This window comes from Suncus etruscus, chromosome 2 (assembly GCF_024139225.1).
Source record: "Suncus etruscus isolate mSunEtr1 chromosome 2, mSunEtr1.pri.cur, whole genome shotgun sequence".
Lineage (NCBI taxonomy): Eukaryota > Metazoa > Chordata > Mammalia > Eulipotyphla > Soricidae > Suncus > Suncus etruscus.
Window position 1 is genome coordinate 76527574 of NC_064849.1, and position 72089 is coordinate 76599662.

Sequence of the window (72089 nt, forward strand, 5' to 3'; positions counted from 1 at the left end):
TGCCAAATTTGGCCTTGTCAAATGAAAAAAATAACATTAATACACCTGGTAGATATTAAAATCCTTCCAATTAGACTCATGTTTGTGGTTTTTTTTTGGGGGGGGGGGTGGCAAAGGCTAAAACGTATGGACTCTCATGGGTTACTCCTGATTCTTACTCAGGAATCAATTCTGGCAGTGTTTGAGGACCAAAACAATTTTGAGGTTGAACCAAGTTCAGTCATCTGCAAGACAAGTGACTTTACCCAGTGCTCTCTCTTCAACCACAAGCTTTTCTCTCTGTATGTGATCACCAAAAGAAATGCCAATTGTTCACAGTGAGAACAAACAGGAACAACACAGCATAAGGATAATATATGACAGAAATTAAATTGGATGACTCTTGAAATACACAATGAAATGAAATAACGTGGTATACTCATCAATAGCTTTTAAATATCTAAATTGCACAAATGATAATTATAATTTTTCAAAATCTGGAAAGAAAAGAAAAAAACAGGCAGTGCTTAAAAAAAGCCCTAGTCAATATCATGTCTTTCTCTTCATGTCTCAATACTTACTGAAACTTTATTCACAGTTGTTTTATTCCACAATTATATCTTCAACTGTCTGCTATGGAAATGCATTTCTTATTTACTTCACAAGACTAGTTTTATAATGGAACAATTAGCAACCCACAAATTGTTAATTCCTTGTTAGTATGAAACCATCTGGTGTCAAATTCTATACACCAGGGTGGGATTTGAAACAGACGTGCTCCCCACAACGTGTTTAGTGTTAATCACCAGTGAAACCTGATAAAAATAATCTGTTTTTAAGAAACACAGCTATTGTTTTAGATAGATGGCTTTCTTTTCTTCTTTTCTTCTTTCTTTCCTTCCTTCCTTCCTTACCTCATATTCTCCTTCCTTCCTTCCCTCCTTCCTTCCCTCATTTTCTCCTTCCCTCCTTCCTTCCCTCTTTTCTTTCTTCCTTCCTTCTCTCCTGCCTTTCTTCTTTTCTTCCTCTTTCTCTCTCTTTATCTCTTTCTCTTTCTTTAACTGTCTCTTTCTTTCCTTTTTTCTTGTTTATTTTACTTGAACCTATATAGTAATTTTATTAAATCATGTCAAGAGTCATTAACCCATTATCAGCATCATTCCAAGGTTTAGAATAAGAGGAGTCATGTATTGTGGCCCCTTTATGTGGATATTTTTTAGGATCTTATTTTGTTTTTCCTTTGGAGAACATATCCAGTGATGCTCAGACCTTACTCCTGACTTTATGCTTAGAATTCATTCCTAGCTAAGGGATTAGGATTTCAGGATTCATTCCTGTCAAATAGTTTGTATATGGTAGTATAAACCATTTGCAAACAAAGCTCCTTAATTTCTGTACTATCTTTAATGTCCTCATGAAATTTTTTTTAATTATTTGGTTGAATAGATAGATGTAGGAAAGAATTTACTTTTAGAGCTTTGTTGGGCCTTATAAAAATCATTTCCGAGGACAAAAATTGCATCAGTAGATTTCAGGGAAAATGTTCTTATCTCTGTACTGTCTTTTTAAGCCTTTGTAAATATCACTTTAATAATAAAAACTTTTTCCGAGATATAAAGATATATCTTATATCATTACATGTTCAATTTGACTGACAAAAATGGTAATAAAAATTATAATTCATAAGTGAATCATTGTGTTGTATGCATACAAGTTATCAATAGAGAAGCTGGAGAGATTTGTACATTAAGAGAAAAGTCTTGCTTAGCAAATGGTGACCGAGATTCTTTTCCTAGCACCATATATAACCTTTCAAGTTATTATATGTTATTATTATATGATCATCAATAGTTATTGTTAAACCAAGAATAAGTCCTTAATACTGCTGGTGTGAACCAAAAAGAAAGAAAATAAAGTTTTGGATAAATTTTAGAGAATTTATAAGTAAGACATATGACATGTATCACTTTCCCTATCTTATATTACAGTCTAATATTATTATTCTTTGTTACCTTGTTGACCTAGTTATTTAATCCTTAATGATTGTTGAATATCCATCAGTCCATATTTTCAGTATTCCTTATAAAAATAGTGGGAGAGTTAGATAATTTGGGGAATCATGACTATGAATAGAAACAGAACTGCTTTTTTTTGATTACAGATGCAGTCAATTTGACAAGTTTTAAAAAGATACTGGATTAAAATCATTCTGTAAAAAAATTCCTATCTTCCCACATTAAATAGTAACTTAAAATAAGAACAATTATTTACCAGAAATATCATAAATGTTTTAATGGTATCAACACCATTACAAATTGTATGGTAGCATAATAAAATATAAAGAAATATATTGAAAAATGTGCCAAGGCTATGAATTTTATTGGCACAAATTTGGGCAGAAAACTCTGGGGCTCCCTTGGCATTGGGGCAAGGCTGAATCTTAACTCTTTCAAAGCTAAAGCAGCTACAAACACACCCTATAATAACCACCATACCAAAGACTCAACTTTACCTTTTGATGACTAATTTCTGAGGAGATACCAAGTCTAGAAACTCCCACATACATGGTTTTCAAACTAAAATCTCTGAGTCTTTCTTTTCCACCTAGGGTAAGGCAGCCTCCCCCATCTTTTTCCTGTCCATCTGAAAACTCCAACAACCACATCCACATCCATAGTCATTGCCAAGTAAATGTCCAGCTTCCCACTCCACAACTAATCTTAGGTGTGATGACAAGGCAATCTAATGAAACTCTCACAGGTATACTAATTCTGGGGCTAAAAATTCTATTAACCAAGAATTCTCCCAATTCTGGAGCTTCTAGAGTCAGTGTCAGCAACATAATCAAGTTCCACAAAGCTGACTGCCTAGTAGAAGCAAAACATTTAGATTAGAAGTATACAAGAAGGCCAACTAAGCTCAGTAAGCAAAATCAATATCACAGGACGGTTCAAATATCAACAAATGAGCTCAGTAAATCCTCAGATAATGGCTTTAATAGCCCACTGAAATAGAGCAATTTTCACAAATTTTCTTTTCAAAAACTATGTTTTTTTTAAAATTCCACTTAGCACTTAGTTGTAACAAGCAATAAAAAGTAAATTATTTTGTGCATATGAAATGGGGTAAACTTGGGGAAAGCAGGAAACTGGGGACGATAGTGAAAGGAAGATTACATTAGTGGGTGAGATAGCTATTAAAACGTTGATTTCCCAGAAAGAACTAAATATAGTATTTAAATAAGAGTTCTTAAAACATGCTTTAATGAGATCGACATGCTGTTTTATGTAGAGATCAACTCAGAAGACATGCCCAGCAACAGGGCACTATATCCATTCTCACTGCATCTTCTTCAACATTGGCTTTTTCCAATCTTTTTCATTTATGTCATTCTCACTAGTGAGTACTGATGGCTTATTGTTTTTTGATTTGCATTTCTCTGACATGCTTGACAATAAACACTTTTCCATATTTATAAAAAAGTTAAATGAAAATGGAAAGCCTCTCTATTTCACTTTATATTGTGAGTAATATTGTGATGGGATAGAATGTAGCTCAGAATGTGATGCCATTGACTCTAGCTTGTGGTTTGGGTGAAGGTTAGCATTGGAGGCAGGAAGGGTAAAGATGCAGAAACTAAGCAAGATACTTTTACTTTTATCTATAGTAATGAAGAAAGTAGAAAAGACTCACTCTAGCGATTAAAGATGTCTCAAATATAGCTAATTACATGAGAGAAACAAGATCTAGATATGTTCTATCTTTTCAGTTATCCAAGGATAGATTAATGCACAGTAAAAGGGGGTAGGTGTTGGTAAAATGTGCATAAAATTGCTTGGGTTCTACAACCTTAAAGAAGATCACTCCTCATTGGTGGGAAGTCCTTTGAAGAGTCTAAGGAGAGAACAAGGGAACACCTCTGCTTGGTTCTCATTCATAACTTTTTATTTAAGTGTTCATCTCCTTTCTCTGTTGACATTGCAACAAGCCACCATATATACTGGTTTGATTTGTTTGTTTGTTTGTTTTTTTGTATTGGGGTCCACACCTGGGGGGTGGTCAGGATCACTGCTGGGTTCGTGCACAGAAATCATTCCTGGCTAGGGTAGCATATGGGATGCCAGAATTCAAACCACCGTCTATGCTGAAATGCTTGCCCGCAAGGCAAATGCCCTACCGATCTGCTATCCTCTGGCTCGATAACTGGTTTCTAATTCATCATTTTAATTCTTAAGTTCACAAAGTAATCACATAGTAAATCAGATGTCTCAATATTTAAGTGGGAGGTGCTTCTAGTGTTGTATTGCTTCTTGGAACGGAACATTTAATTTCCTTGACTACCTTACCTCTGATCCAACATGTGGAGCCTAACTTTTTTTATTTTCTCTCTCTAAAATCAACAGTGTTGGATCTGAACATTTCACTACTGTAGTGTTACCTTATTACATCTAGATTTTTGATATAAAGATAAATGCAAATAAAATATATTTAATGCAATACAATTCCTTAACTTATTTAAATATTCAAAGTAATTTTTTAATGAACTGTTTTATGTTCATAGGTTCATAGATCCTGGGAATCAAAATGCAGACATCTTCAAGGGATCATTTTTTCACTTCACTAAACCAAAAGATTCTAAACACACACACACACACACACACACACACACACACACACACACACACCCTGCTTAACCTATTTCTTCGAAGATTTGTGAGATTTTGAGTCATTTATAATACATTAGAAAAATTAAATAAAACAGTTGTATTTGATGGATATAAGTATTTCCTTTTACACTTCAATTTAGGCTCCTTTTTCCATTATAAAGAAATATGAGGGGTAAGAGCTATCGCACAGAGGGTAGCACTCACCTCATATGGTCAACTGAGCCTGCCAGGAGTGATTTTTGAACACAGAGCCAGGAATTACCACTGAGAGCTTCTGTATGTGGCCCCAAAACAAAACAAAACAAATATAGTAATACAAATGTTCATAAAACAAGTTTGTCCATGGCCAGAGTTGGAAATAAAATTTGCATGTGCCCAAGAACCACACTCAGGTCCCTGAGTATTGCCAGGAGCAACCTATGAACAAAGGGCCAGAAATAAAGTATGGAACCACCAAACCTAAAATCTCACCCTCCCTTGATGAAAATAAGTTTGAGTGTAGATTTTTCTCTCAACTGTGATATCTACAAAGTATGAATATTAAACATTCCATTTCACAGTGCATCTAATATATAAAAATAAATATCACTAACAAAAGCAGAGATAAAATGTGACTTCCTGAGAGCTTTCTTTTCTTAAATTCCACTAGCTATTCAATCTCCATTTTATTACTGTTTTTGCACCCTTCCTTTATCAAGGATTAGTTTACTTGTTTGATCAAACCTTGGCCCATTCTTCTTCAAGTATATTTATTACAGTTATATATAAAATTCAGCAGTTATTTATGTTTTGTCTTTGCAATGGCAATTCTATAACTTTATCAGAAATGAAAATAGTAATATTTTGTTTTATTATGAAAAATTTACTATAATGACAATGCTTTCAATATCTTAGGATAATTTATTATTAAAATAAATGTTTGAAATTTCTTTTCCTAGCAATATTCATGTTACTAAGAGATACCTAATTACTAAAATTTCTCATTATTTGAACAAATCTGATCATCACTAAATCAGGGGTCAAAAGAGGTGTCAAAGAGAGCAAAAGAAAGCACTAGTTTGAGAAAATATTCTTTTACTTCATATTTGATAGTTTTGATTTACATTAATTTCACTTATATTGGGGAAAATAAAGTTCTGAAGCATAATGATAAAATATTTTCATGTAATCTAATATTTATGTAATATTTTATTGCATATAAATTATTTTATAGATAACTATCCTTTAGCTTCCTCACTGTCTTAATATTTATTTCATTTTATATTTATGTTGTAATTTTAGTAAGGGACAATAAGGCTGAGAACTCTTTGATAGTCATGTTCTCTGTAGACTGAATCTATAAAACTGCAGAAAAGTGAGAACATCTAACCCAGGACAAAGATTTTATTATTTATGTGTGTATTTAAGTAACAAAGTAGAGATAGTACAAGGAGTACAGCACTTGTCTTTCACAGTGCTGAATCTGGTTCTATTTCTAGCACTCCATGTTACTGCTAAGATGGATTCTTGAGCCCAGTACCAGTACTAATCTCTAAGCACCATCATGTGTGGCCAAAATAACTACCAACATAAAAATTCTATAAACATTATATCTTATTCAGATAGTCCTATAATTGGAAGGGTGATTTATCTATACAGAAACCATATAAAATAACAAGAATTTTTAAAAACAAAGATAATTTTCAAAACACATTTTTCCACTATCATACTATTATTTTCATTCTAATTTTTTCTTTTCCCAAATTCAATATATTCTAATAACAAATACAATATGTAAATTATTATATTAAAACCATCTACTCACAAATTCTAACAGAGGAAAAAATAATGGAAAAAAGATTAACTGCAACTCCAATAACAATATTTTTGATAAAAGATCATCCGTAGACATAAATGCATCCAGTCGAAAGTGATTAAATTGAAAAAGAAATGAAATAAATTTCACTTAGTTATTTTTCACATACAGCTAAGAAAATTGGAGAAAGGAAAATGTCACACTGAATGGAGATGGATAAAGTTTTGGATATTTGCAAAAGAAAAAAAATAAAATCGAAGAAAGTCACTCTCAGAAGCTCTAAAACATATATCCTTCAAACTAATATTGATAAAATGATATAGATAAAATATAATGAGAGGACAATTAATGACATGTACAAAAATCTGTTATTGTATAATTTATAGTACTATTTATTTATTTGTAAACATGATCAAGGGAGTAAAGAAAATAATTCAAACAAATAAACAATTTCCAGATATAATAAATCTGTTTCAAAAATTTTTATATACAAAATATATTCAAAAATATATAAATATATAAACTATATACAAATATAAAAATTTTATATTTTGGAGAATTTTCAAACTTATAAAGGCATCAGCACTACACTATAACATAATTTTGTGAATCAATGAAGACCTAACTTATAAATTATAGTGCTCCTTGATAAGAAAAATAATAACAACCAATCACCATTTTGAGCAACTCTTCCAAAATAAATCCAAGAGCATTAAACTTATTCTGCCAAAAGACCAAAACAAAGATAGGTTTGAGATGATAGTTTGGTGATATATTGAAAGAGATCAACATAGTAGATATAGAGAAAAAGTAAATCTATACAAATGCAATCTCTATGGCCACAATAGGCCGGCTTCATAGGCTCACTCTGTTCTTGAAAGAGATGTAAAACAAGCCATGAAAAATTATGGGTACACTGGCCATGCAGCTGAAAGCTGGCAATATTTGGAGAGGAGGGTGGGTCAAGTCCCTTCTCTGCTGAACCTGTTCCTGCTGCACCCATTACCAACAATCATGCTTAAGCAAGGCCCTGCTTCAACACTCCTCTGTGGCACTCTGCAGATATACCGATCTGACCAAAGCTCCAGGTATGCTGGTATTTAGGCTGATATCATCAGTGCTTTTGGGAGTGAGTGCAGTTAATTCCTCCAACTTTGTATGTCTGGAAGCCCTGGCAGTTAAAATATGCCCCACAATAACCACAGTATCAGTAAAAGTGCACAAATCCATTTTTGTTCAGTATTGTCATCCCCAGAGGAACATGCCAATTTAGATGTCAGTATATATCTGAAGCCACCTAATGTTCAGAAATAAATTAAGTAACATTATTGTCAACTATTAATGAGAGTTTACTACTAATACTCTGCCAAAGACTGTAGCCTCATTGTTAGATGCAATAATTTTCTTTTATTTTGGGGGTGAGGGCACACCCGGTGATGCTCAGGGATTACTCCTGGCTATGCGCTCAGAAATCGAACCTGGCTTGGGAGACCATATGGGAAGCCGGGGATATAATTGTGGTCTGTTCTGGGTCAGCCATGTGCAAAGCAAATGCCCTACTGCTGCACTATTGCTCCGGTTCCAGGTGCCATAATTTTTACAATATTTATTGTTGGTGCACTCTTTCTCTCTCTCCCTTTATCTTTTTTCATTTCCTTTTTTCTTTTACAGTTTTTCTCCTACTTATCTATAAACAATTGTATTACCATCAACTATTTCAACCATATGATACATGATTTTTATTTTTTGTATTTATTTGGGTTTTGGGCCACACCCGGTGATGTTCAAGGTTTACTCCTGGCTATGGACTCAGAAATTGCTCCTGGCTTGGGACGCCAGGGGATCGAACCGTGGTCCATCCTAGGTTAGTGCAGGCAAGGCCTTCCCACTTGCATCACCACTCCGGCACCATCTCTAAATAAAATAAGTTTAACTAAAAGTAAATCTATTAAACAGAGTTTAGAAAATATAAAAATGATTTAAGCTAAAGATAACTTAATTAAATTCTGTTCATTGTTAATAGAATATCCATCACATCAACTTTCTAACTTCTCATTCATTGTAGTAGTTACAGAAATTGAAGAGAAAGGGTTTATAGGTTTCTAAAAAAAGGTTTAGAAATTTTTTTTCTATTTTTACTGTTTTCTTTTTTTGCCATCTGGCACAGTTGGCTGTGTTCATTGATCAATCTTGGTGGTAGCGTTCAAGGGACCATATGTTGTAGCTGAAAACTGAACATTTATTTTGCCATATGCAAAACAAGTGCCTTACTCACTGTACTATCTCTTCAGCTCCATGGCTAATTCATTAATTAATTCTAAGCCAGTTTATTATTTCTAAAAAAAAGGGACCTATTATTCTGTAATTTAGGAACTGTTTTTTATTCCTAAAATAATTCAGTTTGAAATTTTAAGCAGTTAAAACAAAAATACATTTCAATGATTGCAACACTATTTAGAGAAATGATAAACTTAGAAATAAAATAGATTTAAATTGCAATATTTTTTAGAAAAAGAACATCTTTTTTGAGTCAGACTAAAAGTAAAGCCCAATATATGGCCAAAGAAAAGAGGAACAGAAAAAGAGGGAGAGAGAGAGGAAATGAGAGGAAGAGAGAGATACTTTGGGAAGAATTTTTGGAAACTTGAATTTAGATAGAGTATTTTAGCATGGTTTTATCTTTTTATTCAGAATATCAGTAGCTGATGTTTCTTTATGCCCATTAAATGTTAAAAAATGATCACATTTTATTTATGTATCAATCATTTTATTTTTATTTTTGGGCCACAACCAGTGACACTCAGGGGTTACTCCTGGCTATGAGCTTAGAAATCACCCCTGGCTTGGGTACCATATGGAACACCTGGGAATCTAACCACAGTCTGTCCTCAGTCAGCTGCATGCAAGGCAAACACCCTACCACTGTGCCATTGCTCTGGCCCCATGTATCAATGTTTTCACAGAAAATTACCTGATAGATTTTATGCTGTAAATAAATATAGGAACATAAATTGAAGATATAAAATATGATATGTCAAATACATTTATACTGAATAGTGTAAATTTACTTAAACTCATTAAGAAGAACACATTAAATAACAAAAAAGATTGAATACAAAGTCACATAAAAATAGAATGGGGATAATATTTAGAGACAATAGAGATGAAAATCAGGAGTATCATTCCATGGTAGGTAGCTTGCCACAGAGCAGAGAGTCCAGTTAGAGAATGTCTAATATGGAAAAGATATTCATAGAACCCTTTTATTTGCAGTAGTATAAATCGCAATGCTACAAAATAAAAGACAGGGGAAATAGAGTGAGTGAGTGAGTGAGTGAGTGAGTGAGTGAGTGAGTGAGTGAGTGAGTGAGTGAGAGAAAGAGACACACAGAGACAGAGAGATAGGCAGAGAGAGAGAAGTAAAATGCCTACCCCAGAGGCAGGTAGGAGAGAGTGAGTGGGAGGGAAGAGGGAGTCATGGAGAGTGAGAGGGAAACTGTTGACATTGGTGGCAGGAAATACACACTGCTGAATATTGTTGCACATTGTATGATGGTAACTAAATTATGAACAACTTTATCTGTGAAAAAAGAAACTATATTTTGAACAACCTTGTAATATGGTGTTTAAATAAAAAATAAATGATTTTAAAAGTAAAAAAATATCATAATGATTATACAGATATAGTTTTTTTTAATTTGTTTAATGTAGATATTATAATATTTATATTTACTCCACAAAATTCATGTCCACAAATTTTTATTTTATATATTTTATTTATTTAATTTTATATTATTTTGGGTTACTCCTGGCTCTGCACTCAAAAATCACTGCTGGAGGGATAGTGGAACTATATGGGATACCAGGGATTAAATTCAGATCAGCCTTATACAAAGCAAGCACTTTCCCCTCTTTACTAACATATCTCTTCCAGTTGTCAGTATATTATAACTAAAATAAAAATATAACGTATATTTGATTATTTTTAAAAGTAATAGGAGCATTGTTGGTCATATGCCATAAATATGTTGCTTTACATATTTGTGGTTCTGAATTTAACTGTTTTCTTTTTTTAAATAAATGAAGAAAATCACAAGGCAATTATTTTGTAGGCTTTGATGTATAGGCTCATGTGCAAATATTAGAGCTGACAAGTTTAGGAACTAGTGTTGAAAATGTATGAACAAATTTATATGTTCAACTGACTCATAAAGAAAAGCATAAAGCAAACTAATGTATTTTTATTTACCCCTTAAAATATAAAATAAACATTCCTTTTAGCTTTCTATGAGGTAATTTTTAACAATTTCTCCCTAGTAAACTCTCAAAACTATAAATGTAATTGGTATCTTCTAAAATTTAGAATTTTTAAGTTTAATAACTATAATGTTAACTACCTGCTTTATTGAATTTCACTTTCTCTTGCTCTATACTTGTTCTATTAATTGACTCAGGAAATGTGGGCTCTGAAAAGACTTCTTTTTCCACCCAGGAAGATAGCATGCCTGTCACTATCCAAAGAAGGTTCATTATTTTTCATTAATGTCACCCCATATAGAGTGATATTTAAAAAATACACATTGGAGGAGCGAACAAACCACTATGCCTGTATTTATGTAGATGCCTATGTGTTTGTTCTCCTTGTATAAACATTCTGGTTCCCTTCAAGAGTTTTGCTTTCTAAGATGCATTCTCTTTATTTTTATAATTAAAACATGGAGCAGTGGTGTCAGGGGTAAAACCAGAATCTGTTAGACTGAGCATTAGAAGGGATGCTAATTGTGTGCTTAATGCCTATGAGAGATCTCCTTGTCTCTACATGGGGTTTATTGAGGAATAATTCTGTTTTGAAGGCAGCCGACAAATTTTCATCCGAGGTGGCACATCTCAGACAGTTCATTCAGCTTCCTGCAATGATTGTCAAACAGGCAGAGTAACATGTTCATTTCTTTGTTGGAGTCTAGCTATTGTCTGTGGAACTGAGAGGGATTCCCGAGTTTCCTTTTACATCTATGTAGAAGGGCTGAATATAGTCTCGAGTTAGAAATATCTCTTGATATGAAATGCAAAGAAATATTATCAAGCTACTGAAAATGTAGGTTACTCTTAATTTAGATGTGGTTCTTGCCCACATCCTCTTCAGATAGAATAATGAGTTTGATTATTTAAAATCCCCACACTTCCCGGATCCTTTGGACACAAACTTTGTCACATTATCAATTTGGAGGATGTGATCTCCCTGTCCATCTTTCAAAGAACTGTGGACAAGGAATTGACTAACTCAATATCTCTAAGATTTAATTCACTTAGATTTTTATGTCATTAGATGATTTCCTGAATATTATCTACCTTCTTATTTGAGTCACCAATTCCCCAAACAGAATAGGCACTTTCTTCATAGAAAAACTCATATACATTTCCTGCATAGGTTACTGATAATGATAAAATTATTTTATTATATTTTTTCATGATTTTTTTTGTTTTTGAAATCTTCATTTCTGTCAACATGATTTGCATTGCCTGCATAAGAGTCTGTGAAGAGCGGCTGTAGGCCATGTGAGATTTTTCCTGCCCATTAAGTGCCCAAAGCAAGGGAACAATAGACTGGTATGTGGCAGTCTAACAGCTCTAGGATTCAGGAGGAATTGCTGAGTAGGCCTATGGGGCACCTGATATCATCAACAGAAGCGTCTGTTATCTCAGAAGAATTCAAGAACTAGAGACATCTTTTCACCTTTCTTCTTTTTTTTCTTTTTTGTTTTTGGGCCACACCCGGTGATGCTCAGGGGTTACTCCTGGCTATGCGCTCAGAAGTCGCTCCTGGCTTGGGGGACCATATGGGACACCAGGGGATCGAACCACGGTCCAAGGCTAGCGCAGGCAAGGCAGGCACCTTACTTCTAGCGCCACCGCCCTGCCCCATCTTTTCACCTTTCTATTTATCTTGGCAACAATCTATTCCTTTATATCTACTCAGCATTTCTGTTGAAGTAAAGATTTAACAATACATATCCTTCTCATACAACAGTGTTCAGAGAAGACAGTATCTTCTCACAAAATTTATTGGCCAGAAATCCACCAGGTGAGACACAATCAAAGAGTTCTCCTGTTGCCAGAAAGGCACGTGTTCAAGCAGCCAAAAGAGGAGCCTGTAGTACACAGAGAAAGTAGAAGGAAATTAACTTCGGACCCTCTGTGAGAGGCTGGTGGAAGACTTGGAATCAGTAACCACCAGAAATTTTGGCTTCTGGTAAGCTGCCTGTGTTTGGTAAGTAAAAGTTCCAGGAGTGAAGTGACCTCTTGAACAAATGGCTCAGAACAAGACAGTGCAGACAATCAGGGGACACTGGCCAGGAGTCCTGGAACAGATCACACTAACATCATTTGAGTTCTTAAGGCAACGATTCATGAGCTGCCAGAGGAAGCTTCTCCTGGGTTCTTACCATCATTTTGGCTGTTGTGGGCATTGACTTCAATGGTATGATGTAAGTTAGTATGCTCATTTACGATAATCAGTCTGTAGATACTTCCCTTCTTTTGCAGGATAGTCAGTGTTCCAGCCATTATAAAAGTTTGTCTTTAAGAATTCAAGAGTGGTGGGAATGTGGAAAGAGGACCATTGCTTTCTAGCCATTTATAAGCTCTCTTGTTCATATAAATCCCCAATTCCAAGCTAGCTGAATACGTTCAAGTCAATCTGAATTCTTCATTCATTCTAAAATCAAGCTACCTATCTAGTTTGGTGTGATTTTGTCTGCATGTGTTGATTAGGTTTGTTAATTAAAGTTTTAGATTAAAAGATTTTAGCATCAATTTTCTAAAACTGGTACAACTGTGCTGCTATTCATTAAAGTTGCTTAGATTCCACTCATGGAAAATACAAAAAAAAATATCAAGAAGCATCTTAACAGAATCTTAACAAAATATATTCATTTATAAGAGAAGTACATATTCTTAAGGATTAGATAGTATTTTAGGCTTTTATTTAACTCATTGTCTTTGACCACTAGGAGTCTGTGTGATAAAAAATTCAAATACAATGCAATGATTGGTCTCGACAATGTACTAAAAAACTTTATTGATAGAGTTAAACTTTGAATTGAGTGCATTTTTTGAGTATTACAAAAATGCTCTTCTGAGGTTAAAAAATAAAAATGTAAATGACTAAACGCAAATAGGCAGTATGTGAATCCTGGACAACCAACTATAGTTTCTTCATTACTGTTAAAAATAGATAAACTGTAAGATAGATTTTTGAAAATAGTATACATTGAATATTCTGTCTTTTTTATCCCCTTACCACAAGCAAACACATACAAACACACACTTACACATTTATGGAAATAAGTGGGAACTGGCCGCTCTGATCTGTCAACCTCAGGCTGAAAATCCACAAAGCTTGTTGGCTCCTGCTTTAAAAATCTGTTCCAGTTCTAATTCAGGTCTCTGACAACTTGGAAGTGATTTGCCTTCGCTCTTTATCCCTCCTGTCAAGGCAGTGGCTCCCTGCATGGTTTCCTAGTCACATTTGGAGAATCTGCTAGTGTTCACTTATTCCATATCCCATAGAGGGGATAATTAACTAAGAGCCAGAATAGAAAGCAAGTCTGACAGTGCCCTGCTTGGAATCATTGAGGAATGGGAGGTCTGATTTTCATTAAGCTAATTATCGAGAAAGCTCATCATTTTCAATAATTTTGTTCTTTATAACCAAGAACACTACTAACATCTAAAATTAAAAACACCCTAATTAGTGATAAGTGAAATATCTCCCTATATTTAAATTTGCCCTGATTGTTATATTAGTTTGCATATTTATTTCATCTGGGTTGACCTACACTCTTGTTTTGTTTGTTCTGGAGTCACACTTGGCAGTGCTCTGGACTTAATCCTGGCTCTGCACAGAAGAAGTGCCCTTGGCAGATTCAGGGGACCATATAAAATTCTGGGAATCTAATTCATTTGGCTGTATGCAAGGCTAAAGTCTTACCTACTGTATTATTTCTTTGGCCTCATGGTTATACTTCACTTTGTAATGGCACTTTTAATTTTGTTATTATATTTAACATTGTTAAACTTGTGCACTTGCAATTGTGCCTTAATTAGCAGCTGTGTACTACTAGATTTCCCTAGCATTTCCCTTGCTTTTACACAAGGCACTATAGACAATTTTATTGAAATTGATGTATAGCTCTGATACCATTATCACCATAAACATACCACTCTGAAATCATTAACTATAACTTTACATCACATATTGGTTCTATGTCTGCTATATTTTTCTCTTCATTTATTTCTTATATAATTTCTCTTTTACCTATGGCTAAACATTTAAGTGAGCAACAGACACAAATAACTTCCCAAAGTATAATTAAAGCTAAAATTTCTGCACAGTAGTCTTACTCTATGTATTTCTTTCCTTCAAAATGGGTGTCTCTAAAAATAATTCTTTGGTGCAGCATGGTACAAACCTGTCAATATAGAGTTTAGATCATAAAACATGTGACATGCCTTCCATCAGTGACTCTGCTTTTCTCCATAATTTTACCTGTGCTTCTCTCTCCATTGTCACCTGGTGATAAGTTTCCAACTAAATATAAGTTATTAGTTTTTGGTGCCATTGGTCATTTTTTGTTCATTTGTTGTTTCCCTAGAATATTTTTTATATCCCACATATGAGAGAGAAAATTAAGTGTGTTTCTTTTCTTAGTAACTTCACTCTACAGATCTATCTATTCAGTAGCAATAAGTTGTGTGCTTTAATTTTATTTTTTTCTTAAAGTCAACTCATTTTTTGTATGTATTTGTATCAAAGATTCTGTTCTTGGGCATTTGGCTCCTTTTTACATTTTGGCAATGTAATACAAGAAGTGTGACAATGAACATAGGAGTGCCAATTTCTACATGAATAGTTTGGGGGCCCTTAAGGTAGATGCCAAAGTGTTTAATAGGTTATATGAAAGCTTTATTCATATTTTTGAGAAGTTTTTATATTGTTTTCTAAAAAGGTTGAACCAGTAGATTTTTCCCAATAGTTAGGTGAATGAATATTGTCTTATCATTGATCCACACAGTTTTATTTTTTATTACTGTCAATATTGTTGGTCTGATATAATATTTTAATTGTATTTGCATTTCCCTAATATTAAGGAATGGTATGCATTTATGGGAATCTTTATAAATTTCTGTTTAGATCTTCACCTAATTTTTGGATGGGACAATTTTTTTCTCATGTTAATATTTATATACCAGATGAGTCTGTGGAGAGACATTTTATTCCTGTCCACATTTTTTTGCAGTGCAGAACAGTCTTAATTTTATGAAATACCATTTGTTATTCTGTGCATTGATTTGGTTGCCAATGGTGATAAATTATTAATATGTCTGGATCCTATGTCATCAAATGTTCTAAGAATATTCTCAATACAATTTTTTAATTTTATATCAAAGTATCACATGTATTTTGTTTTTATTTTACTGAATAGTGTTAGAAAGAGATCTAATTTTATATTTCACATGTTACTGATATGTTTACTAGAAAAAATGCTAGTGGCTTCACTAGTGATTTCTTCCAAACTATTAAAGAAAACTTACTCTTAATTATTTCAGGCTCCTTCAAAAAGTTTAAGAAACATATTCTTTATGACGGAAACATGACTTTTTTTTTTTTTGGGTCTCACCCGGCAGTGCTCAGGGGTTACTCCTGGCTCCATGCTCAGAAGTCGCTCCTGGCAAGCATGGGGGACCATATGGGACGCCGGGATTCGAACCGATGACCTTCTGCATGAGAGGCAAACGCCTTACCTCCATGCTATCTCTCCGGCCCCGGAAACATGACTTTTTAAATTAGGTAAACATTATGAGTTTTATATGAGATAAATATTACCCTAATACGAAGAGCAGAGACTTTACAGAAAAAGAAAAATTAAAACTGTGAACAGTATCCTCAATGAACATAGATGAAAAATGTTTGAAACAATATGAGCAAACCAATTCCAACAGTTCAGCAAAAAGAACATAACAGCAGGTTAAGCTAGGTTTTCATCACAATAATGCAAGGGTAGTTTAATACAAAACATTGTCAATATTAAATGCAATAACAGAACAAAGAAAAATAAAAAAAATATTGGGCCAGAACTATGGATAGTGGTAGGACATTTGCCTTGCATGTGGGTGACCAGGACAAACTGTGGTTCGATCCCTAAGCATTCCATATGATCCCCCAAGCAAGGAGTGATTTTTCCCCATCCCCCGCAAGGAGCAATTTTTGAGCGCATTGCCAGGAGTAATTCCTGAGCATCACCGGGTGTTTCACCCATCAAAAAAAAAAAAAAAAAAAAAGAAATCCTAGGAATAAAAGGAGGTTCTACAAACAATAATAATAATAAGAGTAATGAAGAAGAGGTAAAAGATAAGCTAATATGGTGGAAGGTTTGTTAGTGAAATATTTATCAATGAAACACTACCATTATCAGCAATGTAAAATACAGACTAAAATATTTTTATTAATATCTTTAAGCACTTTGATTACAAATATGATCATAGTTGGATTTCCGGCATGTAAAGAACACCCCCTTCACCAGTGCAACATTCCCATCATCAATGACCCAAATCTTCCTACTCCCCATCCCACCTCTGTCTGTACTCTAGACAGGCTTTCTACTTTCATCATTCATTCACATTTTATGATAGTTCTCAATGTATTTATTTCTCTAATTCTTTGTGGTGAACTTCATGTTGTGAACTGGACCTTCCAACCCTCCTCTCTTTTGTTTGAGAATTATTGCAAGAATGTCTTTTATTTTTCTTAAAACCCATAGATGAGTGAGACTATTCTGCTTCTATCACTCTCCCTCTGAATTATTTCACTCAGCATAATAGATTTGATTTACATCCATGTATTGAAAAAAATCATGACTTCATCTCTCCTGACAGCTGCATAATATTCCATTGTGTATACATACCACAGTTTCTATAGAAATACATCTGTTGAAGGGCATGTTGGTTGTTTCAGAGTCTGGCAATTGTAAATAGTGCTGCAAAGAATGAGGAAAGAATTTTGTATTGTATTTTTGAGTTCCTAGGGTGTATCCCTAAAAGTGGTATACCTAGATCATATGGGAGCTCAATTTCCATTTTTTGGTGGAATCTCCATATTGTTTTCCATAAGGTTGGACTAGATTGCATTTCCACCAGCAGTGAAAAAGTGTTTCTTTCTCTCTACATTCCAGCCAGCACTGTTTGTTCTCATTCTTTGTTATGTGCACCAATCTCTGTGGCATGAGATGATAGCTCATAGTTGTTTTGATTTGCACCTCCCTGATGATTAGTGATGTGAAGCATTTTTTCATGTGCCTTTGGACATTTTTTTCTTTGACAAAGTGTATGCTCATTTCTTCACCCCATTTTTTGATAGGATTAGATTTTTTTTTCTTGTATAGTTCTATCAGTGCCTTGTATATTTTTGATATTAGCCCATTTTCTGTTGGGTATTGGGTGCCTCATGTATCCTGAGCATTATTTTCTTTGAGGTGCAGAAGCTTCTCAGCTTAATATAAGCTCATGTTTTTATTATCTCTGCTTCCACTTGTTTGAAGAGTGCTGCTTCCTCCTTAAAGATGCCTTTAGTCTCAATGTCATGGAGAGTGTTACCTAAGTGTTCTTCTATTTACCTTATGGATTCAGGTCTGATATCAAGGTCTTTAATCCATTTTGAATTTAGCTTCGTACATGGTGTTAGCATAGGTCTGAGTTTGGTTTTTGGCAAGTGTCTAACCAGTTGTGCCTACACCACTTATTGAAGAGGTTTTCTTACTCCATTTAGGATTTCTTGCTCCTTTATCAAAAATTAGGGTTTATCTGGGGAACATTCTCTGTGTATTCAAGCCTATTCCACTGATTTGAGGGTCTACTTTTATTCCAATACCACTCTATTTTCATAACTATTGCTTTGGAATACAGTTTAAAATTGGGGAAAGTAATGCCTTCCATATTTCTTTTCCCAAGGGTTGATTTAGCTATTTGAGGATGTTTATTGTTGCAAATGAATTTCAGAAGTGTTTTATCCACTCCTTTCAAGAATGTCATGGGTATCTTTAGGGGGATTAGATTGAATCTGTACAATGCTTTGGGGAATTTGCCATTTTTATTATGTTAATCCTGCCAATCAATGAACAGGGTATGTGTCTTCATTGTCTTGTGTCCTCTCTTACTTCTTGAAGCAGTGTTTTAAAGTTTTCTTTGTATAGGTTCTTCACATCTTCAGTCATGTTGACTCCACGTATTTGAGTTTTGTGGCACTATTGTGAATAGGGTTGTTTTCTTAATATTCATTTCTTCCCTATCATTACTGGTGTATAGAAAAACCATTGATTTTTGTGTGTTAATTTTGTACCTGCCACATTGCTATATGAATATATTGTTGCTAGAAACTATTTGGTAGAGTCTTTAGGGTTTCTAAGTAAAGTATTATGTCATCTGCAAACAGTAAAAGTTTGAAATCTTCCTTTCCTATCTGGATTCCTTTGATGTCTTTTTATTGTCTAATCACTATAGAAAGTACTTCCAGTACTATGTTGAATAGCAATGGTGAGAGAGGACAGCCTCATCTTCCAGAGGATAATATTTGCCATTGGCTTGTGGTAGATGGCCTTAACTATATTAAGAAAGGTTCCTTTCATTCCCATCTTGCTGAGAGTTTTTTTCTCTATCAAGAATGGTGTTGGATCTTATCAAATGCTTTCTCTGTGTCTATTGATATGATCATGTGATTTTTATTTTTTTGTTTTTGATGTTTTGTATTATGTCGTTAGATTTACAGATGTTAAACCATTCTTGCATTCCTGTGTTGAAACCTACTTGATTGTATTTAATGGCCTTCTTGATGAGGAATTGGATCCTATTTGCTAGGATTTTGTTGAGGATCTTTGAATCTGTGTTCATCAGGGATATTGTCTGTAATTTTCTTTTTCGGCAGCAGCTCTGTCTAGTTTTGGTATCAAGGTGATGTTGGCTTCATTAAAGCTATTTGGAAGTGTTCCTGTTTTTTCAATTTTACAAAAACGCCTGGGCAGAATTGGTAATAGTTCCTTTTGGAAGGTTTGAAAGAATTCATTAGTGAGTCTATCTGGGCCTGGGCTTTTGTTTTGGGGGCAGACATTTGATTATTGTTTTAATTTTCTCAATAGTGATGGGGGTGTTTAGATATGTTACATTCTCCTTATTCAACCATAGAAGGTTATAAGAGTCCAAAATTTATCCATTTCTTCCAGATTCTCATGTTTAGTGGCAGAAAGTTTCTCAAAGAAGTTTCTGTAACCCTTTGAATCTCTGCAATATCTGAAATGATCTCCCTCTTTTCATTTATAATATGGGTTATCAAGTTTCTCTTTCTTTGTGAGTTTTGCCAATGGTCTAACAATCTTGTTTATTTTTTCAAAGAACAAACTTCTGCTTTTGTTGATCTTTCAGAGTGTTTTTTTTGGGGGGGTACTTCATTGATTTCTTCTCTAAGCATTGGTATTTCCTACTGTCTCTCTATTTTATTGATCATTTTCTAAATTTACAAGCTGCGTCATTAAGCTATTCAGGTACGCCCCTTCTTCCTTTCTGATGTGTTTTTGCAAAGCTATAAATTTTCCTATCAGTACTGCTTTTACTGTGTGCCATAGATTCTGATAGTTTGTCTTCATTGCCATTTGTTTCCAGGAAAGTTTTATTTTTCTCTTTGATTTTATCTCAGACCCACTGTTTATTCAGTAGTAGGCTCTTTAATTTTTAGGTGTTAAATTTTTTCTTCTATGTCCTTTGTAGTTTACATCTAATTTCAGAGCCTTGTGGTCAGCAAAGGTAGCCTGTAAATTTTCTATCCTCTTGATTTTATGGAGTTATGTTTTACATGCTAGCATGTGGTCTGTCCTGGAGAATGACCCATGTACATTCAAGAAGAATGTGTATTCAGATTTCTGGGAATGGAGTATCATATATATATATATATATATATATATATATATATATATATATATATATATACTAGACCTCCTTTTTATTTTTCTTCTCAGGATTAGTATATTTTTGTTGGGTTTCAGTCTGATTGACCTATCAAGTGTTGACAGGGCCATGTTGAGGTCTCCTACAATTAATGTGTTATTACTGATATCCTCTTTCAAATTTGTCAATAATTGTATTAGATATTTTGCTCATCTATCATTAGGTGTGTATATGTTTAGTAGTGCAATTAGTTCAAAGTGTCTATCTTTGTCCCTTACAGCTTTTCTAAGTCTAAAGTTTGTGTTATCCAATCTCTTCCACTGTATGAAGTTGCTCTGTATTTCATCATCCAGTTCACTGATTCTGTCCTCAGCTGTTGGAGAGACTTTACATTGAGATTTTCAGCTCAGCTACCATGTTTTTCAGATCTGTTATTTCAGTTTGTATTTTTCTCATTTCTATCTTTTTATTGTTTAGCTTGAGCTATGTTTTCTATGATTTCTATGTGGATCCTCCATATTTCTATTCTAAACTCCTTATCTGAGAGATTGATCAGATGGTTGATATTTTTGGGTCATCAGAGCTATCATCTTCATTCTCTGGGCTGGTGTTTCCTGCGAGGTTTCCCCATTATCACACTTGCAGTGTGATTTTTTTTTCTGCATGTTATCTTGGGGTTTATTAGTTAGAAAGCACCTGCGGCCGCCAAGTGAAGACAATTTTTGCTGGACTTTTTTGGCCTTTTCAGGAGAGTTTCAGGATACAGAAGAGAAGAAAAATATGCAAAGGCAACAAGTCCCCTAAGTCTCTCCCAGTTGCTAAGCTCACAGCAGGGCCAGACCCCTCCAGCCTTCACAGACAAAAGAGCTACCTTCCTGCTGGGGTGCCTCTGGTAGCCAGTATTCACACAATCTTTCTTCACCTTTCAACTTGGGCTCCTCTAGGAGACAATTTTTGCTGGGCCTTTCTTGGAGTTCTCAAGAGAGTTTCAGGAGACAGAAGAGAAGAGAAACAGCCAAAGATGACAGGTCTCCTCAATCTCTTCCAGTTGTTAAACTCACAGCAGGGGCTAAAATATTTTTAATAGTAAAAAAAAGGGGCTGGAGCATTGGCACTAAAGGTAAGGTGTCTGACTTGCAAGAGCTAGCCTAGGATGGATGCCTGGGGTCCCATATGGTTCCCCCAAGCCAGGAGCAATATCTGAGTAACCCCTGAACATCAGCAGCTGTGCCCCCCAAATAAGAACAAATAATAATAATAAAATATAATAAATAATTTCTTGTCTTCAGACTATACAATAAAACTAGAATAATCAACAATGTAGTATTGGACTAAGATCTATGGAATAGAATTACTATAGTGACTTTTCAGAGTGGAACAGCTTCCTTTCACAATGTACCCTATTTCTAATAGCCTTAGCAGCCACATTCAAATCTCAGAGCCTCCACTATATAAATGACCCATCTTCACATACATACTGATAATCCCAAGAGATGCTAAATCAAGCCTCTAAATATTCATGGGTACATAGGGATTTGATACATGGCTCCCTTGCTGTGGGGTTGGATCAAATTCCCATCCTGCAGAACCCATCAGCTATGCCGATAAGATGTAGCTGCCACCATATAGACATCACAGTTTCACAGTTTCATGAATAATCACTGAATAGACACTAAGATGATGAAACTCTCAGGTACTTCTACCTTTGTGTTGAAACCTCTGTGTGTAAGTAGGTGTAGTCAGCCTGCCTGACCTCAAATTGCCAGAAAACCCAGATCCAACAGATTCTACAATATAAATTACCCAGCTTCACAGTTTTTCAACAACTAGTTACAGAACAGATGTCAGGCTGATGAAACTCAAATGTACACCTTGTGTAGACTTTTGTACACAGGCTGAAAACTCTGGGGCACCCTCGGGAAGTGAATTGTACTAATTGTCTCAAGAATTATCCCAAGTAATTGTCCCAACATTGTCCTATTTCAACAGAACCCAATGCTACCAGAGTGCATATCCCTATATGCAGTCACATCATACTTCCAAGTTACATAGTACTTACAGAACAAAGGAAATGCTACAAATTAGATGGGAAAGTATCATAGAAACTTGTTAGGATCAACTAATGTGAAAATACAAATATTAAACTAGCAACAAACAACTCAATAACATTTTGAGAAATAAAAATTTTCCCAAGTTTTCTTTTATAGAAATATTTCTGATAATTCCATTTTTACTTTGTTGTTAAAAGCGATATAAAATATTTTATTCTGACCCTGCCAATGGAGGAAGTATACTTAGGTGGTTGATAATCTTAGTACAATATTAGAGGGAAAGTGATAGAAATGTTGAGAATGGGTTTGGAGCATTGAATGTCAAGAACAACTTTGTAAATGACAGTGTTTAAATAAAGTTTAAGAATTACCAAAAAGGGGCCGGGCGGTGGCGCTAAAGGTAAGGTGCCTTCCTTGCCTGCGCTAGCCTTGGACAGACCGCGGTTCGATCCCCCGGTGTCCCATATGGTCCCCCAAGCCAGGAGCAACTTCTGAGCACATAGCCAGGAGTAACCCCTGAGCGTTACCGGGTGTGGCCCAAAATCAAAAAAAAAAAAAAAAGAATTACCAAAAAAAGAATTAAAAGAGAAGAAACAGAACTTAGATGTCATATGGACAATTATCCTTTGTCTCTGCAACACATGTTCATAGAAAAACTGGCAATATCATTCACTTGTATAATTTCTTGCTTAATTATGAAACTACTGTATATTCTGAAATGCCCTGATTCTATTTATACTTGAAATTTCATTCTGACTTGTCTTTACTGTCTTCTTTGTCAAATTTACAATACACTAGAGTTAATAGTTTTTCAAGTTTAGGGACAGATTATTGTTTATTTGCCATCTTAAAATAGAATCGACTGCCATAACATTTTTGGTAAATTGCCATTTTAAACAAATGAATTTCTTTCATCTAGGCATAGTAATTTAAGAAAGAAAGTCTTTATTTTATAATATTATATACAATTTCTGAGATATTAATGCATTTTCCTTTAATTCCCAATATCTCTGAAAGAATACTTACATGCTAACTTTAGAAAGATCATACCTTTTTCTTATTTTTAAAATACATCACCCTTTCTCTGTCTCTCACATTCTGTCATTTAACACATGCAATAGTGAGGATCCCATTGCATCTGTTATTCTTAGATTTAACATATAGATATATATTCACATTAAAGTCCATTTGTACATTCTTTTTTGCATTGATTATTATTTTATAAGTAGAATCTCGGAGAGAATATAATGTAATTAATATATTGAATTTAACTTTTTTGGTATATTCCATTTTATTGTTGTATTTATTCCTTTACTTACAATAATTTTTTTTATTTTTATCCTTTTACCTTCCTGCCTTGAAATTTTTATTTCTGGGTTTTCTTCTTTTAACTTTCTAGGTGCTCATTAAATTTTCTATTCTATAGCAACTTTATATGATTTTCTCCCCAGAATATTATTTTTTGAAATCAATTTTTAGCTCCTTTTGCTCTTTCTGTACTTTATCTGGCTGCCTTTTCTTTATTTCATTTTATCTGGTGCTTTCTGTTTTCAGAGTTCTAATGATCCTGCAACTCTAATATCAAATTCACAGTGAAAAAAAATAGAAATGTCTTCATAACTGAGGAAGGAATAACAAATGTGTCAATGGTAGTTTCTTAAAAAATACTTATTTTTTTGTTAGTTTTGTCTTGCAACCACACCTTATCATGCTCACAGTTTACACTTGGCTCTTCACTCAGGAGTTACTTCTATCAGGGGCAATCCCCAGAATGCCTGCAATCAAAGCTGGGTTGAGCATATACAAGGTAAATATCTTATTCACTGTACTATATATTCAGGAATTTAGAAATTTATTCTAAGACTAAAGTGAGGAGATAGCCCATGGGTGGTTTGGAATATCATGAGCCTAAGTGTGAGTGTCAAGGCGATTCAGCGAACTTACCAAACTTCATCGTGAAAGTGTTTTCTGCCAGGTTAGCGGCACTGCAAGATCAGCACAGCCACTCTGCTTCACTCCAAGAATGTGTATTTCTTCTAGTTGGTGAGCCACAGCACATCACATAAAAGCACATAAAAACATCACTAAAGCACAAGATCACAATGAGTAAGGAATGCAGAACTCCTCCTTATTTAGTAAACAAAGAAGGTAGTTCTGAATATTCAACCAGTATAAGCAATCTATATATCCTCTCTGACAAAAGCTTTAGAGAAGAAATATTAAGAAATCAAATAAACTAGGGTATAGGCAGCCAATAAAATTCAAGATGATGTGAGAGTATAAATGAGAAAACTTCAAACAGAAATAGCAAAAATGAAACCTTTGGTAGGTGAATTGAAAAACTCACTGATAGGCCTCATCAACAGAGTAACCTGAACTGAGGACAGAATCAGTGAGCTGGAAGATAAGCAGCACAACATGGAGATATATCCACTACTTTATTATTTTAAACCTTTAAAGTGGACCTACTGCCAATCCTTTCAATCTCTTCAAGAACATTAAAGAAAAAATAAAGAAACACTCCCAAAAGTTTTTATGAAGCTAATATCACACAGATACCAAAAGCATAAATAGACACTGCAAAGAAAGAGCATTATAGACTGATACTTTTGAAGATCACAGATGCAAAAATTGTCAACAAAATATGAGAAAATAAATTCCAACAACTCATTGAGTAGATTTTACACAATAATCAAGTAGCAGTCTTTGAAGGAATGCAAGTATTATTTAACATATGCCAGTCTAGTAATGTAATTCACCATATCAATAAAATAAAGTACGAAAATTATATTATTATATAAATTATGCAGAGAAAGAATTTGACAAGGTTAATCAGCCCATTCATGATTTTAAAAAAGTCTCTAAACAAGATGGGAATTGAAGTCACTAACAAAGCCATTTACCACAAACGAGGGCAAGTATTATACTCAGTGGGGTAAAACTAAAATTCTTTCCTCTAAGACCTGGCACAAGACAAGAATGTTCCCTTTCAACACTTCTATTCAAAAACAGTACTTGTTATAGCAATTTGGCAAGAAAAAGATGCCAATGGTGTCCACATAAAAACCAAAAAATCAAGCTCTCACCATTGTATATGACATAATACTGTCTCTAGAAAACCCTAAAAAATCTATAAAATGCTTCTTTAATAATAGACTTGTGCAGTAAACTGGCAGACTATAAATTAACAGACAAATACCATGGCTTTGATATACATAAATAAATATTAAAGAAAATAAAAATATATTAAAAATATAATCCTGGGGCTTGAGAGGTAGCATGGAGGTAAGGCATTTGCCTCACATAAAGAAGGATGGTGGTTCAAATCCTGGCATCCCATATGGTCTCCCGAGCCTGCCAGGAGTGATTTCTGAGTGTAGAGCCAGGAGTAACCCCTGAGCATTGCTGGGTGTGACCCAAAAACAACAACAACAAAAATTCCTATTCCCAATTAAGTATAAGAAAATTAAGTATCTTTGTGTTAATTGAACTAAAAAGGAGAAAAACCTATATAAAGAAAACAATAAAAAAAAAACAATAAAAAAAAGAAAACAATAAAATATTGCTTCAAGAAATAAAGGACACTAAGAAGTAGAAATATATATATACCCAATTATGGATTAGGAAAATTAACATTATTAAAATGGAAATACATCCCAAAGCATTGTACAGATTTACTGCAATATCTGTAATAATACCCATGACCAAGGAAGTGGGTCAAGCAAACTTAAAATTCTTTTGGAATAATAAAAGCCAATGAATAGCTTTGGAATAACTTTGGGAATACTGTGGGTGGAATCACTTTCCCTAACTTTAAAACATAATATAAAGCAGTAATTATTAAAACAGCGCACTATTGGAATAAAATCAGACCTTCTAATCAATGTACTATATTTGAATATTCAGATCTGGATTGACAAATTTGCAATTAATTAATCTTTAATAAAGAAGGAAGAAATATAAAGTGAGCAAGGAAATCATCTTCAGAAAGTGGTACTTGGAGAACTAGTCAACTACATGCAAAAAAAAAAGTGACTAGATCAAATTAAAATGGACTAAATATATTGAGATGAGCTAAAATAAAGGCACATAGAGGAGCATGACAGAACACCCCGTGGCATTGAAGCTAAGGCATCTTAAAAGATGAAACTCCATTAACTAACTATGTGGACACAAAGATAAGCAAATGGAAATTACATGAATCTGAGAAACTTTTGCACCTGAAAGGAAACAGTGACTAGGATATTAAAAAAAAAAAAAAAAAAAAAAAACTGCCCATGAAATGGGAGAAACTCAACATGCATCAGATAAGGGATTATTATATAAGATATACAAGGCACTGATAGAACTTAGCGAGAAAAAAAATCTAACCTAAAAACATGTAATATAAAGAACAGATATTCAAAAAGAAATACTAATGGAAAAAAATGTACATAAAAATGCTCAATGGCACTAATTATCAGGAAGATTTTAATGAAAACAACAACAATAAGATATCATCTGACCACAGAGACTGGCACACATCACACACACAAAAACAAAAAAACATAAAACAAAAAACAAGAACAACCAGTGCTTGTGTACAAGTGGGTCTATACACTGCTAATGGGAATATAGACTATCCAGCTTTTTTGGAAAACAATATGGATATTCTTTAAAAACTAGAAATTGAAGTTTCATGTGATCCAGTAAGCCGACTCATAGGAATATAACGAAGGAACCCCAAAACACCATGCAATAAAGCCTACTGCATTCCTATATTCAGAGCAGCACTGTTTATTTAATATAAAATATTATTTTTTTTTTTTGGTTTTTGAGTCACACCCGGCTGTGCTCAGGGGTCACTCCTGGCTGTCTGCTCAGAAATAGCTCCTGGCAGGCACGGGGGACCATATGGGACACCGGGATTCGAACCAACCACCTTTGGTCCTGGATCGGCTGCTTACAAGGCAAACACCGCTGTGCTATCCATCCAGGCCCTATTTTTTCTTTTTAATTGTTTTTACTTCTTTTTTAAATTTTTATTTTGACCAAAGTGCATTATAAATCATTCACTGCATCATTTATGGTACATAGTGACAATGAATGAGTTCATTCCCACCACCAGTGTTGTCCTCCCTCCACCCCTGTTCCCAGCATGTATCTCATATCTCCCACTATTACCCCCCCCCCAGAATGCTAGTATAACTGGTCTCCACTTTACAGCTTGTTGTAGATTGAGCATCTATTCCACCATCATTGGAGATAAAAAGGATAAGAAAAAGGGGAGGAAAAAAATTTGGTGACAACTACCAATAAAAAAGAAAGAAATGGAAGAAAAAGAAAAAAATGCACTCAGTAAATAAAAATAAATCACCAAATAATAACCACAAGAGTAAAAAAGAAAGAAAAAGTGAGAGAAAAAGGAGAAGAAAAATAAAGTCAAAAACTAAAAATCAAAACAAAACAAGAAAAAGTAGGGGGGATTTCCAGGGCGGGTCTCCAGAAGGTGAAAACCGGCGGGCTTTCGCAGAAGCCAGCTGCCCTGTCTGGGACATCAGGCAGGGAAAAGACACGAATCTGCGCCCGCCCAGTGGAGCCCGACTGTGAGTGCTCCTTGTAAATGTTTCTCTACTGTCCTCTTGCGTGAAACTCTTGGGAGTGGGGCAAAAGAGGCTCCAGAAATCTGCGCTTCCAGACGCCATTTCCAGGGCCGGTCTCCAGAAGGTGAAAACCGGCGGGCTTTCGCAGAAGCCAGCTGCCCTGTCTGGGACATCAGGCAGGGAAAAGACACGAATCTGCGCCCGCCCAGTGGAGCCCGACTGTGAGTGCTTCTTGTAAATGTTTCTCTATTGTCCTCTTGCGTGAAACTCTTGGGAGTGGGGCAAAAGAGGCTCCAGCAGAGCACAGCCGCTCCGCTTCGCTATGCGGCCGTGCGCTCTTTCTAAGAAAAGAACACCATCGTAACAAGAAGAAAAAATCACACTAAAATCTGAGCTATAACACAGAAGCAAGCATTCCTCCTCGGACTGTCTTCTCCGTTGAATGCTTGGGCCTAAGATTTGATCCAGTGTGAGGCTTCACCCACGGAGGACTCCCATCCCCTAGAGACAAGTCAGCCCATCCAGAAAGGGCGGAGCCAGAGAAGTGTGCTGGCTACATCATATAGCCAATGAATACCACCACAACACGTAGAAAAACCCAAAATACAAGTGTGACAATGGGGAAAAAACGCAGGCCAACATCAGACATAGAGAATGAAGAGGACAAGTCTGATGACCAGATAATGGCCAACCAACTAATCAACCTCTCAGATAAGGACTTTAGACTAGCAATATGGAAGATGCTCAACGGACTCCAAGAAACCATGGATCGAGTTGAACAGAACACTAATAAGAACCAAGAAAATATGAAGACAGAAATCACAAAACTCCACACTGAAATAACATATCAATTAACAGGCCTGAAAAAGTCAGTAAACGAAGTGAATGACAAAATGGATAAGCTCTGGGACAGGATGTCAGAAGCTGAGAATAGACTTGGTGCTGTGGAAGATGAGATACATGACAATTCCATACAGCAGGAGAGATTGGACAAAAAACTTAAAGCAAATGAGCAGACAATGAAAAAATTAGTCAAAGAATGGGAACAGATGAAAATAGAAGTCTATGATAAGATCAACAGAAACAACTTAAGAATCATTGGAGTCCCAGAGACCCAGGAAGAAAATTCCCAGGAAGACTCAATGGTCAAGAACATCATTAAAGAGAAACTTCCAGAGCTAAAGAATATAGGTGATCAAATCCTACATGCTCGAAGAGTACCAACCAAAAGAGACCCCAGAAAAAACACCCCAAGACACATCCTAGTCACAATGACAAATCCCACAGATAGAGACAGAATTCTGAAAACAGCAAGATCAAAAGGGGAAATTACATTCAAGCAAGCTTCCCTGAGATTTACAGCAGACCTGTCACCAGAAACACTCAATGCCAGAAAGCAGTGGTGGGATATTGTGACAAGACTGAATGAAATGAATGCTTCACCCAGAATACTATACCCAGCAAAACTCACTTTCCGGTTTGACGGAAGAATACATGGTTTCACAGACAAAAAACAGCTCAGAAACTTCACAGACACAAAACCAGTCTTAAGAGAAAAACTGAAAGACCTAATCTAAGACAAGACTACCCAAAAGACACACCAAATTTTGAAATAAAGATGGCGTTAAATCCCAGGACAATTCTTTCTCTCAACGTCAATGAACTAAATGCACCACTTAAGAGACACAGAGTGGCTAAATGGATCAAAAAACTCAATCCAACCTTCTGCTGCCTACAAGAAACGCACCTGAATAGTCAGAACAAACATAGACTCAAAATAAAAGGCTGGAGAAAAATTATCCAAGCAAACAACACCCATAAAAAAGCTGGAGTGGCCATACTAATATCAGATAATGCAAACTTTATACTCAGGAAGGTTGTAAGGGACAAAGATGGACATTTTATATTAATCAAGGGGTATGTAGAGCAGGAAGAAATAACTCTCCTAAACATATATGCACCGAATGAGGGGCCAGCAAAATATTTAATACAACTGTTGACAAATCTGAAAAATAATATCACTAACAACACAATAATCGTGGGGGACCTTAACACGGCTTTGTCAACACTGGATAGGTCAACCAGACTGAAACCCAACTAGAATATACTAGACCTGAGGAGAGAAATGGAAGAAAGAGGCTTAGTGGATATATATAGGACACTCCATCCCCAGAAACCTGGATACACATTCTTCTCCAATGTACATGGGACATTCTCCAGGATAGACTACATGCTGGCACATAAAACATACCTCCATAAGATCAAGAGGATAGAAATTTTGCAGACTGCCTTTGCTGACCACAAGGCTCTGAAATTATTTGTGAATTCCAAAGGGACTCAGAAGAAAAACCTTAACACCTGGAAGTTAAACAGCCTCATACTCAATAACCAGTGGGTCCGAGATGAAATCAAGGAGGAAATCAAAAGGTTCCTGGAAACAAATGACAATCAAGACACAAACTATCAGAACTTATGGGACACAGCAAAAGCAGTACTGAGAGGAAAATTTATAGCTTTGCAAGCACACATCAGGAAGGAAGAAGGAGCTTACCTGAGTAGCCTAATGACACAGCTAATAGAACTAGAAAATGCTAAACAAAAGAACCCAAAAATAGGAAGACAGAAGGAAATAACAAAGCTGAGAGCAGCAATCAATGAAGTGGAAACCCAAAAAACAATCCGAAAGATCAACGAAAGCAGAAGTTGGTTCTTTGAAAAAATAAACAAGATTGATAGATCACTGGCAAACCTAACAAAGAAAGAGAGAGAGAGAAACTTGATAACTCGTATTAGGAATGAAAAAGGAGAGATCACTACTGATATGAGAGAGATTCAAAGGGTAATCAGAAACTACTTTGAGAAACTCTACGCCACTAAAAATGAGAACCTGGAAGAAATGGATAAATTCTTGGACTCTTATAATCTTCCACGGTTGAAGGAAGAGGATGTAGCATATCTAAACACCCCCATCACCATTGATGAAATTAGAATGGTAATCAAAGGTCTGCCGAAAAACAAAAGCCCAGGCCCAGATGGATTCACTAATGAATTCTTTCAAACTTTCCAAGAGGAACTACTACCAATCCTGGCAAGACTTTTTCATGAAATTGAACAAACGGAAACACTTCCAAATAGCTTTTATGAAGCCAACATCACCTTGATACCTAAACCAGACAGAGATGCTACAAAAAAAGAAAATTACAGACCAATATCGCTGATGAATGCAGATGCAAAGATCCTCAACAATATCCTGGCAAATAGGATTCAATGCCTCATTAAGAAGATCATCCACTATGATCAAGTAGGTTTCATCCCAGGAATGCAAGGCTGGTTTAACATACGTAAATCTATCAACATCATACACAACATCAATAACAAGAAAAATAAAAACCACATGATCATATCAATAGATGCAGAGAAAGCATTTGATAAGGTCCAACACCCATTCTTGATCAAAACTCTCAGCAAGATGGGAATGGAAGGAACCTTTCTCAATCTAGTTGAAGCCATCTACCACAAGCCAACGGCAAATATTATCCTCAACAGAGAAAAACTAAAAGCCTTCCCTCTAAATTCTGGTACAAGACAAGGCTGTCCTCTCTCACCACTGCTATTCAACATAGCACTGGAAGTACTTGCTATAGCGATTAGGCAAGAAAAAGATATCAAGGGAATCCAGATAGGAAAGGAAGAAGTCAAGCTCTCACTGTTTGCAGAAGACATGATACTCTACTTAGTAAACCCTAAAGACTCTACCAAAAAGCTTCTAGAAACAATAGACTCATATAGCAAGGTGGCAGGCTACAAAATTAACACACAAAAATCAATGGCCTTTCTATACACCAACAGTAATAAAGAAGAAATGGACATTAAGAAAACAACCCCATTCACAATAGTGCCACACAAACTCAAATATCTTGGAATCAACTTGACTAAAATGTGAAGGACCTATACAGAGAAAACTATAAAACTCTGCTCCAAGAAATAAGAGACGACACGTGGAAATGGAAATGCATACCCTGCTCGTGGATTGGTAGGATTAACATCATCAAAATGGCAATACTCCCTAAGGCATTATACAGATTTAATGCTATCCCTCTAAAGATACCCATGACATTCTTCAAAGAAGTGGATCAGACACTTTTGAAATTCATTTGGAACAATAAACACCCTCGAATAGCCAAAGCAATCATTGGGAAAAAGAATATGGGAGGAATTACTTTCCCCAACTTTAAACTGTACTACAAAGCAATAGTTATCAAAACAGCATGGTATTGGAATAAGGACAGGCCCTCCGATCAGTGGAATAGGCTTGAATACTCAGAAAATGTTCCCCGGACATACAATCACCTAATTTTTGATAAAGGAGCAAGAAATCCTAAATGGAGCAAAGAAAGCCTCTTCAACAAGTGGTGTTGGCACAATTGGATAGCTGCTTGCAAAAAATTGAACTTAGACCCCCAGCTATCATCAAGTACGAAGGTAAAATCCAAATGGATTAAAGACCTCAATATCAGCCCCAAAACCATAAGATATATAAAACAGCACATAGGCAAGACACTCCAGCACATTACAGGCATCTTCAAGGAGGAAACTGCACTCTCCAAGCAAGTGAAAGCAGAGATTAACAGATGGGAATATATTAAGCTGAGAAGCTTCTGCACCTCAAAGGAAATAGTGCCCAGGATACAAGAGCCACCCACTGAGTGGGAGAAACTATTCACCCAATACCCATCAGATAAGGGGCTAATCTCCAAAATATACAAGGCACTGACAGAACTTTACAAGAAAAAAACATCTAATCCCATCAAAAAATGGGGAAAAGAAATGAACAGACACTTTGACAAAAAAGAAATACAAATGGCCAAAAGACACATGAAAAAGTGCTCCACATCACTAATCATCAGGGAGATGCAAATCAAAACAACGATGAGATACCACCTCACACCACAGAGAACGGCACACATCACAAAGAATGAGAATAAACAGTGTTGGCGGGGATGTGGAGAGAAAGGAACTCTTATCCACTGCTGGTGGGAATGCTGTCTAGTTCAACCTTTATGGAAAGCGATATGGAGATTCCTCCAAAAACTTGAAATCGAGCTCCCATATGATCCAGCTATACCACTCCTAGGAATATACCCTAAGAACACAAAAATACAGTACAAAAACCCCTTCCTTACACCCATATTCATTGCAGCACTATTTACCATAGCAAGACTCTGGAAACAACCAAGATGCCCTTCAACAGATGAATGGCTAAAGAAACTGTGGTACATATACACAATGGAATATTATGCAGCTGTCAGGAGAGATGAAGTCATGAAATTTTCCTATACATGGATGTACACGGAATCTATTATGCTGAGTGAAATAAGTCAGAGAGAGAGAGAAAAACGCAGAATGGTCTCACTCATCTATGGGTTTTAAGAAAAATGAAAGACATTCTTGCAATAATAATTTTCAGACACTAAAGAGAAAAAAGCTGGAAGTTCCAGCTCACCTCAGGAAGCTCACCACAAAGAGTGATGAGTTTAGTTAGAGAAATAACTACATTCTGAACTTTCCTAATAATGAGAATATATGAGGGAAATGGAGAGCCTGTTTAGAGTACAGGCAGGGGTTAGGTGGGGAGGAGGGAGACTTGGGACATTGGTGGTGGGAATGTTGCACTGGTGATGGGTGGCGTTCTTTACATGACTGAAACCCAAACACAATCATGTATGTAATCAAAGTGTTTAAATAAAAAAAAAAAGAAAAAGTAGGGGTGCTTAGTTTTTTTGTGTGTGTCTGTGTTTTTTTTTTTTTTTTTTTTTGCGTTAGCTGATGGTTTTGGTTTTTGGTTTATTCTATTTTTTTGTACATTTGTTGTTACTCCCTTATTCTTTTGTTTTGTAAATATAAAATATAATGTCTACTCCAGCTACAGAGGCAGGATATCATCAACCACATGTGAGTGCAACGTTTCCTGGCATGATAAAAAAGACCTTGGAGTGTTGAAAATGAGTGAGTATGGAGTTGTTCCCATGGCAGTATGCTTCAAGTGGAGAGAAACCCTGTATCTCTCAGGCCAAGGGAATTCCAGTTCTAATTTCCCCATTATTTACCATGCCTATGCACAAAAGGAGGAGAAAGAAGAAGAAGAAGAAGAAGAAGAAGAAGAAGAAGAAGAAGAAGAAGAAGAAGAAGAAGAAAAAGAGAGGAGGAGGAGGAGGAGGAGGAGGAGGAGGAGGAGGAGGAGGAGGAGGAGGAGGAGGAGGAGGAGGAGAAGAAGAAGAAGAAGAAGAAGAAGAAGAAGAAGAAGAAGAAGAAGAAGAAGAAGAAGAAGAAGAAGAAGAAGAAGAAGAAGCACAACCCTTGCTTAAGTTGCTGGTCTGTTTTTTGTTTGTTTGCTTGCTTTTGTTTGTTTTTGGTTATTTTTGAGGAGGAGGGTTTGATTTGTTTTTTATTGCTGTAGTTGATGGTTTTGGTTTTTGGTTTATTCTTTTTTTTAATTCTTTTTGTACTTTTGTTGTTACTCCTGTATTGTTTTTTTGTTTTGTTTTGATACCTTTTTCTTCTTTTTTCCCTTCCTTCTTCTAAATGGATATTTATAACACCAAGATGGACTCCTCCTAGTTTTTCTCTTTTTTGTTTACCTCCCCACCCCACAAGGTATCAAAACCAGAGTCATATGTTCATTTGGTGGAAATAAAAATGATCAGACTTGAATTCTAAACCCAAAGTAAACGACAACAGAATTGGCATCTAATCTACAACAAGCTGTATAAGTGGGGAACAATTCCAGTAGCATTACGGGGGTAAAGAAGGGAGACGTGGGATACATGCTGGGAACAGGGATTGAGGGAGGACAACACCAGTTGTGGGAATGGCCCTCATTCATTGTCATTGTGCCTTATATATTGCTGTGAAAGATTTGTAAATCGCTTTTTTAAATTAAACTATCAACAACTTTTTAACTTTATTTTTTAATTAAATATTTTTTAATCATAGTGGCTTACATATCATTGACAATAATATTTTAGGTGCATATAACATAAAATAGGGGAATTCTCATCACCGAATTGTCCTCCCTCCACCTCCGTTCCCATCCTTCTTCCCATAACCACTTCCCTTACCCCCGGGGCTGATAGAATAAGTGGTCCCCTCTGTGCCTAGCTTAATACTTAGTGGTCTTACACCTATTTTGTCTTGGTACCTCCCTTATTTCCCCGCCCCAATTGGGAGGTGGGACTAGATAGTTCAAGTTATGTGATTTTGTTTGAAGAAGAGAAAAGTAATAATCTGGAAAAAAAAAAAGTAAAAAGAATCTGATACTCCGGAAATGGGCGGAGTCCTTCTAGAGGCTTTCATCCTTGGTTTGAGAGACAAAGGGGAAAAAGAAGGTGAAACACCACAACAGTACATAAAGAACTGTCAAATAAAATATCCAGTGAACATTCAAAAAAACAGACAAACAAACAAAACAAAACAAAACAAATGGTAAGCACCATATAAAAGCCATGGTATTGAGATTTAAAAAATGTGGCAGAGCACATAAGAAAAGAAAAGAAGAAAAAAAATAAATATAAATGGAGACATCCACTTCAATAGCCAAACCACAACAATGCAATCAACAAAAAAATAGATAAGTAAATAATAATAAAAAAAGTGTTTTTTGCTTTTTTTTCCCCTCCTGCAGATGCACAGTAAATATTGGGGTCATTCGAAAAGGAATTTCCTTTGCCTAAGAGATACAATGTTTCTGCACCCTTGAAGTATATTGTCATGGGATTAACTATAGACTCCTTTCAGGTTCATTTACTCTCCCCTTGGTGCTTTTGTGGGTTATGGAAGACTTCTGCTCCATTCTGGATGATAACATCAGACCTCTGTATCTAGAGGTCTCAGTATCTGCACGAGTCAAGGAGTTGAACTTATGATTATGTCTTTCTTTGTGGGTCTAGAAGTTCTGTTCCTTCAGTGTCATTTTAATTCGTCTTCTGTGGTTGGCGGTCCTGATCTTTGCGCTGATCCTAGGATTGGCCTGGATTGCCTCTTTCATTATGTTTCCAGAGGTCCCCTTCCATTGCAATAGTCTCAAGACAGACCTCTGGAACTAGGGATCATAGTTGTTATGCAGGTCGTAGCTCACACTCTAGACTAGAGCTTTTTATTGATCCCAGGATAAACACAGTCTGGCCATGGTTCTGTCAGCCAGTCATCTGTAAATCACGATTTTGGCATTTGCACAGACCAAAGGGTGACAAGTCTTCTGATTTTGTCTTATCGTTAGCTGGTGAGATAGAATAACTTGCTCTTAGGTCAAGTTGTTCCCATTTTCCTCATTGTCAGGGTATCATATTAGGGCTGGCACTTGTTGGTGGCCCAGCGGTATTAAGGATGTCCTGGTTGGGATTTGTTTCCTGTGGCTGTTGTGAAGAAGTGTGCCATTTCTATGTCTGTGGTCCAGGGTTCAAGGCTGGATGGTTGGTTTCTAATCACCTGGGGTCTAAGTTGGGTCCATGTGACATATTTTCAAGGTGGGAGATACCCCTATATTGTAAACAAGTATGCGTTCTTATCCCTAATAAATAAGAGCTCATTTTTATTCGTAAGATTTCCCCTTTTATTAGTGTGCCTTTGCAGGGAGAAATGGTGCTATATTATATTGCCAGTGCATTTGAGGGTGGAGAGAGAAGAAAACAAAAATATGTCACACACCAAAAAAAGATAAAAATAGAAATAAAAAACATGTGCTCATGTACATATATGACAAGAAAAAGATTATTAAGAAATGAAATAAAAATTAATTAAAGGAACAAGTTGATGCAAGAAAGTATCTTGCATTTGGGGAAAAGCAGGTAAAGAGGTAATGTAATACAGGTCTTATACTTATGATGGTAGTATAAGTTTCTCCATTGTCTTTTGAGATTTTCTTGTGGTGTCTGGGTTCCCGGGCACCTTTCCATCTCCCAACCTGACCTTCTTGAGATTGGCAGAAGTTTTGTGGTAGGGAGGACTTGGGAAGTGTTCATGCATTCGGGGATACTTGTAGAGCTAAGTCTGGTTTCAAGTAACAGTCCACGTTAGGAAGGGTTGGTAAGGAGGACCATGCAGCATGAGTCAGCAGGGGAGTTGGTTGCCTTTTCTTGTAGGGGGCCAGGTGTGGGTTTGACTGCTTGTCCCTTCTCTTGGGTGCTGGGTACTGGTTCTCTGAGGAAGGAGGTCATTCTTGATGCCTAATGGAATAGGATTTGAGGGTGAAGAGCTTTAGTTTGGGGAATCTGGATGGGATTGTGGGGTGAAGAGACAGTCGAATTTTCAAAGAGGTGAAAGGGGAAAGTATATGAAAGGGGCAGGAAAGAAAAGAGAAAATAAATTTAAAAGAAAAGGAGAGAAAAAGAAAAAAAGAAAAAGAAAATAAAACAGTAGTGAGAAGAGTAGAGAAAAGAGCGAGGGAATACTAGTTTGTTTGAGTGTGTTCAATGAGTAGGGCCTGTAGTATAAGTCTATAGGTCACAGTTGCTGCTTAGGTGGTTTGAGTGGTCACATGCTTCAAGTCCTAAATGAAGGTATTACCTAGGGATAAAGGGAATGTTAAAGAGTTTTATCGGGACATTCTCGTAATGCAAGCTGGGTATGGTATCTCATGTGATTGAGCCCCGAGATGCAATCTTAGTTTGTCCACCCTTTTTATCCAAGAACGCCTGTAGAGAGAAAAGCTGAGAGGTTATTTTAAGTATATAAATATTAAGGCATTAAAACATATTTTTATGGCATGCTTCCGTTGGAGTCAGTGGTTTCCCATGGTATCCTTTTTCTGTAATCCTGTATAAGATCCCTAAAGGCTTATTATGGGCCTTTGTATGCTGATTACTTACCTGGTCTTTCTATGCTGCTGTTTCTGCTGTTGCTGTTTTTTTTTTTTTTTTTTTTTTTTTTGTGGTATAGTGTATAGTCAGGAGTTTGTGTTGTTCCTCTTTTATGTGTTTTGGGCACTACTCTCCGGTATATGTTGACTGTTACAGTGTTTGGGGTTTCTACCCTGTTAAACCCTGTTATTTGATTGTTGAGTATTAGTTATATATAAGGTGTATGTTCTAGGTGCTTCAGAATAGGGCTATCATTCTGTGTTTATCTTTCGTCTTCTGGCTTGCTTCGTTTAACATAATATGTTCTAGGTCCATCCACATTGCTGCAAAGTCTGTGATTGTATCATTTTTGACTGCCATGTAGTATTCTATTGTGTATAGATACCACATCTTAATGATCCATTCATCTGTTGTTGGACATTGAGGTTGGTTCTAAGACATGGCTATTATACTGAGTACTGCGATAAGTAGCGGGGTGCACACATACTTTGGAATGAATGCCCTTCCAACTTGGGGGTAGATACCTAGGAGAGCAATTGCTGGGTCAAATGGTAGCTCAATTCTGAGTTCTTTGAGCACTCTCCAGACTGTTTTCCATAGGTGTTGGACTAGGGGGCATTCCCACCAGCAGTAGATGAGAGTGACTTTCATGCCGCATCCCCGCCAACATAGATTGTTATTATTTTTTATGTGAGCCATCCTCACTGGTGTAAGGTGGTACCTCATTGTTGTCTTTATTTGGATTTCCTTGAAGATGAGTGAAGGTGAGCATGTTTTCATGTGTTTGTTGGCCATCTTTTAGTCTTCCTCAGAGAAGTGTCTGTTCATTTCATCTTCCCATTTTTTATGGATTTATTTGGTTTGGGGAGGCTCAGCTTTGTGAGTGTTTTGTATATTCTGGATATTAGCCCTTTATCTGATATGATGGGTGAAAAGATTTTTTCCCAGTCAGTTAACTGTCTTCTTGTGTTAAATAGGGTTTCTTTTGCCATGCAGAAGCTTTTTAGTTTGATGTAGTCCCGTTTGTTTATGTTTGATGCTAAAGTACTTGCCATTGGTGCTCCATTATCGAAGACCTTTTTGATATGTAGGTCTTCGAATGTTCTACCTATTTTCTTCTCTATAAAATTTATAGATTCGGGTCTAATTTCGAGGTCTTTGATCTATTTTGAGTTGATTTTTGTATAAGGAGTGAGGTATGGTTCAATTTTGAATTTCTTGCATGTGGTTTTCTAGTTGTACCAACACCATTTGTTGAAAAGACTTTCTTTGTCCCATTTTAAGTTCTTGACTCTTTTGTCAAATATCAGTTGACTGTATATCTGGGGGCTTATGTCTGGAAATTCTGTTCTAACCCACTGGTCTGAGGTTCTGTCTTTGTACCAGTACCATGCTGTTTTGATCACTATGGCTTTATATATAGCTTCAGGTTAGGTAAGGAGACGCCATCTAGCTTCCTGATTTTTAGTTTGTGTTTGGCTATCCTGGGTCTTTTGTGGTTCCAGATAAATTTTATGATTGATTGTTCTAGGTCTTGAAAGAATGATGTCTAAATTTGAATGAGGATTTTATTAAATCTATATAGGAGTTTGGGTAGGATGGTCATTTTGACTATGTTGATTCTACCTACCCATGAGCATGGGATGTTCTTCCACTTCCCAAGATCCCCTTCAATTTATTTCTGAAGTGTTTTGAAGTTTGCCAGGTATAAGTCCTTCACTTCCCTGGTAAGGTTGATTCCTAGGTACCTGATGTTTTTTGATACTGTTTTAAATGGAGTTGTATTCTTTTTTTTTTTTTTTTTTTTTGGTTTTTGGGCCACACCCGGCAGTGCTCAGGGGTTACTCCTGGCTGTCTGCTCAGAAATAGCTCCTGGCAGGCACGGGGGACCATATGGGACACCGGGATTTGAACCAACCACCTTTGGTCCTGGATCGGCTGTTTGCAAGGCAAATGCCGCTGTGCTATCTCTCCGGGCCCTGGAGTTGTATTCTTAATCTCTCTCTCTCTCTCTCTCTCTCTCTCTCTCTCTCTCTCTCTCTCTCTCTCTCTCTCTCTCTCTCTCTTCTACTTCGTTATTTGTGTAGAGAAATGCTACTGTCTTTTGTGTATTGACTTTGTAACCAGCCACTTTGCTGTATTGGTTTATTGTTTCTAGGCGTTTTACTGTGGACTCTTTAGGGTTTTCTATGTATATCATCATGTCATCTGCAAAACGAGATAGTTTTAATTCCTCTTTCCCTATTTAAATTCCTTTGATTCCCTTCTCTTGTCTGATTGCTATTGTTAGGACTTCTAAGACTATGTTGAATAAGAGTGGAGAGAGTGGACATCCTTGTCTAGTTCCTGACCTTAGTGGGAATGCTTTCAGTTTTTCACCATTAAGGATAACGTTAGCTGTGGGCTTTTCATAGATAGCGGTAACTATCTTGAGAAAGGTTGCTTCCAGACCTATTTTGCTTAGTGTTTTCAACATGAATGGGTGTTGAATTTTGTCAAGTGCCTTCTCTGCATCGATTGATATGATTATGTGGTTTTTGTCTTTTTTATTATTGTTGTGGTGCATGATGTTGATTGATTTGTGTATGTTGAACGAGCCATGCATCTCTGGGATGAAACTCACTTGGTCATGGTGTATGATCTTTTTCATGAAGTGCTGGATTCGGTTTGCTAAGATTTGTTGAGTATTTTTCCATCTATGTTCATTAGTAAGATTTGTCTGTAGTTTTCTTTCTTGGTGGTATCTTTGCCCTCTTTGGAAATCAGAGTGATATTGGCCTCATAAAAGAAATTTGGGAGGATTCCTGTCTTTTCAATGGTTTGGAAGAGCCTGTGGATCAGTGGAAATAATTCTTCTTGGAATGCTTGACAGAATTCATCTGTAAAACCATTTGGGCCTGGACTTTTGTTCTTGGGGAGTTTCTTAATTACTGTTTCAATTTTCTCTGACATGATTGGCCTGTTTATGCTTTCTAAGTCCATTTCTAGTCTTGGAAGCTGGTATTTTTCCAACAATCTATCACTTTCTTCTGGGTTCTCTAGCCTAACTGAGCATAGTTGTTCATAATATGTCCTCATGATGTGTTGGATTTCTTGGGGTTCTGTTGTAATCTCTCCCCTTTCATTTGTGATCCTGCTTATTTGGGTGTTTTTCCTCTTTTTTTGGTGAGTTTTGCCGGTGGTTTGTCTATCTTGTTTATTCTTTCAAAAAACCAACTCCTGGTCTCATTGATTTTCTGTATTGTTTTCTTAGTTTCTATGTTGTTTATTTCTGCTCTGGTTTTTATTATTTTGTGTCTTCTGGTTGTGTTTGGGTTTCTTTATTGCTGTTGTTCCAGCTTCTTAAGATGGTCCTTTAAGCTGCTACTTTTGTCGTTTTCTTCTTTCCTGACATAGGATTGTATTGCTATGAGTTTCCCCTAATTACTGCTTTTGCTGTGTCCCACAAGTTTTGACAAGTAGTTTCTTCATTGTTGTTTGTCTCAAGGAATCTTTTTATTTCTTCCTTGAGTATCTCTTTGATCCAGCTGTTTTTGAGCAGCATGTTGTTTAATCTCCAGGTGTTGGATTTTCTCCATTGTTTTTTTTACAGTCAATTTTGACTTCTTTTGCATAGTGATCTGACAGGGTGCTTCTAATGATCCTTACATTTGTGATTTTATGCAGGTTAGATTCGTATCCTAAGGCATGGTCTATTCTGAAGAAGGTTCCATGTAGACTTGAGAAGAATGTGTATTCTGCTTTCTGGGGGTGGAGGGCCCTATATAAGTCTATGAGCACTAGTTCTTCTAATTTTTCATTTACGGTTCTTATTTCTTTGTTAGTTTTCTGTCTGGTGGATCTGTCCAGTGGTGATAGTGAAGTATTAAGGTCTTCCAATACTATCACATTTCCCTTCATGTGTTTCTCCAGTTTTGCAAGCAGTTGCCATACATATTTTTCTGGCTCTGCATTAGGTGTGTAGATGTTAATCAGCATTAGCACTTCTTGGTCTAGTGTTCCCCTGATCAGTAAGTAGTGACCCTCTTTGTCTCTGATCACATTTTTGAGGTTGAATGCAATTTGGTCTGATATAAGAATGGCCATACTTGCTTTTTTTCCCCATTTCCATTGGCCTGGATAATTGATTTCCATTCTTTTATTCTAAGCTGTGCCTATCTTGTACTTGTAGGTGTGTTTTTTGTAGGCAGCAAAAATCTGGTTTATGTTTTCTAATCCAGTTCTCTATTATGTGTCTTTTAATGGGAGAGTTTAGTCCATGACCATTTAATGAGATTATTGACAGAGAGGGCTGTTGTGCCATTGTGTTATTTATGGTGGTTGTTACAATCGGGGGTTTAGATGGTATAATTCATCTCTGAGTAGGTCATTTAGGGTCGGCTTTGTTTGCGCAAATAGTGCAATTTCATTTTTGTTTGAGAATGATTTTAGTCTTCCCTCCCTTATGAATGAGAGTTTCGCTGGATAGTGGACTCTAGGTTGAAAATTTCTTTCATTCAGTTGTTTAAATATGTCATTCCACTGTCTTCTTGCTTGAAGTATTTTATATGGGAGGTCTGGTTTGATTCTAATGTTCCTTCCTTTGTATGTGAGGGTTTTTTCTCCCTTATTGCTTTAAGTAGGTCATCTTTCTCTTTGTTTCTTACCATTTGAATTACTATGTGTCTTGGAGTTGGTTTGTTAGGGTCTATTTTGTTGGCGACTCTTTTAACTTCCTGGATTTGCTCAGATGTGTCTTTCCAGATGGTGGGAAAATTTTCCGCTATTATCTCCCTGACTAATTGTTCTTCCCCTTTCCCTGTTTTCTCCCCTTCTGGTATACCTACAATTCTTAGATTGTTTCTTTTGTCTTTGTTCATTAAATACTGGACTTTTACTTTCTGTGCTTTTTCTTCTATTTCTTTGTTGGCTTCTTAGTTGTCTTTTGATTGCAGTTTATCTTTGAGTTGTTCTCTGTGATTCTCAAGCTGTGCAATTCTGCTCTTCTGGCTTTCTATGGTTTTACATATTTCATTTAATTCTGTTTGTATGGAGTCTTTCGTATTTTGTAGGAGTTCTTGTTTAAATTGGTTCATTTGTTCATCTATTGATTTATTGTAGTCTCTGGCCAGTGTGTCTTTCATTTCTTCTAGCATGGCTTGGAATTCTATTCTCGTGTCTGATTTTAGGTCTTTCTCTCTTGGGTCTGCATATTTTGGTGACTTGGGAACTTGTTCTGATTTCTCTCCATCTCCCCTGTTGTTAATGCTTTCCTTGGTTTACCCATCTTTCTTTGCATTTGTTGGCTTGGCTTGGAGTGCAGTGCCTTCAGGTTTCAGCCCGCTTTTGCCACCTGTGGTGTGGGGCTGGGTCTCTTCTCGGGATGTGGCTCTATGTATGTTGGGTGATGTCGCTGAGTTTTGGACCTTCCCTTGTCCTCAGTCCAGCCTGACCAATCACCACTCCCTTCAAGCCAGACAGTGCAGGTTCACTGTTTGGCCTGTCCCTCTTCCCTTAAATGGCCACTTTTCACCTGCACATACTCTGGCCTGTTCCGGGAGCTCCAAGGTTCCGTAGAATGGCTGCTTTCCACCTGCCCTAGTCGGCGACCTCCTGCACCCACTCTGGCCTGTTCTGGGAGCTCAAGGTTCCCTAGAATGGCTGCTTTCAATCTGCCCTAGTCAGCGACCTTCTGCACTCACTCTGGCCTGTTCCAGGAGCACCAGGTTCCCTTGAATGGCTGCTTTCCACTCGCTCAAGTCAGCGACCTCCTGTACTCACTCTGGCCTGTTCCAGGAGCTCAGGGTTCCCTAGAATGGCCCTGTAAATCACTTTTAAGACAATAAAAATCTAAAATATATATTATGCTATCTAACATAATATATTATATTGTATTGTATCATATATCATATTATATTAATTATATTATATTATCTTTTATATTATATTATTATATTATATTATATTATATTATATTATAATAGATAATGTCTAATGCTCATGTGTCTTGGGGAGGCTTTTCTTGGCACGCTAAGGCACCTTTAGCCTATTGTGAGTATGGGTCTGAAGATGCAGTGTAATAGCAGCAGAGAAATAATTCACAAGGAGTCGATTAAAGTTTCATCATAGTCAGCTAACTTTATTTCATGGTCTTTTCTCTGCCATGTGCCTTTCTACTCATTTTCTTTTGCCCCAAACAGTTTGTCTTGCTGCTCTCCTCTGACTCTCTGCTTTATGCTGCCTCCCTTCCCCCCAAGCCACTCTATCTTTTCTTTCTTCAAAATAGCCTGCCCCACCCCAGGTGTAGGTGGGTCTGATTCTCCAGGTGGATTTGAAATCAACAGAAATCCCTGGTAAGGGCCTTGGGGAAAAGGATACCCCACACAGCACTATTTACAATAGTTAAAATCTGGAAACAACTCAAGTCCACGAGAACAGATGAGTGGCTAAAGAAACTGTGGTAAATCTATGCAATGCAATGGTTAAGAAAAACTAAGTCATGAAATTTACATATACATGGATGGTTAAGATAATTATTATGCAGAGTTAAATGAATTAGAGAGAGATAGGAATATAATAACGTTACTTATTTGTTTAATATAAAAAATTTCAAAGATAAAATGGTAATAATATCTGGGTACAATAGAAATAATTGCCAAGGGGACCAGTCCATTATAGAAAGCATGTCATAATAGAGGAACAGAGCAGTTAGGGTAGAGAAAGGAACACAATATCAATGAAAGTTTGAACTGACTACTCTGGAAAAAATACTTGGTGCTATAGGGGATAAAGTGATAGGTATGATACATATCCCCGCAATCCACTCTTTCAAAAGGGAAGAATAAATAGGATAGAAAAAAAGTGAGCGATAAAGAGAAAGAAAGAGAGAGAGAGAGAGATAAGTTTGCCAAGATGCAAGCAGGTGGGATGGTGTTGTGTATGTAAATATTTTAGGGGATTACTATGTTACTCACTCTAACCTGATCGGTGACTGTGCCCTACCCTAGGGTGTGACCTGGCATTCTGCCCCCACCCTAGGTTAGTACCTGATTCTGCTTCCACCATTGGTTGGTATCTGATCCCACCATTGGGTGGTACCTGATTCTGGGGGATAAAAACAAGGGTCTGTGGAAGGCGAGGGGCTTTTTTGCTGGAACAGAGGCTGAGTCTTTGGACTTCAGTCTTGTCCACGGAATAAAGCTAATATTTCCACAAGCCTGACTGTCTGCGAGCTGTTTACCGGCCGTTTCACCTTAGAACCGTCAGCTAGACAGGGTGGCAGACGCCTGCCGAGCTGTAAGAGAAAGGCCTCATCCTCCATTCCTCCATCAATCAACTTCTTCAGGGGCTGACTTGCAACATAGGGACATTGGTGGCAGGAAAGATACACTTGTTAAGGGTAGTGTACATTGCATAACTGAAACACAATAATGAAAAACTAATGGTGCTAAATAAAATAATTATTATTTAACAGTTTTCTAAACAAATCCTGTTATTTATAAATTCAAAAAAACATTTATTAAGAAACTTTTAATTGGAATAATGTATTATAAAGCCTGAAAATGGTTTATATTATTCTCACATCTATTTTCACATGAGACATGCAATATTTTAGATTTTTATTTTTTAAGTGATCATTTCCCTTTAACACATCTTAGTTTTTACTGCTGCAATTTCTACAAACACACCTCTAATATACTACTTTAATACTAAACTTCTAAAGTATTTTATTTTATACTTCTATGTTCATTTTGTATTACCTCCTTAGTTCTATTGATAAAAGTATGATATATCATTGGTTCACAGAATGTCAACCATCATATGCCTTAGATGTACAAAATCATTGTGCCACATCCACCAAAATAATGATAATAATGTTCCATCTACAATGGATGATATCAGCCTAATCTACATGATTAATCACCTCAAATTTGCAGTTAATCTAAAAATGTATTTTCTTGTTTTATGTAGGTAAGAAGGGAAACAGTACACTCTAGTTTGTTCAGGACTTACTTCAAGCTATGTGCTTGAGGGGCATACATGACCCAGGACTCAAACCCAGTCCTGCAGTACATTGCACGAATCCTATTCATTGTGCTATCAAACAGGTACCTTAAGGTGCATTTTCTTGATTATAATGGTAATTCTCTTTATTTTTTTCTTGAAATACCTTGTAGGAGTGGATCATCTGATAATTGTCTTTTCTCCTGTTTTCATCTTAATATGTTTCCGCTAGAGGCATCTATGTGGTATGTGGACAAATCTATGTGGACAAATTTAGTCTCTGGTGAAAAGAAAAGACAACTTAAACTTTTGTAAGGAATAAGAATAGGTCATGTCTGCCTTTATGATGAAACTATATATCTGAAACTCCCTCAGTCTCCAAGTGAGATCTTGGTGACACTGGCATTTGGGAAATCCAGCAACACAACTAAAGCTTGTTATCTCTTCCAATAACCACAAACTAAAGGGTATCATCATCAGGGTCAGGAAATTTACTTTTTTTATAACTAGATATTATTTAAATCTGTGTGATATATACCATATATTCTTTATCCACTTCACTGTTGTTTAGAACTTTAGTTGATTATATTTCTTTATTATGAATAGTAGTGAAATTATCATTATTCTTAGGACCCATTTGAATTAGTAGTTTGACTTATTTGAACATATGTTTTGATTTTATACATTACATGGTAGTTAAAATTATACAAAAATAATGTAAATTTTATACAAAAATGGTGATTAAATTTATAAGAAAAAATCATGTGTTTTTCTGTAAAAGCTGAATTATTTTATATCATCAATTGTAAACACAACTTCCTTTCTCTATATCCATGCACAAACTTGTTTCTGAAATTTTTGTCTTAAATATTATCACTAGTGTAAATCTTTTTTTGTTTTTCGGGCCACTCCTGTTTGATGCTCAGGGGTACTCCTGGCTAAGCGCTCAGAAATTGCCCCTGGCTTGGGGGGGACCATATTGGATGCTGGGGGAAGACCCACTGTCCTTCCTTGGCTAGTGCTTGCAAGGCAGACACCTTACCTCTAGTGCCACCTCGCCAGCCCCTAGTGTAAATCTTAATGTTACGTTGAATACTATTTTCCAGATTAACAGTAATGGGAATTTTCTACAATGCTGTTGGCCATCTGTATGCATTCTTTAAAAAAAAATGTTTTATAGCTTTTTTTACCCAGAATTTATTATGCTTCTGTTGATTATTGTGAATTCTTTATATATTCTGGATATTTGCTGATTTTCAGATTTGTGATTTACAAATCTTTTCTTCTATTCAGTGTGTCTTTTGTTTTGATGGTAGTTTCTTTTACTGTGTAGAATTAACTTAGATTGGTGTTATCCAAGTTTACTTCTTCTATTGTTTCTCTTGGCAAAAGAGAGTACAGAGATAACAATGAAGCAGGTTAAAAAAAAGTTTTCCCAGTGTTTTTTGTTTGTTTTTACATATATGTGGCTTAATTTTAGCATTGAGGCCCTGTATTCATTTTGGGCTAGATTTTTTTGTTTTGCTTCCAAAGAACGCCTTGAATTTGTTTATATCAACAGTGAATATTTACAGTACTGTACCAACTAATCACATTTTATATTTATTTATCTTCTATTGTTATTTCAGATGTAGCATGAGAATAGTTTATTTTAACAAATCGTTTGCATGGAACTGAAGGGTGTCAGGCTAATATAATGAATCAGTTTGAAAATGACAAGTGTCAGGTGATCTCACTCATTATTTTTGTATAAATAATCACAGGCTGATAGATCTAATAATATCTAATGTATCTAATGAAGGTAACCCATACACTCTGACAAAAGAATTTAGATTACTAAGGGGGCAGGTGGTGCATGCAGAAAGAGGAGTTTTTGATGAACTATGGGGGAGGGCAATTGCAGTTTATAAACATCTTGCCCTTATGACATAAATAATTACTCCCTGAAGACAATTCTCAATGCAATCATTCACTTAAAAGTTTTTGAAAGTTGATGCCGGAGCAATAGCACAGTGAGGAGGGAGTTTCTTTTGCATGTGGCCTACCTGGGTTCTATCCATGGCATCCCATATGGACCCCCAAGCCTTACAGGAGTGATTTTTGAGCACAGAGCCAAGAGTCACTACTGGGCAACCCTGTGTGCCCTCCAATTTTTTTTTTTCCAAAAAAATTTGAAAGCTGGGGCCAGAGAGATGGCATGGAGGTAGAGCGTTTGCCTTATATGCAGAAGGATGGTGGTTCTAATCCCGGCATCCCATATGGTCCCTTGAGCCTGCCAGGAGCGATTTCTTAAGCTTAGAGCTAGGAGTAACACCTGAGTGTTGCGGGTGTGATCCAAAAACCGACCCCCAAAAAATCTGAAAGCTTGGGAGTATTAAAAATATGTATTTTATCATGTTTTAACATAATTATGAATTATTCCTACATATTTATATATTTACATAATCAAGGCCATGTACTATGTTATCATTATTTTTCATACTTTTTATTTTGCATATATAAATTTAGAAGTATTAAAATAATAACAATATTCCAACTATGTAAGCTACAGAACTTAATTTTGAATTTGTGCCACTTTGATAGATTGATAGATTTTCATCAATAATGTCTGCAGAAAATGGAAGAAAAATGAAAAATAAGTTTATTTTTATTTAATTGAAGCTTTCCAATATAAAAACAAAAACTATAGTTAATTAGAAGTTTTATATTATCCCATTTTATTTTTTGCTTTTTTTTCCTCAGCAGAGTCTAAACACAAAAGATAACATTGAAGCTAAGGTTATGAAAATTCTAGTGTTTTTATCCAAGCATTATATTGCTTCAGGTTTAACATTTAATCCTTGAATCTATTTTGAGCTAACTTTTTATTTTGTTTTGTTTCTTAAGCCACACCTGGCAATGTTCAGGGCTTTTTCCTGACTCTGTTCTCAGGGATCACTCTTGGCAGGCTCAGGGGACCAGCTGAGGTACAAGGAGATCATATCCACTTTAGCAACATGCAAGGGAACTGTCCTAATTTTTGTTTTGATTCTAAAGCACTAAATACATAACTTTTTGTTTTGATTCTAAAGAAAGCCTTGGCTTTGTTACTGTACCTATTATTTTTTATATTGAATATGCATTGGCTTACTCCAAGGTAGACAACATATCTACTGTATTCTCTCTTTAACCTTTTAAAATTTACAAATTGGTGTATGGAAAGGTTGTAAAGTAGGCAAGATGCTTAACTTTCAAATGTCTAATCTTGGTTCTTTCCATAAAATCAAACTCAAAGCTTTAAGTTCTACATGTGTAATCCAACCATTGACCCTCTTTGAATTTAGTATTTCACTTATTCCTTAAAACAACCTTAATTCATCAATATATTGGAATGGTGCTTGCATATTGTAATATCATAAAATTCATCCTCATAGGAAAATAACGAAATCTTAGTGAAATTTCAAGGGAAAGTAAGTGGTAACATAAATGTGGAAGAAGACAATTATTTAAATTATTAACTATTTTTTTGTAAATAAACAGCGTGTCTCTTCTGAATGTAATAGAATATGAGTATAGATGATAAAAATATGTGCTGGAATGTTTTCCAGAAACGGGCTATTTTCTTTGTTCATAATTACAGCTCATGATAGGGACATGCTACAAAATCTGGTTCCTGATGTTCGTCTTAGGATAGTGATTCTGAGGTTCAAAAAGTAATTTTCCCAAAAGTAGGATCATGGACACAACTGAAAAGACATTTAGTAAAGATTTGTACTGTGCTCCATAGTTCACTGCATTTGCCAATGTAAAATTCTCTCCTATCATTGACTTTACTTTTAAAGAAAGGTTAAAAAAAAAACCCTGACTTTTGAGAAAGGTAAGCTTTTTAAATAGAAAGAATATGTGATTTTAAAACATTTGAAAGGGGTGAAGAGAAGGAAACCAAGATCATTTGTATTCTAAATAAATGAAGGCAACTGAAACCATATGGTGCTGAGTGGAGCAAAAAGGCGCTAATGCATGCTGTTTAAATTCTTTCTTTATCTTTCTTTTTATCTTTTTTTTAAATGTTATTTAAATTCTCTCTTTCTATTTGGGGGTGGGGGGATTGGACCACATCTGGCGAAATTCGGGGGTTAAACCTGGCTCTGGGTTCAGAAATCGCTCCTGACATGCACAGGGGACGATATGGGATGCCAGGATTTGAACCACCATCTGTAAGGACTCAGCTATGTGAAAGGCAAACACCCCCCACCACTGCACTATCTCTCTGGTCCCCCTCAAATTCTTTGTGAGGAATATTAAGGTCCAGAGAGGTAAATGAACCAACCTTAATATTTTATAGTTTATTAAAATAGTAAGTATAGAAAAAATAATTTGTACATGAACTTACTGATTATCTGCTTTGCAGATTTGAAAAGTAGGCTAGTATACCCAGCAAAAAATTTTTAATTTTAAACCTGTTCTTAATGGTCATGTTTGGCTCAAACTATGTATGGCAATTCAATTTTGACTTAATTTCTGAAGATAATCCTTTTTTTGCATATATTACTTAAGAATTTTTTCCTAAAGTTTATATAGTCAATAGTATAACTTCATTATCAGAGTATGGTAAAATAATTTGAAAATAAATGCAATATCTTAATAGATATGCCACATTAATTGCAAATGTCAAGATCCATAAATATTATCCACACATTATTTTATCATATTTATTTGATGGTAGAATTTTGAATTAAATTACTTTCTATAGAGAACTGAGTTCAAGGTGTTGATTTTGTTCTTTGACTTATCTCACCATATTCTTGCTAACTGAATGATGTGTATCAGTTCATTTTATATCCCTAATTGACAAGTTTAAAAATTATATAAATCCTCTATGTCCAAAACAACAGAAAAGAAACACTTGTCTATGTCAAGAATATTGCAAAAATGTTTTTCTCCTTTCCAACATGTACCTTTGTTGCTTGAAATCAAATTACTAAAGCTATAACTACATTTCCAGTTCTCTTGCAGTTCAGGGAAACTGTATAACTAGTTCTCAGTAGAAAGTGAATGGAAGTGACATATGTTACCTCTGGTCTAGGGATTTTAAGAAGTTGTTGTACTTCTTCCATGGCCTCTTTCCCAACCAATGACTGGATCTAATTGAAATGATATCCCATGGGATCATGGTGCTATGTGCCAGTAGAAGGTAGAATTCATGCAAAACCACATAGAAGAAAATAGTTCGAATAAAATTGTTCAACATGAATTATTTTATGAAACAGAAATTTTTATAATGCCAAATTATTACCTTTTGGATGTAATCAGGGTTCAGTCTTGCCTATCTTACTAATATAATCTTCCTACCAGTATATATGAAACCAATAAGATGTTCAAAAATCATAAACTAAAGCTCATGAAGTTACACAAAAGCACTTATAATTTGGCTACTTTCCTAGTGAGTGATATTTTAAGATATTTGATGTGTGCATCTTTTTTGGGAAGTGGGAGGATTATTATACCTATATCCCACAAAGAAGTTTTCCTACTGGAATGGTAACTATTACATTAACTGTGTTTGTGAATATGTGTGATTTGTTACCACTTTTCTATAGTATTCTCTTGAATTTTGCAACTATTATTTTCTGTGCCCATGAACATTCATTCATTGACAGGTTTGATGAGATTGCACTTCCTGATTTTCTTTTTTTTCAGACAGCAAAAGCTGTTTCATGGAACAAGTGTTTTAGATGAAAATGAATAGGTAGGAAATAAAACTATAATGTAAATCTAAACCCATAGTCAGATTGTTGACAGCTGCATGTCTGAGGGAGAAAATAGTCAATATTTCTGTGATGATAGATTGAAATAGGATTAAGATACAGCTGGATATCACCTGATATTCCTCATCATTATGCAAATACTTCAAACTTAAGAAAGTAAACAGATGAGTTTGAAGTATTTGATTATTCATCAATGTACATTTGTGAAATTTTATTGAATATAAATACCAGTAACTTTCATATCTAAGTTGGCATTTCAGAAAGAAGATATATACCACTAAATAGATATTATAATAGGATCAAGTTAGCTCAAGTATGACTATGTGACTATTGTTTACAGGCCCTATCAAGATGACATGTCTATGTCATGATATGTCTTACTAAATTGAGAAAAATATTGCATTCCCAGTAGGTTCATAAACTGTGGTGACAGAAAGCATTTCAATGTTGGAGAGATAGTAATATAGAAGAAACTTAACTTGCAAACAGCAGACCTGGGTTAAGTAGCCAGAAACATTTATGGTTTCCTGAGTCCTGCAAGGAGAACATTCCAAACACATAGCTAGAAAAAATTCCTGAACACAACCAGGTATGACCCCAAAATCAGAAAAATAAACAATATAAAGCATTACTATCATTCAGAATATTTTCAAATTTTATCATAATAAGCATTTTTATTCACTTGCATTTCTTAAATATTGTTCCAAATAAATAAGATTTTATATTTAGAATATATGGCATCCAATTATTAGGCAATGTCCCATGAATATTAAATAAATATGGTCTATTCAATTAAAAATATGTACTGTATTTTCCTTGAAAGTATTTGTGCATGTTTTTTAGATATGTCTTTTTTCTTGTTATTTTACATGAAACTTAAAATTTCTCCTAAAATACCAACAATTTTCATGAAGGAAAGTCTTGCTTTTAATGATCAAAAACAAAACTCATGTCACCTTATGGATACTGTGAAACAAAATTCAAAAAAGAATTATTCACTTGAAATTGAAGAACTATTAGTGAAGTGAATAATATCGAATGGAAAAGATTGAAATATAGTTTGGTCCACAGACACCAGATCATGGTTCTCTATCTGGCAAGGTGGACTCATTTAGCATTATGCTCTCACCTCATGCTCTGTGCTTCGACTCTTCTCAACTCTTCAGCTCCCATCTTTAACCAATCTATTTAGCTTGCCTGAAAATCTCTTCCCTTGCTCATCACAACCTACAATCATTGTCCTGGTGAGTCTTACTTTCTGTCAGTTCTGAATAAAATAGTGATTTCCTCAGAAAGATTTGCATTAGAATAAATGCTTAAATGATTTTTATTTGTTATATGTCTCACCAGAAAGTTCACTTGCTTTACTTACTTACCCTACTGAGAAGTTTCATTATTTGTTTATAGGATCATCTGCTCAATATTTCTCTACCCAATTAAGTTTAAATGCTATGCTACTCTCTGTTCTACCAATTTTCATCATTTTGAAAAGCATGTGCACTTGGAGACGAATAACAATTAACGAGTTGGATGAAACATTGAATAGAAAATTAAGTATATTTATAATAACTATTAGTATCTAATAAAATATCAGAATGAATGAATCATATCAAAATCTGCTTTAGGACATATTTGAAATATATCGTGATGATACCCAGTCAAAATCCACTTTTCTTTAAGCTCTACCAGTAAAATAGTCTTCCTAAATAAACTCTTTTAAATTTCATTAAGAATAAAGATGACATTTGCTCCATGAAACAGCTTTTGCTTTCTGAAAAAAAAAAAAAGAAAATCAGGAAGTACAATCTCATCAAACCTGTCAATGAATGAATGTTCATCGGCACATGCATGTACATAGAAATGTAAAAAATACAATGCCTCTAATGTTTAAGGAGTCACGTAAGTTTTATGGCTTTAGATTGCCTTGTGTGCTGTTAAGAAATATTATAATGTGTTACAATCTGGGGACTTGAGGGACAAAGTAATTGTACATGGATTCTGTCTTATTTATCTTAATGTTATTTGGCTGAAATTTCAAAGTTAAGATATCAGCAAGGGGACTTCTGAGAATTATGTTATGGGTGATTGTCCTTCCACTGTAACTTTACCTTGTCCTCTTTCTTTGCATCTTTGTTCTCATAATTAAAAATAAAAAAATTAAAAAAAAGAATAAAGTTGAAAATATGAAGCTGGAGCTATGGTGCAGCAGTGGGGCATTTGCCTTGCATGCAACTGACCCAAGATGGACCTCGGTTCAATCCCCCAGGGTCCCTTATGGTCCCTCAAGCCAGGAGCAATTTCTGAGCGCATAGCCAGGAGTAAGCCCTGAGCATCACTGGGTGTGGCCCAAAATAAATAATAATCATAATAAAGTTGAAAATAATACAAAGTATACATTTAGCATGACATTTTGAAAGATATACAACATTCTTTTGAGATGATTAATTTTAAATTATATCAAATCTCCTATTTCAAGATTATCAAGAAAATACAAAGAAGAAAAGTAATAATACAGTATGCTCCCCCAATCAATCTCTCCCCCAAAAGTTATGATGTTCTTGATATTCAGCAGAAGATGAAAGGAATAATTCTAGTTGAGATACCTATATATTTGATCTTAAGATTGAGAGGCACATATATCTCTGATAGGAAGAAATGCAGTGTTTTTCATTGAAACAGCACATATAATTAGATTAGAATTTGAGACAACAGGTTCTGCTTTAAAGATTTAGAAGGAAACTGGGAAAAGTCACTAGTGAGCCCATCTGGAACTGGATTTTTGTTTTTAGAGAGACTTCTGTTTACTGTTTCCATCTTTGTACTTAATTGATCTGTTCCTGCTTTTTACTTCCTTCTGATTCAATCTGGGGAGGCTGTATAGCCTTATAAAGGCAACCGTATCTTCTACTCTTTGTAATCTAATGGAAAAAATGTTTATACTATTATATATCATCTTTTGATTTATGTCCTGTCTGTTACAATATTTCCTCTTTCGTTGAAATGCCAATTTATGAGTTTTCTCTCAGCTTTTCTTCCTAAGTTTGTCATGGTGATTGATTCTTAAACAAACACAAAAGCTCTTAATATTTTAATTTATTCTTTGTAGGATGAGGGTGCATAATGGTTGCACCTGGCTTATACCTAGCAATGTTCGTAGGGATAAAACTGGGATCAACTGTTTGCAAGACAAATGCTTTACCTTTTTTAATATATTTTTAACCCTTGACAGATACATATTTTCTATCTCATATATTTTTTACTCTAATTTCTAAAATAATATCACTCCTCCTACATGAGTCACATTTGCCATAATATTAGATTATTTTTTGAGTATCTGTTTATGGATGAAAACATTCACATTCGTAGATGTCCCTCACAGAACTGCAGTTAGTATGTTCATAAAGCTTAGATTTCCCTCTTTCCATTCATATTATTATATCTTTGTTGTTCTCTTTGACTTAATGATTCTTCAATATATGTTGCTTAAATTTAGAAATGTTAAGTTGTTCCTAGCTCTTAGAAAAGATATTTAAATCATGAATGCAATTATTTTAAGTTAGTTTTCAATTTAAGTTTTTTAAAGCTTTTAAGTTCATTTTAAAATATTAAGTTTATTGTTTATGTTTGATTTTTAAGTCTTAGTTAAGTTCTTTTAATTTTTTAAGTATTATGTTGGCTTTTTTAAGTTCATTTTCAATTTTTTATTTTAATTTAATAATTCAGGTTACAGCTGCAGCACTAAACTAAAATGTTACTGAAGTGAACTTAAATCCCAAATAAACCCCAAGTTCAATTTATATTGCATATGCATACTCTTAAGAAATAGACATTCGGGGCCAGTGAGTTGGCACTAGAGGTAAGGTGTCTGCCTTGCAAGTACTAGCCAAGGAAGGACCTCTGTTGGATCCCCCAGCGTCCCAGATGGTCCCCCCAAGCCAGGGGCAATTTCTGAGCGCTTAGCCAGGAGTAACCCCTGAACACCAACGGGTGTAGCCGAAAAAAAAAAAATTAGACATTCATAGAGTATCTTAGTGTAGTTAGGTTGACTGAGGCAAGGGGCTGGGAAGGTGGCTTATGATAATTTTACTTCCTGGACTAACCACACACACAGGAGAATGCATTTCTTTTGGAATCCTATAAAGAATTTTATTGCTGCTCCAGAATCCAGAAAAGATTCCTTTGAGAAAAATTACATTTTAGAGACTTTAGTGCCATTTTTCCTAGTCCTTTCTGATATGTAAAACCTAAACCTTTTGATTAGCATAGATAAGCAAACATCTTCTGTGTTTGCCCTTGCTCTGCCTATTACTATTGGTCTCAGAGAATAAATATGGAATGCGATAGAGAATCAGGCTTTTAGCCCAGAAGGTTATGGAGACCCCTTCCCTTACATAAGAGATTTTGCTTTTAAGTGTATTGTTTTCATAATTTTATGACACCCCTGATTCAGAACCATTCACCTGGGCCAGTCCCTGGCAATTTGTTATAATACAAAAATGATGATGATGATGATATCATTATTATTAGTAGTAGTATTAATCAAAACCTCTAGGGGATTATATTGATAGATTTTATACTGGAGTGAAGTTCAATGAATGAGTATTATTTACAGTACTTATTGCATATCTAGCAACCTGAAGTGGAACATTTTTTTTTTGTTTTGTTTTGATTTGGTTTGGTTTTTGGGCCACACCCGGCGGTGCTCAGGGGTTACTCCTGGCTGTCTGCTCAGAAATAGCTCCTGGCAGGCACGGGGGACCATATGGGACACCGGGATTCGAACCAACCACCTTTGGTCCTGGATCAGCTGCTTGCAAGGCAAACGCCGCTGTGCTATCTCTCCAGGCTCGAAGTGGAACATTGTGTTAAAGTAAATGTTTTAATATAAATCACTACTTATACAACTATTGTTAATTGAGTTTTATTTGAAAAATAACTATACAATATAATGACTTAAAAGCAATGGCATAAACTATATTTAAGAATATTACAAATGGGGCTGGAGAGATAGCATGGAGGTAGTGAGTTTGCCTTGCATGCAGAAGGACTGTGATTCAAATCCGAGCATCCCATATGGTCCCCAAAGCCTGCCAGAAGTGATTTATGAGTGTAGAGCCAGGAGTAACCCCTGAGTGCTGTTGGGTGTGACCCAAAAACCAACAACAACAACAACAAAAGAATATTACAATTATAATTATAATAACTTATAAGATAAAATGTTTGAATTTCTCTTATTTATTAAATTTCTTCTACTTAATTTATCATGAAACCCCATAATTCATTCATGATGCTGTAAATAAAAATATAAAGATTATTTATGTCTGAGTGGGTTTATTTTACAAATAGTATAGTTTTCACTATTGAATAACACATAAAGAAACATATAAGATTCATAATTTAAACATAACTTGCTATTAAATATACAAGAAATGGGCCAGAAAGATAGATAGTATAGTGAGTAGGTTGTTTGCCTTGCACGCAGCTGATCAGAGTTCAATCTTCAGCATTCTATAAAGTCCTCAAGCCTTTCAGGAGTAACCCCAAAGAGCTGCTGAAAGTGCCCCCTTTACACCCCCCAAAAATATACAAAATTTGGCTTGTTCTTGCAAGCTCTGTACTTGTTTGAACTTGCATCTCTCTTTGTGCTTTTCCCAGATTGAAGCAGTTGATGTTCTCTCTTGAATATGTATTTTTATCTTTCTTTCCATTTACATCTTTCATGTTAATTTTTTTCAATAAAATGCACCTTTTTTAGAAAACAAAATAAAAAAGAATATTTCAATTTAAAGATATCAATTGCCTCAAGAGACTAGATTTGACTTTTGTTGTAAATTAAATCTGTTGAATGTTTTGAAATTTATAATGATGCACACTGTAAAATTACATAATGCTATAATAAAATATTGCTTTAACGACAAAATTAATAAAAAAAAAAGTAATGAATGATAGCACAGCAGTGAGGCATTTGCCTTGCATACAACCAACACAGGACGGATGGCAGTACAAATCCCGGCATCCCATATGGTCCCCCAAGCCTTCCAGGGATGAGTTGGGTGATTTGGGTCACCACTGGGTGTGACCAAATAAAACAAAACAAAAATAAGTAATAAAGGAATTCTTTAGAAAGAGAAGAAAACATATATATATATATATATATATATATATATATATATATATAATTAATACAGCATGAGAATAATTAAAAATTAAGTTGTTGGCTATGAACCAACAGACTAGAACCACTTGATTAAATTTGAAGTTTTGTTTTCAAATGTTAAAACCTTGAACCACTTGATTAAATTTTAAGTTTTGTTTTCAAATGTTAAAACCTTAAGTACAATTTGTTCACCAAAATAAAATAACAAACAGAAATTCTCTATATCGTGAAATATAAGACAGTTCAGAGTTACTGATATGCAAAATCCAAATTTTCAAAGATACCTCATTGTGTTCTTTAATAACAAGGGTAAATAGTAAGGATCAGTACAACAAATAGGGCAATTGCTTTGCCCTGGGCTGACCTAGGTTTCATCCCTGGCACACAATATATTTCCCCAATGAATCTTGGATTACTGAACACTGTTGGGTGAGGCCCCTAAAACAAAAATAAATAAATAAATTTACTAGGATTCTTAGAAATAGAAAATAAAAAAATAAAAGAACCATTTAAATAAGAGTATATAATTTAAAAGATATGAGAAAATTACTGACACTACCAGTTATTGCAGACTTTGAAGACTGACAAAAGTTATCCAGCCAAAGAATGCAAGTGACTTCTAGATAATGGATGAAAGAAGAAAACAAATTTTCCAAATGTGTTCCAGAATACATTATATATCTATTATTCTTATATTTTATTTCTGTTTGAATTCTGCAAGCCTATTTAAACTAAATATTCTAGAATAGGAGAGATAATATATAAGTATAGGTACTTTCATTACAACACCTGTTGACTCTGGTACTATCCCTTGAGCACTTCCAGAAATCACCAAAGAGCACAGAGTCAGGGAATGCCCCTAACCTTTATTGGGTGCAGTCCAAAGCTGTTCTTCAAATAAAATGTATTCTAATGAATTTTTGCTCTTTTCATCATTAAATGTGGTGGAAATTTTTTCAGAAGCAATGAAAATCAGAAACAATGAGCTCAATGAATAGGATAATATAACAACAACATCTTTAAATTAATAAAAATATTAAACATTACATGAAGAAGAAGCAGGAAAATGAGGAGGAATAAAAAATAGTATGAAAAGAAAAACAAAAATGGAGGTGTACAGAATAGTAAGGAAAAAGGAAACATTGAAAATGAATATAAAGGGCCCGGAGAGATAGCACAGCGGTATTTGCCTTGCAAGCAGCCGATCCAGGACCAAAGGTGGTTGGTTCGAATCCCGGTGTCCCATATAGTCCCCCGTGCCTGCCAGGAGCTATTTCTGAGCAGACAGCCAGGAGTAATCCCTGAGCACCGCCGGGTGTGACCCAAAAAAAAAAAAAAAAAAAAAAGAAAATGAATATAAGACTGAAGAGGAGAAAATTAAAAATATGATGAGAAAAGCATGGAAGAGAGATTCTTTCTGCGGGAGGCAGCCCAGAAGTCACCAAGGAACATAGTCTTTCCAGGACCCACACCCAAGGAGCACCACCTCATCTTTTAACACCTGAACCCAACTTCTGCACATAGTAAAAAGCACACTACAAGCTTCACAATGGAGAAATTTTGCAGTACAACCCCATGTATAGAGAATCAAGATGGCTGCTCTGATAATCCAAAAAGTACCAAAAAGTTAGGTATCCTCTCAAATAAGATGTTTGGAGAAGAATTATGGAAGATATACATGGACTCAAAAAAAGCATTGATAGACTTGAATGGAGTACAAGTAAGAATCAAGAGGATTTTACAATTGAAATTAGAAAATTTCACACTGAAATAAAAGGTCTGAAAAATATGGTTTATGAATTGAAAACCACAATGGAAAGTCTCTCCAATGGAGTAAGGGCAGCTGCAAACGAGGTCAGTGAGCCAGAGAATGAAATGCAGAACAACTCCACAAAACAGAAGAGATTGGAAGAGAATTTTAAAGCAAATGATTAGACAATGTGTTAACTATTCAAAGAATGTGAACTGATGAAAATAGAAGTCCTTAATAAACTCAACAGAAACAACATAGAAATCAATGAGGTCCCAGAAATCCAGAACAAGAATAATAAGAGGAGTTGGAGGAAGAGTGATAACAGGAAGAGAAAGAAGAAGAATTTTAAGAAGAATAAGGCAAAGAAGAGTAAGAAAAATAAGGCAAAGAAGAGTAAGTATAAGGCGAAGAAGAGTAAGAAGAACATTGTGAAGAATAGTAAGAAGATGAGGGGGAAGATGAAAAGGAAGAAAAAAAGGAGGAAGAAGAATAAGAAGAGGGCAAAGAATAGTAAGGAGGGTAAGAAGAGAAAGAAGAAAAACAAGGAGGAAGAAGAGAAGGAAGAAAAGAAGAGAAGAAAAAGAAGACAAGAAGAGGAGGCTAAGGATGTGCTTCAATTTGTAGAGTAAATGACATATATCTCAATGACTAGATTTGATCCCAAATGATCTCATGTCCATGCTCTATTATTCTCACAAATTGTATGAATTAAATATATCTGTATGTATAAAAATATGTGATATACTTATGCATACTCACATCTAATAAAGCAACTGTAAAAAATACAGGAAGGGGTGGGGAAAGTGAGAAGGAGCAATGGTGGTGGGAATGCTGCACTGGTGAAGGGGGGTGTTCTGTTTATGACTGAAACCCAACTACAATCATGCTTGTGATAATAGTGCTTAAATAAAGATTTAAAAACAAAACAAAACAAAACAAAAAAGAATGGAAGAGAAAAGATTTTACTAGTTATAGAGTATGTGGTCCTTTAAATGTAATTATAATATAAATAAAATTTTAGAACTTGATTAAATATAGAAACCTGATAGGTATAATGATACATAAAGTACATTTTATATTTAGTAGTAATTGATTCAATATTACATGTTCCATTAATATATTAATAAAATATTTCAAAATATACAAAAAGCCATGCTAAAATATATTGAATAAATGGACATTGACTATTATCCATTAATGGAAAGACATGGTATTATTCAGAAAACAACTATTTATAAAAAAGGAAAAATACATTTCATGTAATTTCATTAAAATCTTCAGTTTTTTTCAGTAAATTTAAATGCATTTGGATTTGCTAAGAATTGAGATTATTCAAAGAATCTCTAAAACAACAATATAATGGGACTGAGAATTCTTACACAAAATAATCAGTACAATATGGTAATAGACTAAAATATGAGTGTACACCAATAAAATTTGAGTATACACCAATAAAATGACATGGTCATTTTTTTTTCAATAAAGTTGTAAAAACGATCACAATGACATTGTAAAATCTAAAAATACCACATAAAAACACGGACTGTTTCTAGAGACAATTTTGATGGTTAATAGACATAAAAATCATTAAAATCGCCTAATTTTAGCAACATACCCTAAAGACTATTTTTGTCAAAGAATAATAAATACAAAGCCTGTTTCTGTACAAAATACAGAAGGTAAAAATTACATTTGTTTTTGGAAAAAGCACAGAATAAAGTAATAAAAATTAAGAATTTAATAATATTATTTGATAATTTTTATTATTATTGTTTGGTAATAAAATTAGTAAACAGTTTATTTTAACAATATTAAACAACTATTATATGTATATAAAATATATATAATGACAATTATCAAATAAAAATTTTATCAACAAGATTATCAGGAAAAGCACATTAAGTATCTGTTGTGACACCACTATAAATAAACAAAAATATCCCATTAATATATTATCAAAACATATATCAATAGTATTTATTATAATATACATTTCAATTATGATAATATATTATTTTAATCATTGAATAGTTTATAATAAATTCAACCAAGGAAAGGGAATATATATACTATGGAAATATAATAAATGTTATGAATAAAATTAAAGAAAACATAAAAAAATGGTATTCTGTTTATAAATGAGAAGAAACAACCAAAATTAGGCCAGAGCAATAATGCAGTGGTAGGGTGTTTTTGCCTTGCATATGGCTAATCCAGGACAGGAACGGTTTGATCCCTGGGTCCCATATGGTCCTCCGAGCCAGGGGAGATTTCTGAGCACATAAGCAAGAGTAAACTCTGAGTATTACTGGGTGTGTCCCAAAAAAGAAAAAAAAAGAAAAGAAAAAAAGAGAAAGAAAGAAAGAAAGGAAGGAAGGAAGGAAGGAAGGAAGGAAGGAAGGAAGGAAGGAAGGAAGGAAGGAAGGAAGGAAGGAAGGAAGGAAGGAAGGAAGGAAGGAAGGAAGGAAGGAAGGAAGGAAGGAAGGAAAAAAGGAAGGAAGGAAGGAAGGAAGAAAGAAAGGAAGGAAGAAAGAAAGAAAGGAAGGAAGAAAGAAAGAAAGAAAGAAAGAAAGAAAGAAAGAAAGAAAGAAAGAAAGAAAGAAAGAAAGAAAGAAAGAAAGAAAGAAAGAAAGAAAGAAAGAAAGAAAGAAGAAAGAAAGAAAGAAAGAAGAAAGAAAGAAAGAAAGAAAGAAAGAAAGAAAGAAAGAAAGAAAGAAAGAAAGAAGAAGAAAGAAAGAGAGAGAGAGAGAAGGAAGGAAGAAGGAAGGAAGGAAGGAAGGAAGAACCAAAATCAAAAGGTCAGAATTTAGAATAATGGTTCCAAATTAAAGGTTATAAAGAAAGTCAAGAAAAAAATTCTTAAAACCCATAAATGAGTGAGACTATTCTGTGTCTATCTCCCTCCCTCTGACTTATTTCACTCAGCATAATTGTTTCCATGTCTATCCATGTATAGGAAAATTTCATGATTGATCTCTACTGATGGCTGCTTAATATTCCATTGTGTATATGTACCACTGTTTTTTTTTTTCCATTCATCTGTTGAATGGCATCTTGGTTGTTTCCAGACTCTGGCTATTGTAAATAGTGATGCAATGAATATGGGTGTGAGGAAGAGATTTTTGGATTGCATTTCTGTGTTCCTAAGATATATCCCTAGGAGTGGAATAGCTAGATCAAATGGGAGCCAAATTTCCAGTTTTAGAAGGAATATCCATATTGTTTTCCATAAAGGCTGGACTAGACGGCATTTCCACCAGCAGTGAATAAGAGTTCCTTTCTCTTCACATCCCTCCAGCACTGATTGTTCCTGTTCTTTGTGATGTGTGCCAGTCACTGTGGTGTGAAATGGTACCTCATTGTAGTTTTGATTTGCATCTCCCTGATGATTAGTGATGTGGAGCACTTTTTCATGTGTCTTTTGGCCACTTGTATTTTTTCTTTGAGGAAATGTCTATTCATTTCTTCTTCCCATTTTTTAATAGGGTTACATGTTTTTCTCTACTTAAGTTCTGTGAGTAACTTGTATATTTTCAATATTAGCCCTTTGTCTGCTGGGTATTAGGTGAATAGTTTCTCCTATTCTGTGGGTAGATTTTGTATCTTAGGCACTATTTTCTTTGAAGTGTAGAAGCTTCTCAGCTTAGTATATTTTCATCTGTTTATCTCTGCATCTACTTATTTTTTCTATTGAATATTTTGTTTTTTCTTTTTTTAATTTATTTTTTATTTAAGTAACATGATTATATTTGGATTACAGTCATACCCAGAACACCCCCCTTCACCAGTATAACATTACCCCCTCCCCCTTCCCATCCCCTGCCTGTATTCGAGACAGGCATTCTACTACAGTTATTTGATTTTAAGTTCAGTAAGTTGTATTTTTTTCCTTAAAGGATAAGAGTAAAAAAGTATAGTAAAGGTGTGATACTTCCTGGGACCCCTAGCAGGAGGGGGTTTGGCAGGCCCCCGCCATGCCGGAGGCCTTCTTAACCAGGCCTAGTGGGGGTGCGGGACTTGGTAACCCCAGCACCCCTCTACCGCCTTGCTCCAGATCTTCAGGGATTCCTCGGCCCACTTCTTGAAATCACTGGTAATCTCTTTCTAGTCTATATTTTCAAAATCATGCCTGGGCAAGCCGGTGAGTTGGGCCCCTTGGTGGAGCTTGAAGGCTTTCCCCCATTATCCATTCAGCTCCTTAGGGAGGGTCTGGGTGGGGCTCTGTACTTCTGGCCTCCCAGCTTCTTGAAGGATCTCTCCTTCCTGGGAGCCGGAAGTCTAGCAGGAGGGGGTTTGGCAGGCCCCCGCCATGCCGGAGGCCTTCTTAACCAGGCCTGGAGGGGGTGCGGGACTTGGGTAACCCCAGCACCCCTCTACCGCCTTGCTCCAGATCTCCAGGGCTTCCCCAGGCCACTTCTTGAAGTCACTGGTAATCTCTTTCTAGTCTATATTTTCAAAATCGCGCGGGGGCTACCACCCCTGCGTACACAAGAAACATTAATAGTATCACTATCATTGAATTATGTTTTTATGTATGCAGAATGTCCATTTTGTACTCTGCCCTTCTGCATACCCCTTCATAAGATCATATTTCTCTTTAACTTTCTTAACTCCTATCATCATTACTCCTCATTTACCCTTTCTAACTTAAGTACTGTAGAGTCCTAAGTCACAGACCAAAGTGGTGCTCTGGAGTTAACACCCACCCAACTATTTTAAAAGGCATAAAAGGGACACTTATGTCTTTTCAACATTTTATGGGTGTTTTCTTTGACGGCGATAACACTTGCTGAATATTTTCTTATACAGTGACGATCCCCCCCCCCCCATGTTTTTTATCTTCTCTTTGTGAACTGCTCAATATGGAATTTGGTGTGAAAGAATCCCTCAGTTTAATGCTTATTTTTGAACCAAGTCATGGGTATTGTTGGATGTGTTCTTACGCTCCCATATACTTTGATAACACCATGTGGCTTTATTTCTTGTTTGCTTAGGCACACTAAAATGGGAAAATACTATACATACCAATAAGTTCTTATCTAATAGAGATGGGAACACACAAATCTTGTAGTGCAATGAGACCTTACACCCTGAACATTGACATAAAGACCTGGCACAGGCCTCAGAAGAATGGGCATTCTCCATTCACCCCTGATCTAGAGAAGACATCTACAAAACATCCAAGGTTGTATATAACATCACCTGGAGGCATTCTTCTACCAGGGAAGACCCTACAGCTTCTCTGACATGGATCTAGTCAAAAGAGACTTCCCTTAACACTGAGAAGACAACAAGAACAATGACCTGCTTACTGGACAGGGCTTGCTGTATTGCCCCTTAATTGTGAGGTTTGTCTATAACATCACCTGGAAGCAATCCTCTACCACAGAAGACCCTACCACTGCTCAGACATCGACCTGCTCAAAAGAGACTTCCCTTAACACTGAGAAGACTTAACAACAATGACCTGCTTACAGGACAGGGCTTCCTGCATTGCCCTGTAATGGTGAGGTGAAACGAGAAGACACTCCACATCATGACTTCAATGTAGGATATGCAGATTCCAGAATCTTTAATACAGAAACATGATACCAACAACAGAGACTGTGTGAAAAGTGTGTTGGCACTATGGACAATGTCTTGGATCGGATGATAACTTGCCTGAAGCCTAGAGTTGGTTTTATGCCAAAAACTTCAGGGGTAGGATCTCTTTGTATTTAGGCCAAGGTTATTCCTTTCCATGCCTCTCATATTTTGGTGGGCCTATGCAAACAACAATTGCTATTCTAACACCGTTTTTACTGTGCTCCTTTGACTCTAATCCTTAAAATGCACCCACTTAAAATTTGAGGTTAATTTAAGCTAATATGCATGTACATGGAAATGTAAAAAAATACTATGCCTCTAATGTTTAAGGAGTTACATAAATTTTATGGCTTTAGATTGCCTTGTGTGCTGTTAAGAAATATTATAATGTGCTACAATCTGTGGACTTGAGGGACAAAGTAATTGTACATGGATTCTATTTTATTTATCTTAATGTTCTTTGGTTGAAAGTTCAAAGTTAAGATATCAGCAAGGGGACTTCTTCTGAGAATTATGTTATGGGTGATTGTCCTTCCACTGTAACTTTTCCTTGTCCTCTTTCTTTGCATCTTCTGTTCTCATAATTCAAAATAAAAAAATTTAAAAAAAAAAGGTGTGATAGTGGCAATCACCGTTGTTTGGACAGATCCAGAAAAGTGTGGAAGAAATCCTTGACCTGATTACAAAAAGGCCTCACCCCAGAAGTTTATTGGCATAAGACAGACTCTGGGTTCCAGGCATACCGCTCCGTCCAACTCCAGTCATTCTCAAGGTCCCGATGAAACTTTTTCACACTTTAGCTATTGTTGGTATCAGATTCTTATATTTAAAGACTCTGAATTCTGTGCATTTCTTTCATCTATGTTAGGCTAATGTGGAGCATCCTCTAGTTTCAGCATACCATTAAATGAGGAGCGATCTGTCCTGCATGCAGACTGTTGCTGAGCCATCTGGGTGGTGGGAGCACTCTTTGGAGTAAGTCAATGGCAAAGCAGTGGTAGGTCTTCCCTTGTAGAGGCTTGGATCCTGGTAATTTTAAAGATAATTGTGGTTGTTTCCATAGATGGTATCCATTGTTCAGGTGTGTGTGTGGGCGATGTCCATTCTTCTGAGGCATGAACCAAATCATTATGCCAATGTTCAGGGTAAAATGCCTAATTATATTACCAAATTTGTGTTCCCATCTCTATTACATAAGAACTTGTTTTTATATGTATTATTTTCCCATTTTAATGTGCCTATGCAAAAGAGAAGCAATGCCACAAGATATTATCGGTGCATCTGGGGGCCGACAAATAAAGTCCAACATTCCCCGTAACTTGGTACAAACATGAAATCTATACAGAGATACTCTTCTACCAGTATTGCTTATAAAACAGATCTCAAAGGGAAAAAAATCAAACAATCAAATAGCAAATCCAGTGGGCAAAATTGTCACTATATGAGGATATTCAAAAAGCATTATAGATGTTAAGGGAATATATCTGAGATATACAAAGGAGATACACGTGACCCTTTTATGTTTCAGAAATAGTCAAGAGGGAGGGGGTTACTTCAGAGACACCACTTTGGTCTGTGATTGGAAAAACAAAGAGAGCATGGAGCCTTGTCCTTCCCTTGTTGCCTGCTGAAGCTTCTGACTCCCCGAGGCTTTTGCTTCCTAATTGCTGGAAGTTGACAGTTCAGCAGTCCCCTCCTAGCCCCTTGCAGGAACAAGGAAGCCTGGGGTCTCTTTTAAATTGCACCTCACTGGAATCCACTTGCTGGGACCCTGAGCAGCTTTCTAGGATTAACCCTGAGGCCGAGGAGGAAGGAGAAAGAAAGCTGTGGTGGGTAGCCAAGGCTGCATCTTCACCTTATCTTAGCCAAAAAGCCTACAGCATGGAACCTTGCCATGACAAGTTACCTGCTGAAGCTTCAGACTCCACCCAAAAATTACTGTGAAAGATATGTAATCCACCTTGGCCAAAACAAAAATCATTAGTACAGAAAATGGTTAAATGTGGGGTAACAAGAGATGAGAGTGAGGGAGTAAAGGAATAAAACAAGCGCCTGGATAGCGTTCAGATAATGACAAGCAGATGAAACACAATGATATCCATATATTTCTTATAATGTTCCTCGTGGGGGCACTAGCCCCCACACGGTTTCACAATGGACAGGTTTAATAAGGAAACTTCCCTGATAAGTCCTAATGCCAGAACCTATTGTGACCCATGTCCCGCACTCCTTTCTAGGCCTGGTTAAAGTAGCCTTTGGCATGGCGCAGGGCTGCCAAACGCCATGCTGGCAGGATGTTACTTCCCATTTAAGAAAAGCACGCACCAGACGTAGGTTCTCCTTTCCCTAGTGCAGTGCTTTCCTCTAAAAGAATTATTTGCCAAAAGGCCCGCTTAGCAAAGTCAATCATTTGACCCTTTGCGTGGATCATTAGCGGTAATTCCAACATGGCTGTGACATTACATTTTTCTCTCTATTTGGCCACTATAGAAATCCAACCTCAGCTCTCCTACAGACAAAGAAATGTCACTACCAAAAGCCCACCAAAAGTCCCCTGCTGGCTAGTTAGCATAACCTGTTGCCAACAGCTTGTTTTCTAAGTCTAGCTCTATGATGGTAAACAATTATTTCCATACCCCCTAAAATCTATTTTGTGGCTACTACTTAAACATCATGAATATCCTGGTATCTTGAAAAACCTGCTTTTTGCTAAACCAAAAACATCTCTACTTCTGGTTTCACTGCCCTCCAGCAGAGTTCTTTCTCACCTGAAGAAAAGTCTTTTAAAATGTAAATTTAAGGTCTGTTTTCCCATTGTACTGCTCTCCTGCTCTTTGAGGACACCTTGCATACCAGAGTCTGTCCTTATAAAATGTCATCAACTGAAAAGTAAAATTGTCTCTCATCCCTTGGGCGGGGGTCCCCATACAATGTATTTTCTGTGGTCTCATTTATTTTATATTTCATATTCGTTCACTTGTGCTCACGCTTCTCTCTCCGTGAAAGGTTCCCGGACCCCATGAAGGTTCTGCTTAGCAAAGCTAACCCACGTGCAGCAGCAGGACCTCCTGGTTCGGCTCCCAGGAAGTAAAGAGGTCCTTCCTGAGCCAGAAGGCTGGAAGGTCGGAGCCCCCACCCCCAGACCCTCCCTTTGGAGGTGGGAGGGAAATGGGGAAAGCCTAGGAAAACCAATAAACTTCTCCAAGGAACCCACCTTGCTGGCTTGCCCTGTGGCCAGGCAAAGCCCTGGAGTACCGGAGGAAGGAGGTAGGGGGGTGCTCAGGTGATCCATGTCCTGCACCCCTTCCTAGGCCTGGTTAAAGCAGCCTTTGGCATGGCGGAGGGCTGCCAAACGCCATGCTGGCAGGATCTCCCAGCTCAGCTCTCAGGACGAAAGAGATCCTTCCCAAGCCAGAAGGCCGGAAGGTATGAGCCCCCAACCCCAGACCCTCCCTTTGGAGGTGGGAGGGAAATGGGGAAAGCCTAGGGAAACCAATAAACTCCTCTAAGGGACCCACCTCACTGGCTTGCCTAGCCATGTAGCCAGGCAAAACCCTGGAGTACCAGAGGAAGGAGGTAGGGGGGTGCTGGGGTGACCCATGTCCCGTACCCCTTGCTCCTACTTATTTGGAGAGTGCTGTTTCCTCCTTAAAGATACCTTTAGTCTCAATGTCATATAGTGTTTTACCTATGTGCCGTTCTAATACCTTATGGTTTCGAGCCTGATATCTAGGTCTTTAATACATTTGGATTTTATCTTTGTACATTACTGTAATAAGGCCCAGAGACAATAGAGTTAAGGGCTAGAAGGGCTGGAAGAACGGGCTCACAATTTGAAGTTCACAACAAAGAGAGGTGAACGCTGTTAGGGAAAAATACACTAATAATTAGCATGACAATGTTAGAAAATGAGAGAAGTAGAATGCCTGTCGTGATACAGGCAGAGACGGGGGGGGGGGGGGGGGCGGGTAGAGGGACGTTGGTAGTAAGAATGAGAATGTTGCACTGATTAAGGAGTGTATTCTGTTTATAACTGAAACCCAAGTAGGAACATGCTTGTAATCATGGTGCTTAAATAAAGATTTATAGTAAGAAATAAAGAACCAGAAAAAAAAAAAGAAAAAAGAACCAGGAGTAACCCCTGAGCATCACCAGGTGTAAACACCCCTCAAAAAATAAATAAAAAGAAAGAAAGAAAAAAAATCCTCATCTTCTATGAAGTCTACCCCCAGCAATCTTTCTGGCAGAAAGGGAATCATGAAGAATGAAGTAGAAAAGATGCACCAAAGAAAACAAAAGGAATCATGATAAAGCAGCACTGAACCTCAGTACCTGTAGTGTGTGAATATTGTGATTCTTAGGACTCAATAAATAACAATTTTCTATAAAATTTTTCTAAAAAGTACTTCAGAATGGAAATTTTTTAGCTGTTGGATAAACTCAAGGAAACAGTGGAACAGACGACTATAAAACACAAAATATGTCAATGATCTTAAAAATGAGATTTAGAAAATATCTACACAGCAAAGAATATGGTTAAAAGGTTCAAAATGAATAAACAGCTGACATGAGAACTTTGAGTTGAATTCATGTGGAACAACATAACAATCATTGGGGTCCCAAAGTGTCAGGAAGGAAATAGTAAAAGCTGCATTACTGAGAAGTTCTCAGAGATGAAAAACTCCTGTGCCCACATCCTTAAGGTCCAAAGAGTACCAGTGAAAAGAGATCCAAATTAAACATCAAATATCTCTCAAGTTGACCAAAGCAATACAATTTTAGTTAAAAAGTAAATAAACCAGGGCCAGCGAGGTGGTGCTAGAGGTAAGGTGTCTGCCTTGCAAGCACTAGCCAAGGAAGGACCATGTTTGATCCCCCGGCGTCCCATATGGTCTCCCCAAGCCAAGGGCAATTTCTGAGCCCTTAGCCAGGAGTAAACCCTGAGCATCAAAGAGGTATGCCCCCCCAAAAAATACCAAAAAAAATAGTAAATAAACCACTGGGACAGGATACATATCATTATTAATAAATTTAATATCAGGCTATATAGTCAAAAGTTATGTAAAGTATAAATCTTACAATTTTTATTTAAATAAAATATTTTGTTACTATGTTCAGTATGGATATTTACTAAGGTAAATATTGTGTTATTTTTCCAATAGATAAAAATCATATGTATATGTTATGCTTACATAATTTTAAAAAATTAATAAATCCAAATTTATCTAAGGATATTTCTTATTTCACTACGATTGATACAAATTCCCAATGTTAATTTTAAAAACATAGAAAAATCATTCTAAAATTTTTATTGAGGTACAATAAATTTTTGAATAGCCAAAAATATCCAGAAACAGAAACAATGCTACTCCACATACCATATATTTTTGTTTTAGTCTGCATATCAAAGCACTTGTAAATAAAAAATGTTTTAGTACTGGAATTAAGATGTACATAACCAATAAAATAGAGAAAACAGAATGAGACACAAAATATAGCCAACCATTTCAAAGAGAATCTCAAAACACTCAGTAAGAAAAGTCTATCGTCATTAAATTGTATAAAGTAATCAATATAGATATTAAGACAAAAATTAAACTTGACTTGTTTCACACTGCTCAATTAATTCAAAACAATTAAAAGGCCTAAACATATAACCCAGTACTCTAAAATTGCAAGGAGAAACAACTGGAAGAAAATTCATGAATGACTTTTAAAAATTTATCAGGACAACACAAAAAAAGTTAATATGGGGAACTCTGAGAAAAATAAAAACTTCTTTACAAAAATAATTAAAAATAGAATAAAATAATTAAAATTTACATACATATATGTATATATATATATGTAATAAAGGTAGAATTGAGGGAGCTAGATGAAAGAATTGTAATAACTTTATCTGGACCCTGAATTTGATCCTTGACCATTTAGCATTGCACATAGACCTGGTACTTTCATCAGTATTGGGCTGAGTAGAAATACATTCCTAGGCTCACACATTAAAGAAGTGATATTCTGTTGACAGACTGTTCTAGATAATGTCTGAGGATTCCCTGAGCATTTCACATAAGAACCCAAAATAAAACATAAATAAATATATACGAAAAGACAAAAAATTATACAAATATAGCTTGTAATCATATCATTTTAGCGGTTACACTAATATATTAGGTAGTAGGACAGTTATCTTGCATTGGCCAACATATGTGTTAAGTTTCATTCCTATTACATATGTTCCCCAAGCCCTGCCTGGAGTGATTCATGAGCGCAGAGTCAACGGTAGATTCTGATCATCTCTGGGTGTGGTTTAACATCAAAATAAAAAAGACAAAAATTGATTTAAAAAAGAGAAATATTAAAAGATACCTTCCAAGAGAACAAGTGGCCTGTGAAAAGATAAAAATAAGTTTACTAATCATCACAAAGAAAAAGTAAAGCCACTATATTTTTTGTGTTGTTTTGTTTATGACTCTCAGTCTAGAAGAGAGAGAAATCAGAGTTGAAATTGGTGGAGTAAAGAAAAATTTTGTGTACATTTTATGGTAATAGAAATGAATATTATTATTAATATATATGGGTTTGGAGTTTACTTAAAATTAAAAATAAAATTGTTCAGCCATTTAATAAAATCTACCAATACCACTTTTGAGTATATCTCAAAAAAACAAATGTAAACAATTAAAAAATAGATTTTAATCCTATGTATCTTGTTGCATAGTTTATAAAGTATGGAAATGAGCATTGTTTCACAAATACATATATACATACACATGTACACATACATAATAATAGAGTTTTTGTATACATAATGATAAAACTAATGCTTATAGGTTTCTGTTCCCATACATGAGATACAGAATAAAGTTTTGTAATTAAGGAGCTGGTGAAGATAAACTTAACAAATATAATATTAATTTTAATTATTCCATATGAAATATCTTATAGA